Below are 57,685 nucleotides of genomic sequence, written 5' to 3' on the forward strand. Positions count from 1 at the left end.
GAGGGACCACCATTTATTTTGCGCTCCAGACTAAAAACATACACATATGGCGACAGGCCTTCCTTTTTAGGCTTCATGTCGCCAAAGGTAAAAAAGTCCTTTAAAAAACACAAACATCCAGTTAAAACTAGGAGTCGGTGACACACAGACGTCTTACTCTTCAACCATCCAGCCAGTGGGTGTTTCCGCTTTTTTATCTGCTGGAACAAGCGCTGGAAAATGCAAATTTTAAAGCTGCACCCTGGCGTCGGTATTTTAAATTTTCTTTTTGTCGATTTTTCCGACCGATGGCGAGATTATTATTAATCAAATTGAAGACAAGTCTGCCCAAGAGGGACCACCATTTATTTTGCGCTCCAGACTAAAAACATACACATATGGCGACAGGCCTTCCTTTTTAGGCTTCATGTCGCCAAAGGTAAAAAAGTCCTTTAAAAAACACAAACATCCAGTTAAAACTAGGAGTCGGTGACACACAGACGTCTTACTCTTCAACCATCCAGCCAGTGGGTGTTTCCGCTTTTTTATCTGCTGGAACAAGCGCTGGAAAATGCAAATTTTAAAGCTGCACCCTGGCGTCGGTATTTTAAATTTTCTTTTTGTCGATTTTTCCGACCGATGGCGAGATTATTATTAATCAAATTGAAGACAAGTCTGCCCAAGAGGGACCACCATTTATTTTGCGCTCCAGACTAAAAACATACACATATGGCGACAGGCCTTCCTTTTTAGGCTTCATGTCGCCAAAGGTAAAAAAGTCCTTTAAAAAACACAAACATCCAGTTAAAACTAGGAGTCGGTGACACACAGACGTCTTACTCTTCAACCATCCAGCCAGTGGGTGTTTCCGCTTTTTTATCTGCTGGAACAAGCGCTGGAAAATGCAAATTTTAAAGCTGCACCCTGGCGTCGGTATTTTAAATTTTCTTTTTGTCGATTTTTCCGACCGATGGCGAGATTATTATTAATCAAATTGAAGACAAGTCTGCCCAAGAGGGACCACCATTTATTTTGCGCTCCAGACTAAAAACATACACATATGGCGACAGGCCTTCCTTTTTAGGCTTCATGTCGCCAAAGGTAAAAAAGTCCTTTAAAAAACACAAACATCCAGTTAAAACTAGGAGTCGGTGACACACAGACGTCTTACTCTTCAACCATCCAGCCAGTGGGTGTTTCCGCTTTTTTATCTGCTGGAACAAGCGCTGGAAAATGCAAATTTTAAAGCTGCACCCTGGCGTCGGTATTTTAAATTTTCTTTTTGTCGATTTTTCCGACCGATGGCGAGATTATTATTAATCAAATTGAAGACAAGTCTGCCCAAGAGGGACCACCATTTATTTTGCGCTCCAGACTAAAAACATACACATATGGCGACAGGCCTTCCTTTTTAGGCTTCATGTCGCCAAAGGTAAAAAAGTCCTTTAAAAAACACAAACATCCAGTTAAAACTAGGAGTCGGTGACACACAGACGTCTTACTCTTCAACCATCCAGCCAGTGGGTGTTTCCGCTTTTTTATCTGCTGGAACAAGCGCTGGAAAATGCAAATTTTAAAGCTGCACCCTGGCGTCGGTATTTTAAATTTTCTTTTTGTCGATTTTTCCGACCGATGGCGAGATTATTATTAATCAAATTGAAGACAAGTCTGCCCAAGAGGGACCACCATTTATTTTGCGCTCCAGACTAAAAACATACACATATGGCGACAGGCCTTCCTTTTTAGGCTTCATGTCGCCAAAGGTAAAAAAGTCCTTTAAAAAACACAAACATCCAGTTAAAACTAGGAGTCGGTGACACACAGACGTCTTACTCTTCAACCATCCAGCCAGTGGGTGTTTCCGCTTTTTTATCTGCTGGAACAAGCGCTGGAAAATGCAAATTTTAAAGCTGCACCCTGGCGTCGGTATTTTAAATTTTCTTTTTGTCGATTTTTCCGACCGATGGCGAGATTATTATTAATCAAATTGAAGACAAGTCTGCCCAAGAGGGACCACCATTTATTTTGCGCTCCAGACTAAAAACATACACATATGGCGACAGGCCTTCCTTTTTAGGCTTCATGTCGCCAAAGGTAAAAAAGTCCTTTAAAAAACACAAACATCCAGTTAAAACTAGGAGTCGGTGACACACAGACGTCTTACTCTTCAACCATCCAGCCAGTGGGTGTTTCCGCTTTTTTATCTGCTGGAACAAGCGCTGGAAAATGCAAATTTTAAAGCTGCACCCTGGCGTCGGTATTTTAAATTTTCTTTTTGTCGATTTTTCCGACCGATGGCGAGATTATTATTAATCAAATTGAAGACAAGTCTGCCCAAGAGGGACCACCATTTATTTTGCGCTCCAGACTAAAAACATACACATATGGCGACAGGCCTTCCTTTTTAGGCTTCATGTCGCCAAAGGTAAAAAAGTCCTTTAAAAAACACAAACATCCAGTTAAAACTAGGAGTCGGTGACACACAGACGTCTTACTCTTCAACCATCCAGCCAGTGGGTGTTTCCGCTTTTTTATCTGCTGGAACAAGCGCTGGAAAATGCAAATTTTAAAGCTGCACCCTGGCGTCGGTATTTTAAATTTTCTTTTTGTCGATTTTTCCGACCGATGGCGAGATTATTATTAATCAAATTGAAGACAAGTCTGCCCAAGAGGGACCACCATTTATTTTGCGCTCCAGACTAAAAACATACACATATGGCGACAGGCCTTCCTTTTTAGGCTTCATGTCGCCAAAGGTAAAAAAGTCCTTTAAAAAACACAAACATCCAGTTAAAACTAGGAGTCGGTGACACACAGACGTCTTACTCTTCAACCATCCAGCCAGTGGGTGTTTCCGCTTTTTTATCTGCTGGAACAAGCGCTGGAAAATGCAAATTTTAAAGCTGCACCCTGGCGTCGGTATTTTAAATTTTCTTTTTGTCGATTTTTCCGACCGATGGCGAGATTATTATTAATCAAATTGAAGACAAGTCTGCCCAAGAGGGACCACCATTTATTTTGCGCTCCAGACTAAAAACATACACATATGGCGACAGGCCTTCCTTTTTAGGCTTCATGTCGCCAAAGGTAAAAAAGTCCTTTAAAAAACACAAACATCCAGTTAAAACTAGGAGTCGGTGACACACAGACGTCTTACTCTTCAACCATCCAGCCAGTGGGTGTTTCCGCTTTTTTATCTGCTGGAACAAGCGCTGGAAAATGCAAATTTTAAAGCTGCACCCTGGCGTCGGTATTTTAAATTTTCTTTTTGTCGATTTTTCCGACCGATGGCGAGATTATTATTAATCAAATTGAAGACAAGTCTGCCCAAGAGGGACCACCATTTATTTTGCGCTCCAGACTAAAAACATACACATATGGCGACAGGCCTTCCTTTTTAGGCTTCATGTCGCCAAAGGTAAAAAAGTCCTTTAAAAAACACAAACATCCAGTTAAAACTAGGAGTCGGTGACACACAGACGTCTTACTCTTCAACCATCCAGCCAGTGGGTGTTTCCGCTTTTTTATCTGCTGGAACAAGCGCTGGAAAATGCAAATTTTAAAGCTGCACCCTGGCGTCGGTATTTTAAATTTTCTTTTTGTCGATTTTTCCGACCGATGGCGAGATTATTATTAATCAAATTGAAGACAAGTCTGCCCAAGAGGGACCACCATTTATTTTGCGCTCCAGACTAAAAACATACACATATGGCGACAGGCCTTCCTTTTTAGGCTTCATGTCGCCAAAGGTAAAAAAGTCCTTTAAAAAACACAAACATCCAGTTAAAACTAGGAGTCGGTGACACACAGACGTCTTACTCTTCAACCATCCAGCCAGTGGGTGTTTCCGCTTTTTTATCTGCTGGAACAAGCGCTGGAAAATGCAAATTTTAAAGCTGCACCCTGGCGTCGGTATTTTAAATTTTCTTTTTGTCGATTTTTCCGACCGATGGCGAGATTATTATTAATCAAATTGAAGACAAGTCTGCCCAAGAGGGACCACCATTTATTTTGCGCTCCAGACTAAAAACATACACATATGGCGACAGGCCTTCCTTTTTAGGCTTCATGTCGCCAAAGGTAAAAAAGTCCTTTAAAAAACACAAACATCCAGTTAAAACTAGGAGTCGGTGACACACAGACGTCTTACTCTTCAACCATCCAGCCAGTGGGTGTTTCCGCTTTTTTATCTGCTGGAACAAGCGCTGGAAAATGCAAATTTTAAAGCTGCACCCTGGCGTCGGTATTTTAAATTTTCTTTTTGTCGATTTTTCCGACCGATGGCGAGATTATTATTAATCAAATTGAAGACAAGTCTGCCCAAGAGGGACCACCATTTATTTTGCGCTCCAGACTAAAAACATACACATATGGCGACAGGCCTTCCTTTTTAGGCTTCATGTCGCCAAAGGTAAAAAAGTCCTTTAAAAAACACAAACATCCAGTTAAAACTAGGAGTCGGTGACACACAGACGTCTTACTCTTCAACGCATAAATGGTGGTCCCTCTTGGGCAGACTTGTCTTCAATTTGATTAATAATAATCTCGCCATCGGTCGGAAAAATCGACAAAAAGAAAATTTAAAATACCGACGCCAGGGTGCAGCTTTAAAATTTGCATTTTCCAGCGCTTGTTCCAGCAGATAAAAAAGCGGAAACACCCACTGGCTGGATGGTTGAAGAGTAAGACGTCTGTGTGTCACCGACTCCTAGTTTTAACTGGATGTTTGTGTTTTTTAAAGGACTTTTTTACCTTTGGCGACATGAAGCCTAAAAAGGAAGGCCTGTCGCCATATGTGTATGTTTTTAGTCTGGAGCGCAAAATAAATGGTGGTCCCTCTTGGGCAGACTTGTCTTCAATTTGATTAATAATAATCTCGCCATCGGTCGGAAAAATCGACAAAAAGAAATTTAATATTAGTTACTCCATTTCTAGAAATAGATAAATAATTATTTCATTAAATACGAGTAAGTTTCAATAAAACGTTTCGTAAATCATTTTAAAATATCATAAAAAATATAAAAATATACGCGAATACGAATATAACATAATTACTAAACAATAATATTAATGCCTGATACATTCTAACATACACGCCATCAATGCCATAAGATATCGGGCTATAGTATAAGATAAAGGCTATAATATTATTTAATTATGAAATAATTTAATACTAGAGTTAGATGCTATTTCTCATTAACTTTAATAATTATAGTTTAATTTTCAGCATTAATAAAAGTTGCCAAAATGATTAATTTACTGTATTTTTGTTATTTCTTACTCCTCTTTTTAGGTATTCGGTATTCGGCCGAATAGTGAAAATAGGCCGAATAGGCCGAATACCGGGTAGTAACCGAATATTCGTTACATCACTAATGGTTACCAAGACTTGCGCCCAGATGGCCGAGCGGTCAAGGTTCGCAGCCTGCCGCCCAGGGGGACCCGGGATCGAATCCGAACGGGTCGAAAAATCCCCAGGAATTTTTCAGGGGGTGGTGCATCCAGATACGTCGGTTCCCGTCCCTCACCACCCGGCCGCCCCATTGTGGGCCTGGCCGAACCCATAATGGGCTTGCTATAAGAGGCCCTCTTAGTGCCCACAGGGCGGAAAGAGTTACAAAAAAAAAAAAAAATGGTTACCAAGATATGAAAACTATACAGCTAGATCTGATTTGTATATTTTATTAAAATAAAAATTTTTAACTGTAATATTATTAATTATATTATTAACAAAACTAATTCTGACATTGCAGTATGCTTTTGTAGAGAAACCACAATTCAATTTCTCTTCAGCCTAATATGATAAATACAATGAACTGGTGAATGCTAAAAATACATGTAAATGGAAATTACTTACTAACAGAAAACTTTCAACTAATTTTATATTTTTAGCCATTCCAACAACAGTATAAGCCAATTCAAATTGCTACTCGACATTATGTTAAACATATTATTATATACTTGTATACAATATTATATTATATAATCAATTTTAAAATTATAACGTAATGTAATACGTCCACACATCGCAAACTTTATGGATCTTTCGGTAATGATGATACTGTAAAACTAGCGACACTATTCCCTGACACTGTAGTGTTTTCATATACCCGTGAATGAACAAAGTCATCAGTTAAGGGTTGCGTAAACAACATTTATCGAGTATTACATTAATTACCATAGATTTTTTTAAATTTTAGAAACTTGCAAGTTAATATTATATCTAATTTTTCTTATCAAAACAACGGTAAATCAATTTTCGTCCATTTTGAGACTTGTATTATAATCGAACCAACTTTCTTTTGCAATTTTAATAATTTTGAGGTATTCATACAATTTACATTTATTTTTTCTGGAACAATTTTAATTATCTCTAATGAGTCATTGTTTATGATACAATTAAATTGAATACAACGATTTCCTAATATTAATGACTAAAATTTATTTATGATTGCATAAATATGCTAATTGAACCTAAACTTTAACTTTTTTCTGTTTCATAATTTCTCATAACCAAATAATCAAAGTTATATATTCATTTATCTCGTTCTAATATAGAATATTAGTCACATAAGGATTTTGATATCTTAGTAAATTTTCATTTAAAGTCCTACAACTAAGTATATACAGTAATATTGATTGTCTTATTATGAAATTTAATAGAAAGTTTTATGTGAGATATCAGACAGAACACTTACTTGTTAGCATTGTATTGATATGCAAATATTAATCTGATATTTGTGATTGTTTATATAAACTTACAATTAAAACAACAGCTACATCTAAGCAAATACAAGCTAACCCATTCTTTGTATTTCGATAAATGCCGTACTAGATATTAGTACTAGAGCCTCAACAAAAGAACTGTACAGTTTTACTTCCTTGAAATTCTAACAAAGTATTAGGATATAAGACAAAGAGAATGTTGTAACATGAAACTTTCCAGAAAAGAAGTCTTCTTTGATACCTCATTATAAAACCTATTACGTGCTTTCCACGTGAGAGATGGAAATTTTCAGAGTAAAATTCCGAGAGGATGAAACTGTAAAGCGATATACTACACACATGTGCGTTGAATCATTATCCATAAATGAGAATGAATCAAATAAGTGTAAAATGAGAAGATATGTGTACATGTGAGATATTCAAAACTGTAAGAAGATATCACCCTTTAGTGTTATAAACTTTATGAGAGAATTATCTGCTTTTTTTACCGATGACATCAATAGTACCGTATGCGAAATTTTCAGTGTCTTATTCGTTTAGTACAGATGATAGTTTAACATATTCCGACAAAGATCTCGTAATACGCATCTTAATACATAATACATACTCAGACATTACTACAATGTATTGTACGTTTTAATCCAATTGTTTAAAATATGATTAAGCGTATACTGGCAGAGTTTTATATCCATTCGTACTTAATTTAAAAATTGATTTCGATTCGAAAATCGACTTACCTTTTGTATTTTATAGTTGCATTGAGAAAAACACATACGAAGGATATCGACAGCGAATGCAATTTTTCTATAGAATTTATAATCCTTATCAGAAAATGATTCGTAGGTTATCTTATGTAATACATCACTACAAAGGTGAAAATTTGTACCAATCATAGTTGAAAGTAAGTAAAAAGTACAGATCAAAAACATTGCACATTTCATTATTTTTTAATGGTTATATGCAGTACAATTATCCATCGACCTATTCATTTCCATTGTTGATAGAAGATTAAATTTTAAAGAAAAATATTGGTAGCTTACCAAATATTCCATTTAAATTCCAACTAGAACTTTATTAAATTAATTAAAATATCTATAACCGTGAGGCAGATAATAGTAAGAGCTATCACACCAATGATAATGGGCACAAACGCTCAGGAATCAAAGTACAGTAAAAACATTTAATAAAACAAAAAAGGGATGTACAATAAGATGACTACATAAGTATGGAAACGATAAAACCCAAAATGCATTTCGGACTATTTTCCAATAGATAATAGTCCCTCATCACTTGGTATTAACTAAAGGTTTTACCATACTTAAAATTTATACAAAGTGCAAAACAATAAACTTAAAATTAAACTTAAAACTAGGCCTAAAGTTATACAATATAAAAGATGAAAACGTCATACATCCACGAGCCGAATTATCGGGCTAGAGTTGGCTATAATAAATAAATAATAAATAAGACAATTTGGCACTAGAGCTTGGCGTTAGGCGCCATCTCTTACTAAACTTAATAATTATAATTAAATTAAATAAATAATTTTAATAATTTGGAACTGGAGGAAAAGAAATCGGCCCGAAGCGGGACTCGAACCCGCAACTTCTGCTATCCGTGCAGACACGTTACCAGTTACGCTACCCGGACCTTCAGTCCGATCGCCTCCTCCAGTATAACACGGATAGCAGAAGTTGCGGGTTCGAGTCCCGCTTCGGGCCGATTTCTTTTCCTCCAGTTCCAAATTATTAAAATTATTTATTTAATTTAATTATAATTATTAAGTTTAGTAAGAGATGGCGCCTAACGCCAAGCTCTAGTGCCAAATTGTCTTATTAATTATTTATTTATTATAGCCAACTCTAGCCCGATAATTCGGCTCTTGTGGATGTATAGCTTTCTAACGGGTTAGTTGTTATTTATTTATATGATGAAAACGTCGCCATGAATAAACATTATCAATGTAGACAGAAGTAATAATTTTTCGTAACGTTCAATGTTAGCGTGACGTACAGGATGCTGATACGGAGTGCTGATAAATGGTGCATCTTTATTATATGTATATGAAATAATTTATGTACAGGAGAACAAACATAATCAATATGTATTCAAACTATGTATAAACATAAACCTATTAAGTGGAAAAAATAAACATACTGAAGACCTATTTTTAATCATAGAGTTAAAATGCCAGGAATATTTCACTTTTTATAATTTGTTTATAATTTGTATATCGATTAATGGAAGTATGGTAGACAATGGAAGAAGGTAACGTGTTTCAGTTAAAGGTAACAGTGTTTAATTTAAAGGTAACGTAAGTTAAATTATTCATAAATTTAAGTTTAATAATTTAAGTTAAATTATTCATAAATTTACTTAAGACACGTGTTTTAGGATAAGTTCAGGTATTTTCAATCACGTATCTTAAGTAAATTTATGAATAATTTAAATATTTCTCTAATGTAGATGCGTTATTCCGCATTATGCACAATGTAGAATAACACGTATACATTAGAAGGTGGCGTACTGTACGTTTCAGGCTATCCAAATACGAATTTATGAAAAGCATATCCATAATAAACAGTAGCAGAAGAGCAAATAGAAAAGTAAAATTACATGGTAAATATTGGGTATATCTTACGTAATATTTCTACAACAGTTATAGCACAATAAATATCAGTATCCCAAAGAAATATATGGTCAAAATTCGGTAATATCCATTAAAAAAAATTATAAAATTACGAGGGGGAGGTGTTATGGTCTATCGTATAATATGCTTATTGTTTATTTTAGTTATTTCCGAGATATCTTTCGATACATTAGAAAACCAGATAAGAATCTTTAACATGCTGAATACCTATGCGATATTTAACATTCCCTACAAATATGAAATATTGCAAGTGTATTAAACATGCGCAAAGGTTCTTATCGATGTTGCTAAGGTTACGAATGTGCGGTAGATAACTGTAACAGTTTTAGAAAGGTAAGAATTTGCAATGTTCTTATTAAAACTATCGGGCATTTTATAATGCAATGTAGAAAAAGATGGAGACTTTAGGACATGCAATTGTGCATTTCTTAAAGAAGAGTCTGCAACATCGACAACAGCAGACTAAGTAGTTTCGTAAACGTTTTAATATTAAATTTTAAGCATTTAATCTGATATATAGGTGGTAATTAAATTATGATAATATTTAGATAGAAATAATTAAATTTAAAGGCAAATAATGCAATTATTGCACTTATATAAATTATATACTTGCATCACTTTATATATGTCCGTTTTTACAGAGTTAGCATTATTTTTACTAGTTATAGTGTGAAAAAAAGGAACCGTTATTAAGAAGAGATATCCTACTAATTCTCTTCTTAGTGGGTGTCTTTTTAACATCTAGAGTGGCCACATTTCTATAGAATATCTTTAGGAAGACATTTTACAATAGGGTAGTCAGATTTTTTTTCGGTAAATCCGGGAACACGTGTCAATCTTCACTTTTTAGGATACGCAGTAGCCTGATATACAGTATAAGTACTGTTAAATAGGTGCATATGCATAACTTAGACCTAAACATTTTAATTTTGGTTGAGTTCGTTTTCCACAATCAAATACCTCCAATAACGTTTATAGTTGTTTACTTTTAACGCATTTTAGCTATAGTTTTTGTAGGCAATTTTCAAATTGCTTACAAAAAAAATATGAAAATATTGATTTGCAATTTGAAAATATTGTTAGACATACATTTCCACAGTCTGCCTGTCCTTCCTTGCTCTGAAGAACGGAGTTAGAAAGATCAAATCCGAGAACAGGTATGTTAAGATGAGGGGTAGGAATTACCATCTAACTATATAGGAACTTCCGGTGGTCAACGGAAGTGACGTTATTTCAATTTAAATGTTGTGGAGAGAGTTGGATAGATGACCGGCATGACTCTATTGCTAACAGGAAAGGTATGATGTATGCTAAGAAGTAGAACAAATTATAAAATAAAGGTAATGATAATAATATATTGCGTTTAAAATACCTATACACGATGACCTGTACAACAGGGTACAAGTGGAAATCGCATCTGGAAGTAGATGGCACGATTTTTTTTCTTAATGCAATAAATTGAAAACTGAATCTAGGCCTTACAATTTCAGAGTATGGTGTCTGATTATACACACTTCATTTGAATTAACCATATATGTAATTATTATGCGTTTTGGTTTAGTACCTGTACTTTGGCAGTCCCTTCAACTATACGGAACCTTCAACTATCGAGAATCTGTTATACTTTGCTGATTGCCCATGTGTCGCGTTCCGTATACATTCCCGCGAAAGCAAATTACATCAATAAACTAATAAGCTATAAAGTAACAGCTGCTTAAAATTATTCATTTAAAAATATTTAAAATTTATTTTGTATACTAGTACTTTCTATATATTAACAGGACTTATTATACTGGGAATTATGGATGCAGATATTTAGTCTTACTGATCAAAAATAATGTTCTTTATTTAGTTTCATATTATTTTTGATCAGTAAGACTAAATATCTGCATCCATAATTTCCAGTATAATAAGTCCTGTTAATATATAGAAAGTACTAGTATACAAAATAAATTTTTAATAAGCTATAAATTAACAGCTGCTTAAAATTATTCATTTAAAAATATTAAAATTAACCTACATAATAATCAATCATATCTTTTTTCAGAAATTCATGTCATCATCAGAAATAATTTTCTTTCATTGATTTATCGTACGTAGAGAGATAATAAGTTGTAAGTATAATGAAACATTTAAAAATATGTCCTATATTGCTATCAATGAAGAAAGTCATACTTTCTTTATTCATTATCTCTTCTCCATGAAATGAACATAGAAAATTAACTTAGTTAATACTTTTAATATTTCTCGCTTTATTGGACAGAATACAGAAGATGTCAGCAGATCCCGAGAGAGAGATTTGTACCAGTTGTTTTCTTAATCCCTATTGGAAAACGGCACTAATCTTCGGTTTAGACCCATTAGAAACTTGCAGCTGTAATAAGGCAATTGGAGTGTTCGAGAAACCGAAATTTAAAAAGGCATTCATTCTATTACTCGAATTGAGTTTTTGGGAACGCACAATTCTAGTCATATGGCAGGCTGTCCCCGGTTTGAATGAATATGCATTCTGCATGGGGTGGCACGACGTCTACAAAGCTGATCCCATATTCTGCAAACTATTCATACCTTTTATATTTCTAATGTATTCCACCGCATTTACATTTCTCAACAGCAAAAAATTAAAGTTGACAAATAGACTCAAAAATGAATACTTTCGCAAGAAAATGATCGACGAAAACAATGCCGTGATCAGAAATACAATTTTGTTTGTCGCTCTAATTGTAATAGTATTGATTTCTGTACTTCAAATACAGATCAGTATATTTGAATATCCAGCAAGAGTAAAAAAACAGAAATTTCATGGAGAACCTCTTTTATGCACTGTTTTCATCTTTATTGACATAAGTTTTCTCATCGGGGGAATTGGTTTTGGTTTACTGTTCGCAGCGTTTTTGCTGTTTATCGTCCACAAAGAATTTGAACATGTCTCCGATGAACTCTGCACAATAAAGAGAAACGGCTCGGATGTACGAAGAAAGCTTAACGAATTAATGCTTCGCCATGAAGAAATTTGGATTTTCTTGGATCAACTGAACTCCAAATCGAATTTCCTGGCTGGAATTTGTTACTTTGGTATCCTATGGGTGACCAGCTTTTTGTATTATTTATTGTTATTTACAGAAACGAATGAACTTCTAAGTCATTTCCTATTAGGATTGGTCGTAGTATTCACATTTATATGCATAATTGCTGGCTGTCTGCTATGCTCTTTGTCATTCGTGGTAATTAAAATCTGTTCATTTTGATAAACTAATTATTTTTCCTTCAGTCTCTTATCTACTTTCTGTTTTAGATGAGTAACACGTTTCAAGATATCAGACAATTCGCAGGAGGTCGCATTGAATTGGAAAGAAAGCTGAAAGTACGTAACTGTACGAATCATTTCTTTTATAATCACGCATGTAATTTTGTTTTTCCTTATTACAGATATTAAATTTTATGAAAAGATTCGGAAAAGTCTCGTTGAGTCTTTCGATTGGCGGATATTTGATCATCGATAAATACATCCCATTCAAGGTTTGATTATTTGTGTAATTATATGAATATAGTCTCTTAAACAATCCTTTAAAGGATAAAGTGATGATTAATAAAGTTCTATATTTCAGATGGCAAGTACATTACATTCTGTTTTCTCCAGTTTAACGAATTTAAGAAGTATTTCAAAGCAGAAAGTGTATTGTGACGAGATATTCCATGCGAATTTCACAGAATAATTTTAATTCTTCAGAAATGAAATTCTAGAGATGTACGGTACGTTTATACAGCAACTAAATAAGATATGTCATATAAAATGCGACTTTTGTCTGAAAATAGGCTCAAAAGGTTGCCCTGTCTCGTATGTGTGGAATGGTTTATTTCGTTAATTGTGCACTAAGGCAATACAGCATATAGGCGGTATGTTAAGGACCGCGTATATGCTGTATTAAGGACCGCCTATATGCTCTTTGGACATGTCTGTGTGGTATATTGGGTCTAATTTAATTGTTAGACGAGAAAAAAATAAACAACAACGATAATATAAGTAACAACACACCCAACAGCCGTAAGTGAACAGGTTAAATTTAGTGGCGCTACTAAATTTAACCCGTTAACTTACGGCTGTTGGATGTGTTGTTAGTTAGACAAGAGATATAAACCGGAAAAATGAACACGGTCAGCCTGTTGGTAAGGTGTGAGCCTGCGATCGAATAGCTTTTTTCGGTGTTTTGAACTCTTTTTATACACTGTATTTACAATTTCTCATACCATAGTGAATCTCCAAATGGACTTCAATAAGCTACATGTAACCCCTGCATAGTGTAACTCTTGAATTAAAATGTTATTGTTAATTAAACTATTATTAGGATTGTGTTTGCTGCAACTAAGCAGCTTTTGCTTGTATTCGTGGTGGATATTTTAGCAGTAAATTTTATTTGTAAATTCCTCTTTTTTGCTGATATAAAAATAAAATTAAAATGAAAACTTTTTTTAACCAGAGTAGATTACGAAAGTTTTTGGGAACGAGAGCCAATGATGTCGTATTTAATTAAATACATCCTGTAGAAAAATCTTGATAAGACCCACTACTTCAATGGAACAAAAAAAAAAATCCAGGAACAAGTTGATTAACTTTCCCTGGTAGTATTTACAATTGTGTGTGTGGCGCCATCTCTTATGATATTTTATTATTAAATTTTTAAAAATATTTTTAATTATTATAAATTGGCAAAAAGCTTAATTTTAAGGATAGGAGATTAGTTTTATATTTTAAAAAAATGTAGATGCTAATAACAAGTAAAATCGTCATAAAGTCCAATTTTACTGGTGATATGACACGACCTCTCTTCATCTTCCCCTGTCACTTTTAACCAACTTAACCACAAAAATTTAATAGCATCAACTACCCAGCAATTTTGAAAATTTTCGAAAAACACATAGGAGTTATTAAGCTTCAAACAGGGAAAAGAAAATCGTTCCCCTCACACGCACACACTGGTATCCAAGAAAAAAACCTCGAAATTTGTGCATTTCTCAACATTTTAAAAATCTCTGATCCAAAAATGTAAGTTTTATGAGTTCATTTTTCACCTATCGCCATACTTTTCCATTGTTATATATAATTGAGCCAGGAAACTAATAAGCAATTTACAAAAACACAAGCTCTTTTTATTCTAACATCATTTATCTATATCTGTAAATGATAATGTTTGTTTGTTTGTTTGTTCGCTACAAACTGCTAGGCCGTTTGACCAATTGCTACGAAACTCGGCGATCCATTAACATACTACTAACTTAGATAAAGTTATAAATATCACCTTAAAATAAACTTTAATCAAAACTGTTAACATAAGTAATCGTTAAACTGCAAGAGTAACATGCTTTAACAGTACTATTATAATAGAAAACATAACATTTTTAGTAAAAATTAAATTCAGTTTGTATCAATGCGGGAATAATAATTTAAAACGAATAAAAGTTTTAAATCTTTCGCGGACCATATTTTAGCTCTTGTGGACCACTGGTTGGAACCGCTGATCTATATCTGTAAATGATAATGTTTGTTTGTTTGTTTGTTCGCTACAAACTGCTAGGCCGTTTGACCAATTGCTACGAAACTCGGCGATCCATTAACATACTACTAACTTAGATAAAGTTATAAATATCACCTTAAAATATTTATTCGATTTCTACATATCAATTTCTACCTACAGATAATATTTTCAATTCTTGTCTACATCACCAATAAAATTGTGCCATTTCGTAGCATCTGTGTATTGCAAATTGCAATAAATCTAACAATAGTAGGCTAAAATAACTAAACTTTTTATGTGGTTTTCGTTTTAATGTTTATTGTTCTTATTTTTTGCCTGTGCAACGTCAAGCTTATCTGCTAGTTAATTACTTGTACATTAATATAGAAACACATGATAGGCATAGGAAACGTTCAATCATTTTACAAAAAATTTGAAAAAAAAATTTCCTATTTCTGAAGTTGTCAGAAATAATTATACACAGTAATTATAGTTAAAGGACCCTAATTAAACTCTTTCTGGAGTGATATGTGTCAGTTTAAACTTAACCAAATTTTGTACTCTTACACTTCTGGACAAGCCAAAGGGATTTCCAAAAAGCAAGGATTTAATTCAAATATTCGCCATTAAGACAATTTTGGCTCTACAATCAACAAGATCCTCGATACAATTTCTTACTGTCATAACTCTGAAAGCGTACTTGTAGCATTTAGTTCAACAGTTTCACAAAACAGGCGCATTTATGCAGTCATAATCTCATGACTATTGATACTGATCTGCATGAATGAATTGTATTTTATTGTCGTAAGCAGTTTATATCCAGAAATTGACTATACAACGTGTGCAAGTATATGTTACATATTATTTCGCTTCACAAGAATTCGCAAGAAGTACGGGTTATTATACAACGTGGGCTAAAATTCCGTAAGAACTGAAAATTCAGAAAATATGAATGAAGTTACGATATGAAATGCAGTTTGCATGGTAAGTATTGTCACCCGAAAAATTGTTTTTTGGTTGACAGAGAGGAGTTAATTCAAAAAATCATCGATAGATGGGGGTGACATACAAAATAAATTATTAAAGATGAGGCCGTCGTATTCAGCCCGAAACGTGAACGGCGGACGGCGAAGCGCCGCCATATGGCAATTCTAGACGGTCGATAATGGCGTTCGCTTTGTGTACGATGGTGAGTAGAAGATCGGTTAAACTTCTCCATTTTTTTTTTTTTTCTTTTGTTTTTGGGGTTAAAATTATGACCTATTTTATTAAAATAACGATTATTTAAGCATTTATGAATAACATTGTAAAGAAACAAACGATTTTAATTCAAAAATTATTTAATTACTTAATATTTTTTAATGTAATGTGAAGTGACCACAGAAACTCTAAGGCTGTGTTCACTTTTTTTTCGCACAGTAAGCATTTAATTAAAATTATATTTGTAGTCTGGTGATGAGCTATTACTCTTGTTTGATCAGTATGAAAGTGAAGAAGCCATTTTATTATATCATATCACTAAAATTCTACCTGTGACAAAAGCAAGAATAAATTTAAATGAAATGACTGATTCTGATTGCTTGTTTTATTTTCGGTAAGTGATATATTTATAAATTAAATTAAATACTTAAAATTAAGAATTTTATAAGTAATATTTCTTTTTTTAACAGATTTTCAAGAGACGATTTGTTTCATCCGCATTCTGCTTTACGCCTTCCATCTGTAATCATTTGTGAAAATGGATCGCGCTCACTTTGAATTGATGCATTATGTATTTTATTACGAAGATTATTTTATCCTAATAGACTTGATAATATTTCTGTTTTGTTGGGGAGATCAAAAAATGAACTTTAACGATTTGTGCATGAAACACTAAATAGCATTTACAATAGCCATTCCAAATTGTTATTGAATATCGACGAAATAAAACTAACAAGAGAAAAATTAAAGATTATTTAGCCAAGTAATAACAGCAAAAGGTGCTCCTTTGACAAATTGTTGGGGATTCGTAGATGGAACGGCACATCCTATTTGTCGACCAAAAATACATCAATGGGTGGTATTCAGTGACCATAAACGTATACATTGTTTGAAATTTCAATCAGTGGTTACACATGATGGTATGATTGGTAATTTATTTGGACCAATAGAAGGAAGACGTCGTGACAGTGAAATGCTAAGAGAATCTAATTTGTTAAAGCATTTGGCTGCGATTCCTTGATTTGAGAACGGGACCCAATTTGTTTTATATGGAGATTCTGGTTATCCTTTGCGTCAACACCTCATTACACCATACCGAGTGCTAGCTTAACACATGAGCAAGAAATATTTAATTCCAGGATGAGTTCAGTAAGAGAGTGTGTGGAATGGGTATTTGGGAAAATAATTCAGATATTTGCTTTTCTAGATTTAAAAAAAAAATTGAAGTTGTACCTTCAGCCTGTTGGTAAAGTGTATATTGTTGGTGCACTACTTACAAACCGTCACACATGCTTATACGGTAGTGCAACATCAGATTATTTTAATTGTTTACCTCCCAAATTGGACAAACACTTAGAATGAAATCAATAAATATATAAAAGAATTTTTTAATTTTATAAAATATTTTATTTAATTTTATAAAATTTTTGTCAAAGTTTTCAAAAGTATTTCTAATAACGCTTCTCGTTCTTTCCTCTCTAAATCAAATTTTTCTAAAAATATCTTGATCATTCTGAAAAGAAAACTATGATAAGCTATTTTATGAACACAGCTATAAAAGTTTTATTGACACTTCACATCACTTGCTAAAAAATTGATTAATTAAATAATTTCTGGATTAAAATCGTCTGTTTCTTTATAATGTTATTTGTAAATGCTTAAATAATCGTTATTTTAATAAAATAGGTCATAATTTTAACCCCAAACACAAGAAATGAAGAAGTTTAAACCGATCGTATACTCGCCTTTCTAGACGAAGCGAACGCCATTATCGACCGTTTAGAATTGACAGATGGTGGTGCTCGAACCGTCCGCCGTTCACGTTTAGCGCTGATACGTGTGCAGCAACCACTCTACAAATACAGTCAAACCTGTTTTTATGCGGTTTTTTTTTCTTCGATTTTTTATGCGATTTTTTATTTGTGCGGTATAGTTGGCGACTAGTCTCATGCGTTTTGTCATGTCTCACGTTGACTTATTATAGCTAAATAAACTTATTATAGCATAAATGAACTTATTATAGTAATATTATTGCATGAATACGCAAAAAACTGAAATAATTTATTTTTTAAGTCAACAAAACACCAGCTGGACAAAAATATGTAAAAACAGACGATAGACAAGACGATGCAGTCAAGTGCTGACATCTGTTGTCAATAAATTCTACGTGTGTTTTAATTACGTTAATTAAACCTTCAAAGTGTTTTCGCATTCCTGGACCATTAAGATAAGATTCATTTCAAAGCGTAAATTGAAGGTAAATGTACTGTATTATTTTTTCTATTTAGATATAAAATTTTAGTATTTTTATTTTATGTTTAGACATAATCCCTGAAAATGAATAAGGGCAAAACAAAGCGAAGAGAAAGGTAATTTCCTTAGAAACTAAGACTACGATTTTAAAACGAGTTATTTTCTATGTGAGACCTTTTTTATGCGGTCCCTATTCACCGCATAAAAACAGGTTTGACTGTACTTCTAAAAATAGGGTAGGTTTTACAGTCTGTTACAAAAGTATAAGAAACCATAAATTTTGTTTTTTAAAAATTTATTTTCAAACTGTTATTGGAAATATTAATTATTTTAATTATTTTATCAGGATTTTTACATTTCATAAAGCAGCATAAATTTTTTTCACAAATTCATTTTTTATATATTCAACATATATCATGTTTAACATCCAGGAATGAGAGAGAAGTTTGGTAGCTCATAAGTAAAACATGTCAACAAGGCAAGCTGCTGTTGAAATACCAATAGATGTATCTCATTCAACTGTTTGGGGAACATTAAAAAACTATGACAATGTAAATTATTTAAAACTGAAGTTGAAACCACTTTTAACTGCCAAACACACATCAATCATTTAAATTGGGCTAAAGGGAAGATGGGATGGACTGAAGAATGGCAAGAAATAATGTTTAGTGATGAGAAGTTTAATTTATATGGCCCTGATGGGTTTTCATATTATTGGCATGATTTAAGAAAAGAAAGCAGAATTTGTTTTCTATTTTTTCCCACATAAAATGTCAAAACGTCGAGAAATGTGAAAAGTTGGGTGATGAATCAAATATTGTCCTCCCCGCATTTTACACTTTATAACAGAGGCAAAGCTTTCTGTTATATTTTATAAAAGTCAGCAAAGTAAAAATGCATTTGTAAACAATGAAAAGAAAATATTAAAACTTTAATAAACAGCGGTTATATGTATATTATATATAAAATAATATACAGTAATTTTATCTTGAGGAAACCGTGTTTTATGTTTTCTTTCTTGCGAAGACACAATGCAGTGACAGTAGATTTAAAACACTAGGCAAATTTTCATCCTTTACTCGGTTGGAACGCTTTTTACATCGCGCGTTTCGGGCCGATGCCCCTCTTCAGCCAACTTATAATTGTCTGTGTGTGTTACAAATACATGTGTACAAACAGCACAGCAGTTATTGGGGGTGGTTACCTCCTAAATGTTGGTGTTAAGAGCTTGTATACCATTAAAGACTGGACCGCATCTCGTTCGAAAGCATAGACAGAGTACGAGTATTCCAACAGCGTGAATCTTTTATCTTTTCTTGGTATCCGTTATCTTGATGTTGAACCATGTTCTTCTCTCAAATGATGATATTCGTTGTTTCTATATTAATAATTTAGTTTTATCTTGAGGAAACCGTGTTTTATGTTTTCTTTCTTGCGAAGACACAATGCAGTGACAGTAGATTTAAACACATGTTTCTACACATGTATTTGTAACACGTACAGTCAATTATAAGTTGGCTGAAGGGGGCATCGGCCCGAAACGCGCGATGTAAAATGCGTTCCAACCGAATAAAGGATGAAAATTTGCCCAGTGTTTTAAATCTACTGTCACTGCATTGTGTCTTCGCAAGAAAGAAAAAAAATACAGTAATTTATCAAGTATATATAAATAATTATATATATACATTCTCTATACCACAGTAATTAAAGAAATAATAATAATGAAAATTTTCTAAAAAGTTAACCTTCTCCTACGTCTTAATTTTTCTGAAGTTACGAACTATTTCTCTTCTTAAGTGGGTCGTGGCCATCAAGATTTTCTTGGTGGCCACGACCCAAGGCCACAAACGGGTGCCTTTTTAACGGGGCCTTTTTTAAAATCCTACCAATGATGAGTAATGTTGAAAAAAGACCCTGTTGGTGACCACAGGGCAGAAAATCACTTGAAATTTAGCAAAGGCGAGATCTTGTAACATAAATCGGCCAGATAACACTTCCTTTCCAACGCTCTTTCTTGAGATAATTAGTCACCCTGAGCAAGCTAGAGAAAGAAAATTCCGGTTAGCTGTTAACAATCCAATATTACCGATTTTGGAAGTGTTCTGAGTCAAAAAACAGACCAAAAGATATAAAAAGATTACCGAAAGGTCATTTAGATCATCCAGTTCAGTTCGTTATCATTTTCATTACAGTCTACTTCAAGAGTTCTTTCATCCAAGAGTGAGAATAAACGTCCTCTTGTTTTGCTCGTTCATTATTCCCGCCATTTGTAATTCGTCCTTTGACCAAATCACCATTTCTAATATGGCGCGTTTCTCGACCATTGATTCACATCGATGATGGCGAGAAACCATCGATTGTTTTGAAGTCATAACAAAACACTATAGCTCATACGCATTAAATACAGCCGGAGTGTGCCATTTAATGAGCGAAGGGGTGTAAAACAGCGTGTACGAATCCTACTGCAAAAGTGTAAGTGTATTGATGGTGTCAAAGCTCGTGCATGGATCAAACAATTATCTTAATAAATAAAAACATCATTGTAATTTTGTAATTTAAAGTGTATAAAATGATGTTCAAATCGGTGAATCAGTAAAATAATTATCTCAAATACATCAATTCCATCTATCCAAGCTCTGATATATCACAAAAAAAGACTGCAGCAAAAAATAAAATAAATAAATGCTAAATTATTATTCTCTGTTAGTACGTTTATAATAATGTCACATTCTAAATTTATATTCGAAGCAATATTTTTTTCCTCTAAATATAAACTATCGATCATTTCTATCTATATATAATATTGATTTCATTTCGTAACATTCAAGATGGAAGGCAACTGCCTCTATTGTCTTCTTCATCCTACATTTTCGTTAGCTATACCCTTCGGAGATATCCTTGTCGAACGATGTATCTGTCATCAGCTGACTCCATCGCAATCTAAATTCGTATCAATTCATGCAAATTTCGTGCAATTGGTGATAATAAGCCACTCTCTGATGCTTTTGTCTCACCACTTTGCAACGGAAGACAACATTATCGCCTGCAGCCCAATTGTTAGAGATGAAAAAGTCCATTCTCATTATATGACTGGAATATTTTTTTGTATTTCTTGGGGTTCCGTTCTCGTAATTCAAAATGGCCGAAAACAGAAATTGCGCTTTAATATGAAGATACCCGAATACGAAGGGGAAATAGAAAAAGTACGATTTTATCAACGTATTGCAAATTATACTATCGGAATCGCTTACGCTTTCTTAATGTGTTTGGTCACATTTATCAATTTTATCGTATTCAAAGAAATTGAAAAGAATTCAAGCTATTCGAGGGCCATCGTCTGCTCTGTATTTTTGCAAATTTCCTCCATTTACGAGTCTACACTATGGATGTGGTATGCGCCTGTAGTCATACTAATTGGAGTGATCATAAACGACAGATTCAAGGCTTTATCAGTGCAGTTGCAACAGGCAAAAGCGCAATGGCCGAAAAAGAATATCGACCGTTTGATATCGAAACACGTCGAATTTTGCGATGTAATCGAAGATATTAATGAAAAATGGAATAAATATTTATTCGCTTTATATGGGCTTATCCTCTGTCTTGTATCCTTCATGATTTACACATCAATATTTGGAACGGAAGTCCTTCATCGTCGTGTTATAATATGCATTCTTACCATTGCTCTAATCATTATAATATTTTTCTGCGTGTTCTCAATTTCACGCTGCGTCTCTTCGGTAATTACGAGCAACAAATAAACATTTTTCATTAAATTTCTTTATTGTAATTTCTCGAAATCTATTTTCAGATTTATGATTCCTTTCAAGAAATCAGAAGAGTTACTAATGATTATCTCCCATTGCAAGATAAGCTAAAGGTAAGACTATATAGATTTCATTAATACTAAGTAAATGAAACATGGACATTTTATTATATCGACTTTTTATTGTACAGATTTTAAATTTCATGAAGAAATTTCAAGAAAATAAACTCGGATTCAGCTGTGGAGAATGCTTTGTAATGTCTAAAGACATACCAGTTAAGGTAAGAAAATTCTGAAAACTAACATAAATTTTATTTTTTTCATATATTCAAAGGAATCAAATTATTTTAAAAAATATTAAAAATCGTTTTCATTGAGTATTTTTAAATGTTACTTCTCTTCTCAGGTGTATGAAAATTGGTATACAATATTCAACATGCTGCTGCAAATACGAGATGTGGTTTTAGGAACAACATCGTCTTCTTGTACATCAACACCTATTTCGAAACCTTCAGGCAACTCTAGTAATAGTACATAGAAATGAATATTCGAAATTCTTTGAAAATGAAGTAATGCTTTATTTATGGTTTCATTAGTTTTAGGTTGACATTGTCCAAATCAGTCTCGGATTAATTAATATGCAAATAAGACAAATGTCTAGGGCCTGTAATTCGGAGAGGCCCGGCTTCAGTGCAGAATCTTTCTCTGTTTTAAAACCAGTTAAAAATTATTTAAGAATTTTAATAGGACAGGAAAGGTTGTCTTTAACAATGCTTACTAAAGAAAGAGACACTCTCAAACGGCTAGATTGATCAATTTTCTGAAATGAAAATCCAAAAACGAAAAATTTAAATATTTTAAAGGCTGATTAATGGCTAAAATTATACACATTTTTCGTTGTACCAGAAACTCTTTTATTGTACAATTATTATTGTATTAGCGTTTGTATTCTCTATTATTAATAAAAATTTTAAGTGACATTATTTAAGATTTGTTTAGAAACAACTTATTTGAATGGGACCTCAATTTAAATTTTGTCTAGGGTCCGATAGTGGCTTAATCCGGTGCTGCTACAATATCGCGAGTTAAGACGAGATACGGGAATCCATCCTACCTGGTGTCTGGCTTCGGACGTTTTACGCAGAGAGATTTCGCCGATCTCCTCTATGTACTGTATTTTAATTAACCCATCCTGGATAAAATGTCGCATTTCACATTATCAAACATGAGGAAAATTTAATGATTAATTATCGTTCATTAGAGAAGTAAATAATAATGTATACAACTTACAGATAATATTATTTGAATATATTTTGAGTATCTGCCATACTTTTTAAGTACAAAATGAGGTACGATAAAAAAAACTAATATATCACGAAATTACTACTCAAAATGCCATTAAAATATTGTCAGTGTGAAAAAAATATATTGTTTACAATGTCGAAAATAAAAAGTGTTTAATATACGAGCCATTATTTATTGTGACATCGTCACAATGCCAGACTGCAATTCTTAATTATAATTTTAATTTATTTACACTTTGGTTTTTTATGATATCATGTAATAATAATTTTATCAAAAACAGTAACAAAATAAAAACGTAAATGATCTTTAACAATGCTGTATAGGATATATTTGTACTAAAAATTATAGAACACATCAAGACTTAAATAATAACCGATTTTATTTATTATTAATAAGCAATATGACCATTTTGTTTATTAATTATTCATAAAGTTTATTTGCATTATTTTAATAAGATTTTTTCTCTCCACATCCGTTAATTTATGCCAAACATTAGTTATTGCGTTTTTAAAATGATTCCATTGAAGTATATTGATTTCTATTTATACGTACTTTCTTTGCTAAGCCACCAAACAGGATTAACATCATGAGAACATATTTTAAGTCAATAACATCCACACCATTTGTAAAAAACCAGTCCCAAGTTAAATTTGCGTCATGATTGGGTTACATTATTTTGTCAAAATTGAAAAAACTACACTACAGTTTTTCTGCAAATGGCATTATGTACATATCTCATATCTACTACTTACTGATATTCTACAGCAGAGGTGTGGAAAATTTCCAAAAAAAAAAAGCCACAGTAGTAATTCTGCAAATGCCAAAGGCTTGTCATTAAAGCTTTTATTTAGCAGCAAAATTTATTTCATTCTTTTATTCTGTAGATGACTAGACAACTTTATGTACTTTAATTGAAAATTTGCTTCTTGTCCTTCTGTTGAAATTTAATATTATGAAGTCTTTATATTTCCTTATGATCTGAGGACCTAACATACGTTTTGCGAAATGTTTTCAATTGGACACCAAGAGAATTTTTTTAGTTGTTTTACTTTATTAAATAAACACTTTTAGAGTGTTTACATTAAAAGTAAAAATAGTCAGAACTGCCGTAAGTATTTACAATGATGGTTTCACACACGCACAAAATAAATTAGAGTTCAAAAATCTATTAATCTTGAACAGGTCCGTCGATAAAACAGCTTGCGAAACAATCCCTAAGATACAGACAATCGCAAACTCCTTCAACGTCTGGCGATGAAACGGCGAGACGAAACAACCTTCTTAGTCCAGTTCGTTTGGCCAACCCTTTCCCGCCAAAACTCTAACCTTTTATTCAGATTGAAGTTAAGTTTGATCAACCAGTCAGCGCTGCCTAGCTTTGTCATAGGTCCGGCTATGATCTGATGATCCGCGGCCAATCACCGATCGTGGATTCAACACAACTGATCGTCTTCCAACCGACTTCTGCTTTCGAAATTAACGGTCGTTTCTCCAGCGTCGACCGTTGCTCATTTGAAATAGAGAAAAAGGCGGGAATCGTACGTCCAGACGATCTTATTTCCGACACTGCTAATGTGGTTATAGTGTTTTCACAAAGAATCTATTTATTAGTGTGTACAGGCACGATGAAGTGACGTTTATTTTTTCAACACTAGGCTAGTTGAATCTTTATTTAGTTAGAACGTGTTTTTCTACATCGACGTTTCGGGCTTCAGCCCCTCATCAGCTAACTAAACATATATAAAAAATATATTTTCTACATGGCATAAATAAAAATCAAAAAACTAAAAACTCACATAAATTCTTTGTAGACCATACCTTGCTTTTGCATGGGTACTATACACACAGCAGAAATCGGACGACACTTAGGCTTTACATTTTCAATATCAATTTTTTCTCGCAACTTTAACTCCATAAAAACTAAACCGTTTTTTCATTTTATTACATAAATAAGATAACTTCTGTAGAAATTAAAAAATTAAAAACCAAAATTTACAAATTCCAAAGGTCGTTTTTACTACCTCATCGACCAATCCGACAATTTGCATATAGCACTGTGTGCCGTAAGTTGCACCTATTAACAAATTAATTAGCCAACATTTAGAAACCCTTAAGGGAATTACAAAGATTTTTAATTTACAATTTTTTTATATTACAATAAATCACTATTTGGCTTAACGTTTACACTGTATATTTTTCTCTTTATCTAATTTACATAACATTAATACGGAACATTATTTCATTAAATAATTCTGTCTTTACCATTCGATTATCGCAAATTATAATAATTTAGTACATTTCTTCATATTATTTTCATTATATTATTTTTAACCAATTATTATGAATTTTAACGCTTAAGTTTTTATTTATACAACCTTGGTTTTTGTTTCGTAGTATTTCAACGCTTTCTTTAAATTTTCTATCATAAATCCTTTTCTCTTTATGTAAAATCTGTATATTTGATTGATTTATATTACAATTATTGATTACACAATGATCATAAAAAGCTGAGTTCAAACGACTATATTTTAAATCGGATATGTGTTCTTTAACACGCGTTTTTAATGTTCTTTTGGTTTCGCCTATGTAAAAACTATTATTCTCACAAGTACAGGGTATTTTATAGACGACATTTTTAATTTCATTTTTATCTTCTATATTATTTGTTGAACGTTGTTTCTGATTTAATCTAGATATTAAATTTTTATAATTTGGTGCAAGCTGTATGTTATTTTTTCTAAGTTCTTTATTAATCTTTTCATATACACATTTTATATATGGAAAACTTAAGTATTTAATTTTTTTATTATTTGCATCTTTTTTGGAAGGAAAGGGGCCTTTATTATGTATGTTTTTTTGCCAATTGTTAATTAATCTTGTAGGATATCCATTCAAACTAAATTTCTTTTTTAGACTGTTTATATATTTCTGATTTGTTTCCTGTTCGCTGGTTCTACTAAGTATATTCATATATTCCATATAAAAGATATTCCTTTTTATATGTAAAGGGATATTTGAACGATAATTCAGTGTCTTATTAACTGAACATTGTTTCCTAAACGGTTCAAGTATTAATTTTCTATTTTTCCGTTTTATCATCACATCAAGGTATGCTATGCTGTTATCAGTTTTTTCTTTTTCTATAGTAAACTTAATTTCATTATGGATACCGTTAATTAATTCTTCTATCTTGTCTATTGTTGTTTCAGCTTCGTTATATACTATTAGTATGTCATCAACGTATCTTCTATAAAAATCTATACCCAAAATGTTTTTTATTTTAATATCGATTTCAATCATTATTAATTCCGCTAATTTCGGTCCTATAACTGACCCCATACTAATGCCGTCTTCTTGTGTGTAATATTTATTATTTAATTCTAGGTAATTACTCTTATAAGCAAACTCAATCAAATCTATAATATAAGGGTCTACATTCATTTTGTTTAACTGATTATTAATCAATTTCCATGTAATTGACGGATACATTTCAACAACGTCAATACTAGCTAACTTAGATGTGTTGTTTATCTGAACCTCTTTTAATTCTTGTAAAAATCCTTCCATATTTCGAATAGAACAGATTGAGTTTTCGTAGTCTTTAAGTTTTCCTTTTAGATATTTCTCTAAGTTATACAATACAGTAAATTTGAAGTCAACAATTGGTCGTACTATCTGTAAGTAAATTTGAAGTCAATCAATCAATCAATCAATCAATCAATCTATTTACTATTACTATCGCAGATAAAAAGTTTAGGATTAGTCGATCCTTGGGTGCAATTCTTCGCCACTTTTATCCTAGTTACACCCTCACTCAGCTATTTACAGGACACGGCAACTTTAAGCAATACTTGCATAGATTTAACCTTGGGGACAATCCACAATGCGATTGTGGTATTCAGGAGGACCAAACACCACTTCACTTAGTTTTTCGCTGCAATAGATACAATCACATTAGGGATAGTTTAATGAGAGCTGCAATTTTTGAAGGATACAACTGGCCTTGCAATCCGCACCAACTCATTCACACACATACAATGTTCCATCGTCTATTCACATTTATATCCCTTAGGGCTGTTTCACACTGTCACCGACCGGTCCGACCGGTCCGACCCGACCGATCCTATAATCGGACCGACTAGTAGTAAAAGAATTCACACTGAATACGATTATGTCGGTGGCCGACTCGTAAGGACCAATCGGAACGCGTCTTACAGGTCAGAACACTAGCCAATCGTGGTAAGTTTTTCAATTTTAAACAGAAAACATGGCCGTCATTGAAAGGTTGTCGTGTGTACGCGTGTTCGCGGGCTAACGACACCATTTTAGCATTTTTAATGCTGCTTTCTCTTGTAAATGAAATGTATTATGGTGAATTAAAGTAATTCGTTTTGTTAATATCGATGAGTGCCTGCGTATTTCTTAATAAAGTTGTTCTTAAACGAAGCAAATAGACGGAAATAAAAAATCGTTCGTAACTTTTAAACGGTTGATCGTAAGTAATTTTTTTTAATACCAATCGATTCAGCGTATCAAATTACATTTAGATATGTCTACGTCTATTCGTTAATATGAAGTTTAAGACTATTTTTTAGCTGGATACCTTTCGCTTTACTCTAACCAATTATTTTTTTCAATGTCGCCTTTATAATCGGCTCGCCGAATATCATAAAGCCATGGATATTTTCTGACTTCGTTTATTAAAGCTTCCGAGAAAACTTTACCTTCCGCCATTTTCTAACTTCGGATAAATCTAAACTCTGATTGGTTATAGCTTCGAAGCTCTCATTGGCTGCAGCTCACCGACTGCTCCGACGCGACTACAAATATTTAACTTTTTAAATCTTTCCGACTGGAACGACCAGTCGGTCGACCGACTGCTGTTGTCATGGCAATACGACTAGGAGTCGGACCGGTCGGCCCAGTTGGTCATAGTGTGAAACAGCCCTTAGTGGGGCTCTTGAGAGCACTAATTCCAGGGGCACGGATGGCAATTAGCTTTTCCTTGCTTTTTTTGAACTGTCAGCATTTAACTGCCTTTGTATTTTAATTTTTTTTTCCTGTTTCCTTTTTCAGTCTACAGTCGGTTAGTCCTAATTGTTCGTTAGATTAGGGACACTTAGTTTGGTTTCCAATTTAAAGATAATAGATTAGGTTAAATTAGATTAGGGTTTAGTAGCTTTAGTCCTCTGGTTAGGTTTGTCTAAGTTATGGTAGGTTAGTTTACTTAGTAAGTTAATGTTTAAAAATAAATAAATATGTATATATATAAAAATTGGGGTCTTGCCCGTTTGTCTCTCTCGGTCCGTTCGTCTTATCGAGTTTGTCATTGCGTTCATTTGCTTTTCGCGCTGTCTGTCAAGTGTTAAGTAGTATTAAGATTCGCGATCGCGTTCAGTTTATTAGTATTAAGTAAATATAAAAGTAGTATTAAGTCTTCCTATTAACAGCCACTTGGCACTAACTTCTACACTTAGCTATTCGTGGCGGCACTCAATAATTGTTGTTCGCTACCCTGAAGTTTTCTTTTAGACCCTTCGGGGGACTACAGCCTAGAAACTGCACACCAATATCAAACATAAAGAGTACTGTAGCCGTTGTACTCCGTTCAGAGGGATTCTATCTTTCTCTACTGTCTATCTCCTCTCCCTCCTTCTTCCCCTCTCCTTTTCCTAACCCTCTTTTCAGCCGGCTAAACACTTTATGTACGGCCGATATCTTTCTTGTATGTATGTAGTTAAATTCATTCGAACGATAATATTCCGTGTGTTTTGCATATTGATCAATTAATTAACCTCTTAACAGTGAGGGACGAGAATAGTCGTCCAAGGCGATTGAGTGGCAGTGGTGAGGGACGACTATAGTCGTTAAAAAATTCTTATAAAATACCTGGACCATTTCGTGAAGTCGTAGAATTTTCACGAGTAGTTGGGTTCTCCAACTTTGTTTTGGAATATCCTTTAGTTCTCGAGAAATTACAATAAAAGAGAGAAAATTAAAATAAATATGAAATTTTAGACGGCCATCTATCGACATAAATCGAATTTAAATTTCCCGCCGTCATCTGATTGGTTAAAAAAATTAATATACCTAATTGGCTCGCGTGAGAAAAAAGTAGGTGTGACTTCTGTAAATGACGCTATCGGGAGAGCACCGATGCAACCAGAAAAAGTAAACAGCCTACGTCATTAGTCTAACGGTCCTTGTCTGACCTACTTTTTGTAAAATCAACATTAGAGTAAGCTGTAGTAAGACATAGTAGTTTATAGTAAAACGGTCTTCTCTAATATTCATAGTACTTTGTAAAGCTTGGATTTCAATTTAATAAGTATTATTTAGTTCAGAAACATTATAAATACATTATTAAGAAGGAGAATATCATAAAAAACTTTATTTTTTAGTATAATACAATTTACAAAATCGAAAGTTCGTATATCGTAATATTATAAAAAACTACATCGAAACATACAAAGTCACCTAATTTACTTAAATTCAGTTCATTATACAACTGTCGATACTCTTGCCTTCCTCAGTTTCCTCAAACAAAATTCGAAAACTTCAATTAATCCTATAAATATTTAAGCGCCATTACTATTCGAATGATATATTATTATATCAAGCTGAATTTTACATAATTTGTAACTGTAATTACAAATATAACTGAAAAATATTTGACATAAACCCTAGGCCAGTGTTTCTCAAACTTTTTTGGACCGCGACCCCCCTTCTGCACTTAAAAATTTCAAAGGACCCCCGAAGAATGAGTGTGTCGAAAAACATACCGGATGGAGGGGGTTAGGCTCGTATTTAAATATTTATATTGTTTTTATTATTTATATGTGCAATTTATTTAAGTAAAAATTATTTTATATAGTTTTTATTTCTATTATTTCTAAACATGAATCCATAGTAAATTTATAAAATATTTGAAAAAAATTGATCTAGAATCAATTTTTCAGCGACCCCCGAAATATTTTTCACGACCCCCACTTTGAGAATCACTGCCTAGGCCATAATTATCAAAACAAAATTCTTCAAGTATAAATTTTTCTGATCGAGTAATATGTAATAATAGTTTTATCTATTACTCTTGCCATATTCAACTTTCTATGTTCACATCCATTTAGTTTCATCTAATTACACTTTAAATGTAAAAAAATCTACCAACAAATTAATTTGCTAATAAAAGGACTACTTGCTAATTAAAGTTTGTATTCTTCTTTGACGTAGTTCTGCGTTTTAGCACTAAATTGGTAGACATGTCTAAATAACACGCTTATAAACACTAAAAACCATAAATGTTTCGAAATTAGAACTAGATAATTATATGCAGAAATAAATTAGTAAACCTATAATACATGCCTTCATTTATATCCAAAGATCAGTTCTCGCTAATTGTCGAAAAATAAATTATTTTCAACTTTTCTTTTTGTAAAGTAGCATATTCTGAAAAACAAGTTCTAAATTCAGAGTAAAATCTCCACCTTTTATCTGTTAAAAACAACGCAAAATGTTTGGATCCACGTAATAAAAATTTATCGCAGTGAACTTCGAAAAAACGAGAAACACAGAAACACCAAGCCGCACTGTACAAAATTCTGCTGATAACTGATTCATCCAACAAATTCTCCCGCGAAACATCAGATGACTGTTATGTCACGTGGTTTTGAAGCTTTTCTAAAAGCAAAACACTAAAAATTTTATATAATTATTTTACTAATCCAGTCAAATTTAAATAATATAAAATGTCTAGATCTGTTTAATAAAGATTAGTAATGTACTATCACTAATATGCAAATTAGATATGACAAAGATCAATGTGGGAAAATTCCCGCCAAGATAAAAATAGCTTTCGTCACGTGATCACCAAGAAATACGAAGAAATAAGTCTAAAGTTTAATATTTGTGTACAAATTAATAAATTTTAACCAATATCATCGTTTAAAATTTAATGTTTCTGTAAAAATTAGTAAATTGTAACAAATTTCATCAAAAAACAACAGAATAATTTTCAGCTTATAAAAACTCTACAATAAATGATTATTTCTTCGAAAGACGTCGATATGCACAAATAAATAATAAATATGTAATAATGCTTTTATCCATTTTAAGTGGATATTGTAAAAATTAAGCTATTTAATTTGTTTGGCTTTTATAATTTAGTTTCCGAATATTTTACTGTGAAATTCCATTTAGTAGACAGAAACAAAGATAAGCTATTAATTATAAACAGGGCAATAGAATAATTTTTACGTAATTTTGGTGTAAATACAGAAAAAACGAATTATATCAAAGATGGGACGAATATGCTAACATCCCTCGAACAGAGCTTATAATTTGTTGTCATTTTCAGCCTGGTTCCCACTTCGACTGTTTTATCTTGGTAAAAAGTTAATTTTTTAAATATAAAAGTACATTGTTCTTAGTGAAGAAAGATAAAAGTATCGAAATATAATATTCAGAATTAAAAATATTGATGTATGTCCATATTAGAAATGTATATTTTTTTCCGATATTAGAAATAATATCACGAGAAAAACATTAGATATATGAAATACGGCCATAAACAATTTCTTTCTGTCAAATTACAGATTAAACAGGTTTATTTAGAAAAATTCAATAGCGAATAACTGACGTTAAATATACAGAGGGTACAGTATGCTTTTTATGTGATAGTATCTGCGTTTACAAATTAACAATTTTTAGTTTTTTTACACATTATTATGCTATAATCTAGGAAACTATGTTTAATACACAAGACACTACAGAAGGGTAAGAAAGGAACGACAATCATTGTAACTAATGTATTATTGAAAGTTTCATTCATATAGATAATTAATTTTATCAAGATACATTTTTCCAGAAGAAAATTGCCGATATCTCTCGTAAATATAAGTAAATTTTATTATAATCTAGATAAAAACACATTTTTTTCCCACGCATAGCTTCTTCCCCCTCCCTCTTACTCTTATACTTGGAATATTCCATTTCATAATTTGATGTAATAATAACGTTTAAAATGATTCTAAATAAAATATTGACACTTAAAGTAGGTTAATATATATTGTCATTAGTCTCAGATGTATTCATAAAAATGTAATAATCGATACAATAACACTTTCTCACATGCTCCATGTATTAAAGTTTGCATCTGTAATTGAAGGTAATATATAACGAAACAAAATGTTTATATTATCAATAGTTATAAAAGATATCTTATTTTTATGTAAAAATACAAAATAAGAGAGAAGAAACAGACAATCACTCGATACGTCTACCCAGGACATTCTATAATTCATTCCAAATTTCTAATATCGACATACATGAATATTTTTGTGTGTGTGAATATTATATTTCGATACTTTTATCTTTCTTCACTAAGAACATCTTAAAATATTAACTTTTTACCAACATAAAACAGTCGAAGTAGTAACAGGCTGAAAATGACAACGAATTATAAGCTCTGTTCTGGGGATGTAAGCTTGTTTGTCCCATCTTTGATATAATTCGTTTTTTTCTGTATTTACACTCAACTTACGTATAAATTATTGTATTGTGCTGTTTATACGTAGTAGCCTAACTTTGTTTCTGTTTACTAAATTGAATTTCACAGTAAAATACTCGGAAAGTCTAAATTATAAAAGCCACAAAGATTAAATGGCTTAATTTTTACAATATCAACTTAAAATGGATAAAAGCATTATTAAATAATTATTATTTATTCGTGTATATCGACTTCTTTCGAAGAAATACTCATTTATTGTACGGTTTATGTAAGCTGAAAAATTAAATTTTAAACATATTTCTTTATATTTCTTGGTGTTAGCTTTCGGTCACGTGATCAATTTGCCGGCATAATTCTTACAGTGATCTTTGTCATATCTAATTTGCGTATTAGTGATAGTACATTATTAATCTTTATTAAACAGATTTAGTTATTGTGTATTAATTAAATTCATCGGTTTTTGTGGAAGAATTCTTTAAAACTTTTAGCGTTTATTTAGAAACTTTTTGTCACCTGATGACATTGGACAAGAGCATTTTCGTTTTGTCTATTGTATATGATCAGTTCGCGCCAGATTTCGTGGAGTGTGGTTTGGTGTTTGTATTTTCTCATTATCTTTTGAAGTTCACTGCGATAAATTTTTATTACGTAGATTGATAGATTTTGCGTTGATTGTAATGGATATTCTAAGGCGTAAAGTTTACTGTGAATTAGTTCTAAATTCAGAAAGAAAAGTTGAAAATAATTTATTTTTTGACAATTAACGAGAACTGATCTTTGGATATAATACTTGGATGTAAGTGGAAGTATGTATTATTGGACTACTAATTTATTTGTGCATATAATTATGTAGTTCTAGTTTCGAAACATTTGTTTTTTAGTATTTATAAGCGTGTTATTTAGACATGTGTACCAATTTAGTGCTAAAACGTAGAACTACATTAAAGACCGATTAGAGGTTTTTAGAAAAACTTATCCTTTAACAATTTGATTTGATTATTATGGTTAGTGTTCATGTGTATTGTTGTACTGTAAATTACTTCGTTTTACTATGTTAGAGAAAGTAGGTCGCACATTGGATTGAGGACTGTTCACTTTTCAGAGTGAAGCGGACCCTCTCAGTGAAGTGTGTTTTAGGGAAGTTATGCATTTTTTTTCTGATGCATGCCAATAATGAATATTGATTTCAAAATTAAATATTAGTCAATGACGATCTGATATGTAATAAATCTGAAGATGCATATAAAAATATTTTTACATTTTTTTCATCGTTTTGTTGTTTCTTAAAGTTTAATTTATTTAAATTTATTATATGTAAAGTAAGTTTATTTACAAAATGCTAATATTTTAAACCGCTTTAATATTTTGGTGTAAATTTGAACAACGAATTTTAAAATTTTAAATAAAAGATATACTGAAATTTTCTTTTATTTACAATGATTACGTCACTTCTATAGAAAGTAGAACACGAGACGACCTTCACCCACATTTCAGTCTGGGGAAAGGCCGCCAGGAGTCGTAGTTGTAAATATAACAACCTTTACGTCATCTGCTGTTGTGGATGAAATTCGTTAGCTGTCAATTACATTTTCTTGAATTTGATTCGCAGGTTGGAAAAAATCTTTGTGACTTAAATTCCTGAAACTTTAAAAAATTATATAAAATTCAAAATAAATTCAAAACTTTTGAAAAAATGGTAACGGATAGAAAATCACAAAATAATTTAATAAAAATTTAAAGAAAAAAATTTTAGCAAAAAATTACCAAGAAAAAAATTCATATATAAAAAAATTATGTGACAATAAAGAAAGATTTTTTCTTTACTAGACGTAACTGTTTAAAAATTTTTTTCCTAAACGGAAACGAGAAAAACGCGTGGGAAAAGTCTTAAAAAATTTTCCATGCTTTTTCTCCACAACTAAGTGGTAGCGCCACGTCTGACTGTTCCACTGTTAAGAGGTTAATGTTGGGAGACATTAATTTTTTTCACGATAAAGCTGATGGTTAAGGCCTGATGTTGAATTATGATAATTCTTAGTCATTAATATTAATTTTAGTAATTAGGAAGCATGTTTCCATTAGGGATCTATTAAGATCATGTATAGATCATTAGAGTGTTTGTCATTTGCTTATGCAGTTCTTTTAAAAGAACTAAACCATAATTAGATTTAGATTTCGAAATATTTCTGCTTTGGAACTGGAAAGGATAAGTAAATTTGATTGTAAATTTGCTTCAAAAAATTCATTTAAATCGTAAAATTATTTAATGATAAATCTCATTATCATTTTCGTTTTTCGGGATTTACAACCTCTTCTTATATTAACTTTGTGGGTAAGGATCAGGAATTTGGTGATGTGGTAATTTGTGATACTGGTAATTGATGTAAGTGGAGAGGGGGAGTTTTCCGCCATTAGTACTTTTTGCAAGCTGTAGTATGATGCGTTACCCTTGTGAGATTTGAGTGAATTTCTATTGTGATAGAGTTATTATTGTCCACTGCGGATCCATAGTGAGTGAAGTCCCTGACCCTTTGAATGTGTACTTTTCCACTATGAGGTTGTCAGCTAAAGTTGGATATAGTAAGATTAAAAATTTGAAAATCATCGTTAATGTCATGATAAGAAACGAAATAAAAAGGAAAACGTTTGACATGTATACTAAAGCATTACACTATAAAATCATTTTTACTTTCCTGACTCTAATATATAAGTATGGCGATCAGGCAAAAAACGACCCCCAACATTTTTATATTTTTTGACTCATGACACTTTGAAATACGAAGAAATAAAAACAAATTCGAGAAAATTTTTTCTATGTATATGGATGTCAGTGTGTATGTGGAGGGCACGATATTGTTCATCCTCTTTCAAACGTAATAATTGCTGTGCTTTTTGTGTAAAGTTTATGAAATTTTGCAGGGTGGTTTGTGTATTAGAAGAATTAATAATATTAAAGTTTAGTAATTAAAGTTCAAGGGGGTGGAGAGATATTATTAAAGAACCTAGCTGAAAGAACCTACTAGAGATACAGGAGGTCGTGTGTATCTCCAGTAGAGTCAGACTTAATGACGATTTTACTTGTTACTAACATTTACAATTTTTTTTATTAAACTCATCCATATCCTCAAAATTGAGCTTTCTATTATTTTATAATAATTAAAAATATAAATTTTTTTAAAAATTAAATATCATAACAGATGGCGCCACCAAACGTTGCCGTGAAATCAAGCAATTTTTGCTAAATTTTTTCATTAAAGTATTTATTCTTATTCTCGAAATAAGATTGCTCTCATTGCAATGAGTTCGTTACACATATTTAGTTATACAGTGCATATAACACAGTAATACGTTATATATACAGTAGAGCGTCGTTAATCGGAACGTCGGTAATTGAAATGGCCGGAAATCGGAACGATTTTCAGTCGGACTGTGTCGTGCTAAATCGAACGTTTTTGATACTAGATTTACTTCTAAAGTATAATTTTCATGTTTTTTATATTCTTCGATATATTTATTTTGTTTGTACAAAATGCAGAAATAATTTTTAACGATACGATAGCCTCGATTATTATTATAAAAATTTTCGTTAGGCTTAAAATCAAAGAAAATTCAACACGAAGCGACACGCAACGGAGAAAACTTCAACACGAAGCGACACGCAACGGAGAAAAATTTGAACATCGGACAGGTTAATATATTTTTTCGTACAAAGTCGAAAATCGGAACAAATGACTAATTGGAACAACCCCAGTCCCCAATTGACTCCAATTTTCGACGCTCTACTGTATTTCTTAAAAAATATGAAGTATAGTGGTTAAGTAACAGATGGCGCTGTTACTTAACTTGAAAAAAAAAATTCCACAGCAGCATTCACTTAATGTGTTTTTACGAAAGAATTGCATTTTCTGTAAATTGAAGTGACACAGGCTAATTACTAAATATATCTAAATTCCCCACACTGTTAATTAGTATTGAAAGATATTATGATCTGCAGTTAAAGTTACAGCAAAAACGAAGATTAATTATTTCTTGAGTAAATAGTTTCAATGCAAAGTGCTGCACAATTTTGAAGGATATGTACAAAAAACCATTGTTGACTACATTCTTTTAATATAGAACAATATTTTATTGAAAGCTGAAAAATTCATAATTGGAGTGCTTTTAAAATATTCTCTAAAATTGTTTTCGTTACCAACGCTCTCATTTTGATAAAATAACATATTTACAAAATCGATTAATTAGTAAAAATTCTTTTATGCTGGAAAGAAAGTAAATAAATTTAATGAGTAATACAAATCAATCATACTAAAATATGTTTACATCGATAATGTATCTATCATGTAAAGAATAAAATTAGAATTTATTAATTCTTCCATTAAAATAATGCTAATGGAAAATTTCATTTATCAGAGATCTTAACTTGTATACAGGCGATTTTGTATAAATTTTTCATTAAGCGACGTTCCCTAGATTCATATACTACAGCAACATGAATTCAAACTTTGCAGAGAAAATTTGTATGAACTGTTTTCTTGCACCCTGCTGGACAGCAGCCCTGATATTTGGTGTAGATTTATTTCGTATTTGTTCCTGTAAACAGCACAACAGCAAACTTAAATTTCTCAAATTCAAAAAATTCTACATACGATTTGTTGAGTTTATATTCTGGCAAAGTACCGTTATTTTAATGTGGCACATGTTAACTCCTTTCGGTGACTATGCATTGTGTCTTGGATGGTATGACGTATTCAAAAGTGATGCGAAATTAATCAAAGTTTCATTTTTTGTACTATATTCTACTTATTCAATTACTCTGACGTTTATCAACCGTAACAAAGTCGATTTGATTAACAGACTAAAGAACAGATACTTTTATGAAAAAATGATCATCGAGAATAATGCTCTAATGAGAAATGTCTCTCTTGTTGTTTCGTTTATTGTTGTATCGGTAATGATAATTTATCAAATTTTCAATCTAAATGTTTATTATTTTTCGTTCGAAAAAACGCAATACTTTAAATTTGAAGCCCTGTTTTGTACTGTTCAGTTTGGATTCGTGACAAATTTAACTATCGGAGGCATAGGATATGTTCTATTGTTAGGTGCCTTATTATTACTTGTTTTTCATAAAGAAATTGAAGAACTTACTCGCGAAATGTCTACGATAAAAAAAGCGATATTAATTTACAAATTAAATTACGAAATTCGATGATTCATCATCAACAATTGTGGACTTTCATAAATCAGTTAAATACCAAATGCAAATTTGCTGTTGTCGTTGTTTATTTCGGAATAATTTGAACAACGAGCTTTTGCTATTATGCATATTTGTATGTTCATCTGCATCAGTTTTATAAAATTTTTTTATTTGTTTTGATGATTATTTTTACATTCATCTGCATTATCTGTGGCTGTTTACTATGCTGCATCTTTTTCACGGTATTTGTACATTACACTTAATTATATTTAATTTATTAATTTTTACTTATTGATATAATGTTATTTTTCCAGATGGAAAATGGATTTCAAGACATTCGGCAATTTTCCGGTTCTAATTTGGAATTGCGGCAGAAGCTAAAAGTACAAAAAACTTTCGATTCTGTTCTTATAATAAATGAAATTTACTTTAATAAATTTAATATTAAATACTTGTTTATTTGTTAGATATTGAATTTCATGAAAAGATTTGGAAAAGTTTCCTTGTGTCTTTCAATTGGAGATTTCTTCTGCGTCAACAAGCAGAATCCTGTCAAAGTATGTTTTATTGAATAAACGGTTTAAAGATTACATAAGAACTAATATATAGGCGTTTCTCTACTCATGTGCGTATTTTGCAATTTTAATATAACGCGATTAAATGTAACATGGAGTTTTCGTGACAAGCTTCTCTAACGCCAATTTTTGTTATTTAAAAAATGTTTTTCTATTTGTGAGAACCGACAGTTTAATAGAGAACATTTTTATACTTAAAACTAATATTTTAGTTAATATTTTAGAATATTTTAAAGCAGTTAAAAAGACTAAATTTTATCAATAGTTAACATAGTCTCCTTTTCTTCCTGTTAGTCAGAGACAGGGGAAGGTCTTGCTAAAACAAAAGTTTAGTAGAGAACTACCGAATCGTGGACAAATTCGTTCGATCCACTGATTTCCTATAAAAGGTGGAAGTCACCTTCCATCCTTTGCTTTCAGTTACAGCTACACATGCTACTAGCCACTAGGGCTTTTAGTCGTAGCTCTCTATTTCATTCCCGCCAAAAATGCAGCCTGTCAACGCTTCAGAAGACGAAGAAATGTATAAAGACATGAAGTGAGGTATTGCGTTGATTGCAACCTTGTAAGCGCTCTCTCTCTCGATAGAATATTAGATTGTCCAATTGAACTTTCTTTATTTTCATTTTACTTATCGATATTCATGTATTAGATCATATATATATATATATTAATATATATATATATATAGTAAATAAATAGTTTTATTATCATAGTACTCCAAGTGTCTATCTCCAACTAGTCAACTACATCGTCGGATCGAAACTTTCTGTAGCCACTCGAATTAGCCACTTGTATTAACCGCTTGGATTTGGGTAAAAGATAAAATAATCGTATAAATCGCGAGTTTGAACTCGACTTTTTAAATTATCCTGACTAGTGTCAGAACCGTGACTTGAACCGAAGATCTTAGGATTTCCCGGTCGAAGTTATTTCCAATTAAATTTGCCATCTTAGACAAAGTGAGCAGGGTCTTACAGACTCCGATCTCACAGTATGAAACGAAATCACGACCAATTTGGTAATGTTTTGCCTCTTGGTTTGTCTGCAGAAAGCGCTGAATACAATAAATTCGTTTATGCGCTTTGCAGTGTTACGCTATTTGGTTACTCACGAAGTTTATATATGACACATTGTTCAGACCACAGGCAGATCTTCAAAGTTTGTTGAATTAATAATAATTAACTTCTTGGGTAAACATTCTCATTCTCACAACAATTTTTTTTTGTAATTTACAGAAAGCAATCTTGTTATAAGCTAAAACTTTTACCCAGAAGTTAGTTCAAATATGTTGAAATACGGAATTCTTTTCAAAGAATTTAGTAACAAGACAATTAATTTAATAACAATTTGTATTTGTTTTATTTGTAGATGGCTACGACTCTACATTCTGTGTTTTCGGGATTTTTGAAGTTAAAGAATACATCAAATTTGCATAGATCCTGTAATGAAATCTTCACAAACATCACTTATTTGAATGAAAACAATTAAGGTGTATTGAGATTTTAATCACATGAAAAACAGCTTAATCACATATTTGCGAGGTACGTAAAAAATTGCTTCTTAACATTTGCAAACAACATTCTTCTCGAAATAACTTAGTAGTAAAATGGAATTTATTCTCAAAAAGCAGAAGAATAAACTATGTATAGATTTATTCTTCTACACTCTTCTTCTATTCAAACTTTACAAGTGTGAATTAAAAATATCTCTTATCTCTTATAATTTCTTATAATTTCACTTGAAATAACAATAATTTTCGAATAAGCAATGATTTGTAAAATATTATATTTCATGGGAAATTGATTTATTTGTAATAGATATTTATCTTTTTAAGTAATTTCACTTAGGGTAAAATATGAACATCTTGTCTGTATGAAAATCATTTTCGTAAAGCATTTTAACTAACTTTAGTGTGAGTTTCAATCAATAAAAGGGCATTTCTGCTATTGCTATTGTCATGTAAATGACAGTGAAGGATGCTGAAAATTTGCTCAGCGACATGGAGACTGTCAATCCTCGAACTCGTCAAAGGTTTTAATTTTTTTAATATGTTATAATACATTTATTTGATTAATACACAATAAAATAAGATGTTAGCGTTAAAACTTTCGTGTTTTGGTTAGTTCGTAGAAGTAAATTTGGGAAAGTGTAGATAAAAGAGTAAGTTGGCTGATAGCAGGTTTCTGTCCTTTATTCTATTCGATTTTTTAAAGCATTGTTTCACTGCATATGCCATATGCTATTCTTTTAATTATAGTATATATTATACAAACATTTATAATTTTATAATTACAGATAATTTTAATATAAAGTTATTTTAAACTAACAATTGTAAGAAAAGTACTAATTTGTCTTACTGATTCGGCTTTGTACTTTTCTTTAATCGATGCTTTGTAAAAGATAGTTGAAAGTCTAGACTTTAGAGTATCAGTTTCTATCAACTTATAAGGTATGAATTGTTCTTTCGACTTTACCTTTGTGACTGCATCCTGCAGCTGCTAAGATTAGAATACTCGAGATAATAGCGAGGTTGAGGCTGAATTTTTCAACGCGAAAACGTGTACGTCGGACGTTCGGCGCCGCTTTCCTGTAAGCCTAGAAGTTCGACAATGGCGTTTGAAATGTCTTGCATGGTTCCACTGACTTTCCTCTTGATATTACAATTTTTCAACAAATTAAGAAGGTGAAAACTATTTTCCATTTGTAATTTGTAATGGACGTTGAAAAACCGACTATACACGTAAAAATTTATAAAAGACAATAAGTGTCAATAAAGAAATTCGAAATGAACTTAATTTATTAAGAAGTTATTTATAACTTTTTATGCTTCATTCACAAGTAATGTTTGTACTTTACGAACACTATTATTGTATTGTTACTTGTAATGTAGTCATATAATGAAAACTGAATGTTATTTTCACTACAAAATAATTTTCAATATTTTTACACAAGAAATATAATTAAAATGCCACTGTATTGTTGTATTACTCTATTTTTAAGAACAGTAGTTATAATTTTTTGTATCAGTAAATTTAAATAAAGAGTATATTAGACAAAATTCTTTCACCAATGGAAATCTTCATTTACTTGATGTAAAAAACATGCTAAATATATAGTGGAATATGAAATAATTTTGACTTTCATTCATGTTGGAAATCATAAATATCGTCATCTTGAAAGACACAAGACCGAATGTAATCAGAATGTTTTATAGTATTAGCGAAAGCCAAAGACAGACTCCAGAACGCAGAACGAATTAAATTCGAATATTTGAACGCCATATCTAAGTTTTAAAATTCGATTTTTTTAAACACATAACAGGATGTTTGAATTAGGTACAGATACTACTGCACATTTTATCGGACTCATTCAAAACAGTTCAATTGATTAAAACAATAGAGGATAAAAATTGGTATCTTCTTGATATTTTTTAAATTTATCTTCATGATAGGGCCCAATAGAGGCTTAATTCGGCACTGGTCCAAATGCATATTCTGAAATTTGTAGTAATGAGCAATTCTAATAGCAGTTGTTTCTAAAATAGTAATAATTACGGTTGTCCGGTTGACTTTAATAGATAGTATTTTATATCTCCACAGAGTCGGCACTAAAGCTTATGCTACCCGAGGCAAGACAAGCATTTGACACCCTCTTATCCCCTACATAAAATGAAAAATTTTTGTTCTGAAATGCCTTTCCAATTAAAAGTGCCATTACTTGCTCAGTCAATTAATATTCAACTCGCGAAGTGTAATATAAATAAAAATTTAAAAATATTAAAAGCAATATGCCTGAAAATTTTGTATAAATTTATGAAAATTTCTTATGGTAGCACCGGCCTATATTTCCATAAAAATACATCCATTTTCTCATGGTCTCAAAATCTCTTACGACTTAGTGATGCTTTTGCATGTTTCAATGTGTTTATACTTTGTTATTTTCTTTCCCTCGTTTTTAATTAGTCGATAAAACCATTGAATATTAGTAGGTGGTCGTGAGTTTGCACCTGAACATGCTGGCCATGTGGAGTTTTCTGGGTTTTCTTCACGTATCTACGACCTATAAGAGACCAGTTTTTCACACACGTCCTCTTGAGAGGAACCCTTTGGCAGATTGTCCATGTGTTGCGTTTTCTTATCCCATCAGTCTACGCCCATTAAACACGAGAATGTTGTATTTTGCAAGTGTAGAATTACTGTAAATTTTAAGACAAATGTGCACAATCTTATTATAAACATTTTTCTGTATATATCATACTCATCTATAATTGCTGTAATTGATATACGTATATCAATTATAGCATTTACAGATGAGTTCGATGTCGCATACATTAGTTTTGTGTAAAAGTTGAAAACATAGCTCTTAGAGAACTTTTGTGTATTTATAAAAGTCAGAAATAAAACTGTATTAAAAATCTTTGACTCTTTAATTTGAATATACGAGCGATGTATAAATTATTATATTTCCAATTTATATTCTTATGAAATAAATAAATACAATATTTTAGTACAAAAATAAAATCAAAAAGTCCACATCCACACCTTAAAAGAAATGACAAAGTCTGCATTGTTCCGAAAGCTTCCCGTTATTAGAGCTAGGCAATTGAAGAGCTAGGTAACTAGCTCTTCAATTGCCTAGCTCTAATAACGGGAAGCTTTCGGAGCCCTTATTTCCACTAGCCCTTATTCGAACCCCTTATTTCCAGTAGCTCATCTAGTGAAAATAAGGGCCGTAAATCTGGTTCCTTTTTCTTAGAATTGGATAATTTTTCCGTAGTTCAACCGAAATTCATCAAACTCTGTAAAATTGTCAAGCAACTGTGTGAATTTATATTCCGAAAAACATCATCCAAAAACATCAAAATACTTTTTTTTATTAAACATCAGAGAGGAGAAAGTTGACACTCGTTTTTTGAATATAGCTTTTTTTCAGATTTAATTATATTTGCCAAAATGTAATTTATGCATACGCCAGGATTCTTCTAAGCATTCTGACATCAAAATCATCAAAATCTAACGTGGGAATTTGTTTTAAAAATTCGAACAAGAAAGTACAAATGTTATCACAATAGCCTGAGCTATGCCCAGGCAACAAGCACATCTTTGCGCAGTGGAAATTGTTTACTACAAATTTTAACGTTTTCGGTCGACTTTACTAAGGAACACTACGTCAAATCTGGAATGTTGGTTTCTTTACGGATAAATGTTCATCGTAAAACAATTGAGAAAGGGATAAGCTAACATCTTCTGATAAATCAAAAGATTAGTCACACAATGAATGAATAAGACAATACAATACAAAAACGTAAAGACAATACAAAGAAAATTACGTTATGACGAATGACAAATATTTCCTCATTTCCCACCAGAGATATTGTGGCCGTTTTAATATAAATATATATATATATATATTTATATTAAAACATTTATATTTGTATATAGTCATACTTCTATTCTATTTCTGTGATTTCTTTTATCTTTTTCTGGAACTTTCTAGGACAATCCAAATCTAATGGCTAATCCTACCCAAAGGTAATAACGCCTTTGGGTAGGATTAGCCATTCCACGAACAGGAAGAGAACAATAGGAGATGAGGTGACCGGGTGAAAAACGACTGGCGAGTTGATCAGTTTTCGGCTAGAGACCGAAGGCGTTAGACGCACTGCTAAGAAGATCGAGGGAACAACGACTGTTAAGAAAGAAGGAACGAAAGGAACTCCGTACTAGCAAAATGCCCGAGGACGCCTTTGAGAAACTGAAAGAACTGTATAGGTTGGTACAGGGATTGAATTAGAAAGAGAATTCGATATTCAAGAATCCTAAAGTTAGCAAAAAGATCATCGACACGGCAAGAACATTAACATCCGAAAGAACTCCTACCCAAAGAGCATATCGGCACAGACGAAAGAACAAATCCCGGGTGACTGTAGACTTTCATTCTTCCCCATTCTTCATTTTTCTGTCTTTATTTTCACTTCCTTAAGTTAAGTTAGTTTTAAGGTAGTTTTAAGATTTAATTAAGTAAGATTCACATACGCGGTTAGGCTAAGAAGATTGTTAGGCGATTATTCCGGGTGTAAAATTATATTCCCGACTTGTATGAAAATCCAACAAGAATCCCTACGCCACGCACCTCGAATTTTGTAAAGTTTTGCAAGAACAGTTGGAATTCCTTAAAACCGAACCCGTTCATCGTGAATAAAGAAAAGATTGTGTAGTATAAAAAGTTTTCCTGTGTCTTTTATTTGTACGTTTCCTTCGCGGACAACATCACATCATATAACGAACGACCACAATATTATCTACAATCCACATGCAGGAAAGTAACAGTACTTAAGTTTACATAATTAAAAATATATATATTTACTGTATATGGACATTACAGCACTAAGCTACTGGCTACATTATTTTTTAGAGGCATATCCCCTCATAACCCGTTTTATCTAAGGCTCTGCTGGTCACTATACCAAGTGAATGGATGATGCTGAGATAAAACGATAATTTTATGCATTACAAAATAATTTGTTTCTGTTACCTTTTATCGTTTGACCCCAATGTAAAACAAAACACTCACATTAAAATGTTACCACAATAATATATTTTTTTATTCCTGTATAAGATTCAAAATTTGGCAGAATAAGAACACCATAAGTAATCGAGTGAATAATACATAATCAGAATATGTTGATTCTGTGTCATTCACTCAATTACTTTGTGGTGCTCTTATTCTGCCAATTTTTGCATGGTGTAGGAAAACTTTAATTTTGTCTAATTTGCAGAAAAAAATTTTCATTCTTAAAACTTTTGCGCATACATTAGCAGAATAATAATGTAAAAATTATTTTTCTTATACAATACTAAATTCACTAAAGTAGTATATAATAAGTGCTACCACATAAATCTTTATAATTGATAAGTTTCAATTCGAAATAGCCATGGTCGTCTATTATATTCCAGTTTTCGGTTTTCCCAATTAGCATTTGCCCACGACCTTCGATTACCAGAGTTCTACTGTAATTGTTAATTGTGATTGTTTTTCATATTCTATAATTTTCACTGTAATAATTATTCGTTAAGAAAACAAGAATATTTGATTAGAGTAATCCAGTGGTTTTTAACTGCTGTTCCTCGGAACACTATGTTCCGCGAACTTCTTTCAAGTGCTCCGCGAAATTATAAAAACTCCGGACTATTTCTTGCACATTACGAATATTATTTACTGCTTGTACGCAGTGCCGTAACTAGGGCGGTGCCAGCGGTGCCCGGGCACAGGGCGTAGACCCTGGGGAACGGAGAAATGACCTGGACCAAGTTTTATATCATGTTTAGGGGCGTAGTTACAGAAGCCCGCACGGGGCGCATAAAAGACTAGTTACGACGCTGCTTGTACGATGTTATATTCTTTCTGAAACGCATAAACATATGCCCAATATGCTTTATTCAAAGACATTTCGGCTTGATTTCACTCAAACAAAATGTGAAGTAAAAATGTTAGAATACCGTTCTAAACAAAGAATACAATCTCACATTAGCAAAAAAGTGTTAAATTCCACAACTGTCATAATTAAATTACACATTTATGTTAAGAACCACTGGAGTAATCCTATACAAGCCTCGAATGAAGTTTAAAACTACCATACTTTGTCTGTTAAAAGCAATTTGTGCTCAATATTTCAAAATAAACCGTGGTAACAAAGTAAGAATGTCACTTATTATGTAAAGTAGACAATTGCCTAGAACTCAAATCTAACAGAATTTGTGAATTTACGTATAGATAAATAAAAGTTTAAGTGTAAAATGAACAATATGAACACAGCATTTCCAATAGGTTACAGAAATAAATATATAAAACAAATTTCTTAACTTCCTTGGGAAGGTTGAATTATTACAAGTTTTATCCAAGAACAAGAAACTTTTTTACTGTGGAAAAGTGTTAAAGTCATTTATAATAGGCAATTTTACAAATCCAGCAATGAGTTGAGTAACTTTTCGGAGCCATCTGTTTTGATATTTTATTTGTTAACACTTTTTATGTTATTAATTATTATAAACTGAAAAATGTCTTAATTTTCAGGGTAGAGATGAATTTTATGAAAAAATTGTAAATGCAAATAAAGAATAAAATCTTCGTTATGTGTAACCATATTCGAGATATGACACATGATCCTTCTAGCTCCTCATCTCCTTGGCCACTAGCCACCAAAATTTAATAGCGTAAATCTTCAATACACAAATCGGTCTGCAAAATTTCAGAAATTTTCGATAAGCGAGACAGGAGTTATTAAGCTTTAATACGGATGAACAAAATCGTGCAGCCACCCAAACCCTCCACCCACACACACTAATCCATACTAGTCCATACATACAAGAAAAATAACAAAATTTTTTTGCCTTTCTCGACGTTTTAAACTTCCCGAGTCTAAAAATGTAAAAACCTTCAAAAGGTCATTTTTTGGCCAACCTCCATACTCTTCTGTATTATGTGTAACAATCAGAAATGTAACAAGTGTATGTTGACTAGATTGTTACACGAAAGTATATTCTTTGTTCAGTAATAATGGATCCATCGCTGATTAAAGTAATTAGTTTACTCGTTTTTTTATAGTTATTTTGTGAGAGAATCTCTTCTTTTGCATCACTCATTATGATTATATGGTAGTTCAGAAGTGCTGAAAAGACATCCAAGATTCGTAAGGATGCGTCAAACTAAGCACGATCGTATAATCATTCTTCGGCAATATCACAAAAAGCAATAAATATCCAATTTCACGGTTAAGATAAATTAAATCACTTCTTCATTAATGTCACATAAATAGAAAGCAAGTAATTATGGCCAAACAGATCTAGTCTGAAACCATCTGGCAATATCTATCGTGGGTCTGGCGTTATCCATAATGATTATGTTTTGTGTGTGTGAGAGAGAGGGGGGATACGGTAAAAACAATACACCAGTCAAAAGAGAATGCCTCAAGGAAGGAGGGTCTGTAGAATTCTGGCCCCTGTTTAAGTTTTTGAAATAAGAAGAAAGTCTGAAAAATTCTACATGGCCAGACCGACAGAAGACATACAATTCTACAACTACCATTGTTTAATAGTTTTGTCTACTGGTTGTTTCCTAATTGGCATGGCAAAAAGACTCTCTGAATATCTACAAGATATTTCTGTAAGAGTTAAAACCTATGACTAAAGTAGGTAATATATAAACTCTGAACATCTGTTATATGATACGATACGCAACAAAATTTCTTTATAATCTAACTGTTGTAATTAATTTCAGACGAATTGGTAGCGATAAATACGTGATCACAATTGTGTTGTCTTGATACTTCTCTCAGTTTTAACAATCCTGAATACACACAATGTAGAGTACGAGCGAACTAAAAAGAGAAAAATATGAAAAAAATATTAGTAAGTATACTATAAAACTCTTTACGTCATTTTCAGATAATTAATAGAGTAAAACTACCTTGAAAGGAATTTTTTTATCCACACAAAAAAATCCACCAATAGAGAGACACAAAGAAACTTTCCCAAATCGTTTCATGAAATTTAGAAACTAAGTAAACAAATATGTTATTAACAATTGAAACCTATACTTCATCAAGCATATACTTAAATCTCTAATCATGCAAACTACATTATTATTCAAAGTCTGGCACAACTTTAAAACTTCATATCACAGTGAATTTTAGTCCTAAACATAAGCGGTTTCACAGAAATATTCGGAAATTACACGGAAATCTTTAAAATCTAAATAGTTAATGCAAATTTTCGTTTTTGTCGGTAGTGGTTCTACATAGAGAATCGATTCAAGATATCATAAAAGTAACTGGAAAAAAAGTGGATGAATAGATACAGTAACGAGTTGTATTTGAATTTGTTAAGCCCATTATATTACTTATGAGAACTATTAACGGGCAGATTGACAAAGAGCTAAAGGCATCCGATTGCTACTCTGGGTGACTCGGGTCAGGAACCACGACAATTTTTCATTGTGATCTGTCACGGATAGTCATTTTTAGTATTTCTGTGAAAATCCCGCGAGCTTAGAACAAAACTTACCAAGATAAAGTTGTGCCTAACTCTTAGATTATGCTGAAAATACCTGTAACTTCTGTCTCAGTGCTAAATTACAGACTGCAAATTGCCGAATATCTTGAAAACCATTCTGCATCTGAAATATTAAAAAATGCGTAAATAAATCCGGAGAACACTACAAGGATATCGATACAAGCAATGCATAATTACCGTGAAAGCGATACAACACAACACACATCCGGCGATAATACAGACGAATGTCAAACTTATCATCCAAATAAACACAAACTTTTACAGACTTGTGCATATCAAAATACAAGAATATGTAATAGTAAAGACTCGTTCCCCAAATTATGCCGAAATAAATTACAACGACAGCAAAGTTGTACTTTGTATTGAACTGATTGATATACATCCATAATTTTTGGTGATGCATCATAAAATTCTGTAATTTCATTTTCAAACGAATACTATTTCTTTTAATTGTTGCCAGTTCGTTCAGCAGTTCTTCAAACTCTTTATATAGGATGAAAAATAACAAAGCAATCATTAATAAACCATGACCTATTCCACCTATAATTAGACTTTTTACCGTAGCAAGTTCAATGGTACAAAGAAGCGCTTCACCAGCAAATTTTTTCCTGTTTTCTAAAACAGGATAATAATAAATCACTGCTGCTATTTGGGAGGATGTAGTTATTATCACAACAATAGAAGCGAGGACAAAAGAGACATTTCTCACTAAAGAATTATTCTCTATTATCATTCTTTTATAAAAACATTCATTTCATAATCGAGCAATGATGTCAAACTTTGTATTGTTGACGAATGTCAAGATGATTGAATATACGGTGAATATAATTGCAAAAGAAACTTTTGCTTGTGTAATATTGCTCTTGTACAGTCCGTACCATCCAATACACAGCGCATCTTCACCCAAACCTGGAATTGTTTGCCATATTAAAAGAATGGAAAATTGCCAAAATAAAATCTGAATGAATTGAGTATACGCCTTCCTTAACGTCTCATTTTCAAGTAAGAATGCTGGCTTTTTACAATAACAATTCTTAAATATGTCCAACCATATATAAGTGCTGTCGTCCAACAGGGTCTTAGAAAACAGTTCATGCAAATTCCGTTATACTTATTCAAATCCATGATTTTCTGTTCTCGATATGCACTAAGTATGAATTACATTCCACCAGAAATGCAACACAGTTCTGATCATATATGAAAAATTGTTCTAAAGTTAATTAATAAAGATCAAAGTAGTTATATAAAAGTCATATAGAGTATCGAGGATCGTTTATGCAACCAGTATAAATTTTACCACCAGTATAAATTTTAAATGTAATGTCTTAATAAAATACCTGTATATTGCTAATTACACTTACATTGTTCTTAAAAGCCTGAATTATCATAAAAACCGTTGAAAGAATTTTGTTTATTTTATAATTTCTAATTTAAATGGATGACTTTAATGATAGAAATTTTAATTTAAAAGGCAATAAAATTGCTGTTAGTAGTAGCATTTACTTCCTATTCTATAATATCGATTTACGATAACGTCATTCCTCGAATATTACAAACACCCTGCTTAGATTACCTCAGCATTCCACATTTAAACGTATGTTTGCATTATAATGCTTACACGTGTTTGCTCCACAATATGCTACCTCGCATATTTCCTTAATACAATTAGAATTCCTAAGGTAATAATGATATAGGCTACTAATTCTTAATCGTTTACTGATCTCGTGCGAGTTATTCTACAACATTTGCGTATCTATCACTCGTTTTCAGGAACACTCTAACACTCTCACACATACACAAACATCCATACATACAGAAACCCCCATCCCCAATTTCTTATCTTTTTTTTGCAGGAGTCCATAAATGGGTAAAATGATGTAAAAATCTTGGATGGTCATTTTCTGAGCGATTGCCATTTGTATCAAATGATCATGAAACTGCACATCCTTAGCTTCAATTTCAGTTTAATATCACATCCTGTAAATTGCTTTATATCGTGAAATTTATTCTCCATCTGAAAGAGGGGAAAAAACACTATGTGGGTGCCGGGAGGTGGAGCCGCACCTCCCTTGTTGTCGGCTAACAGGTCGGTGAGACCTGCCCACGTCAAGATGGCGGTTCGGATTCGATACGCGTCACGCGTTACGCGAGTGGAGGAAGTTGATGGGTCCGACGATAGAGCGGCGGCGGCGATACTCGAATAAATGACATTAACAACGAATAAAAACAATAACAATTTATTAATACTAAAGCTACAGTTACACTAGGGCGTGCTACCGTCGCCTAGAGTTAGCGTACGCGGAGGGAGAGCTTACACGAATTTGGGGAGTCATACCTCGTATTCCGAATCGGTCTTGGTACAGGTTTTAGGATCTCCTCGGGTATCCTTTCGTTCGGGCGGGTTCCGTCGAGACTCACACACACACACACACACCACACACACCGTCAAATCGACACTACGTAACGGACCCCTTTTCCCGCTCTCGTCGCCCTTTTATCGTCTCGGTCACGTTTCTCAGTTTCACCAACCAGCATTATTCGTATGTTGTTCCTCATGATTCATGTTGTTTCTCCGTGGGAACCACACAATAAAATATTTTAATATTAGCGTTTTGGTTCCGGCGGTTCGAATTTTCACAACTATATACATGGCGGAAAAATAATAGCTCTCTCATGTACTACATAAATTGTAATTACCTAAAGCTAGTAAGTCAAACACCGAGGCCGGATGGCCGAGCGGTCAAGGTGGCAGCCTACCGCTCTGGGGGACCCGGGATCGAATCCGAACGGGTCGAATAATCCCCAGGAATTTTTCGGGGGGTGGTCCGTTCGGATATGTCGGGCCCCGTCTCTCACCACCCGGTCGCCCCATTGTGGGCCTGGCCGAACCCATAATGGGCCTACTAAAAGAGGCCTTCTTAGTGCCCACAGGGCGGAAAGAGTTAAAAAAAAAAAAAAGTAAGTCAAACACCCACATATTATGAAAATAAATGAGAATATTAAAATCAGTAAACTTTTAAATATTTAGGAAAATAATGAAATTTTATAGACGAAAATGTATAATAGAAAAACATACCAATCATAAAATGCAAAAATAAATACAGTAGAGCATCGATTATCCGACTCAATTGGGGACTGGGGTTGGTCGGATAACTGAAAAAACGGATAACCGAAAAGTATGAAAAAATACATTATTAGTACAATTTCCAATGTTAACTCAGGATATTATTTCTTCAAAATATGAATTTAAGACTATTTACAAAAATTTTTACATTTTCGAGTCTATCTTTTAATCTTTTACACTACTCCAGAAGTAACAGTCAATATGGCTAAAGAACAAACTTCTTTTACAAAGGAAAAATAGGTAAAAATTCACAAAGTTAAAACGATCCAGTGTCAGCCTTTTATTTGAGGTTCTGACACCTTTCACTAAAATACAAAGAATTCTTCTCACCATATTATCCTTTTCCAATATAACTGCTTCAAGCCCTCTGGTGGTAGATAAGAGTTTTTCGTATTAATTTGCATATAGTACAATTTCCAATGTTAACTCAGGATATTATTCCTTCAAAATATGAATTTAAGACTATTTACAAAAATTTTTACATTTTCGAGTCTATCTTTTAATCCTTTACACTACTCCAGAAGTAACAGTCAATATGGCTAAAGAACAAACTTCTTTTACAAAGGAAAAATAGGTAAAAATTCACAAAGTTAAAACGATCCAGTGTCAGCCTTTTATTTGAGGTTCTGACACCTTTCACTAAAATACAAAGAATTCTTCTCACCATATTATCCTTTTCCAATATAACTGCTTCAAGCCCTCTGGTGGTAGATAAGAGTTTTTCGTATTAATTTGCATATAGTACAATTTCCAATGTTAACTCAGGATATTATTCCTTCAAAATATGAATTTAAGACTATTTACAAAAATTTTTACATTTTCGAGTCTATCTTTTAATCCTTTACACTACTCCAGAAGTAACAGTCAATATGGCTAAAGAACAAACTTCTTTTACAAAGGAAAAATAGGATAAACTAATATACATTATTAGTATATTAGTATATCGCTATTAACCTACTTCGCGTTGAATTTTCATAGATGTTAAGCCTAACAAAATTTTTTTTTAAATAATAATCGTTGCTATTGTATCGTTAAAAATGATTTCTTTATTTTTCACAAAATAAATACAAAATAAAAAATTAAGCATGGTTTAAATACTGGCCTCCCTTTCATGGTCGAGCCAATGTTGCCAGCTTACACACGCAAAAATTTAACAAAAATAATATTAAAATAGCCAAGACATAGCCAAATATTGTAAGGCCACATCACTAGCGGACATTTGAATTTGCCGACTAGAACGCGGTCGGTTAACCGATGTGACGGTTAATCGGGAGTCGGATAATCGATGCTCTACTGTAATCCCAAATAATAACGGTACTTGCTGTTGAATTGTTGCATGAAAATCCAAGATTCTTCATGATGCAACGTTAATTTGTTAGTTTTCTTCTTACATCTAAATCCTTTTTTTATATTAAAAACAATTCTCGAAACACTTTCTCAAATTCTTTGTCAGCGATGAGCATCTATTAATTAATTCTTTTATGTGATGTTCACATCCCAAACTTCTAAACGATATTACTAAAAGGCATTAATAAATAATTTTGATGGCTATTTTAAAAGTATTTGGTGTTATATGATACATTTTCATAAATTCATAGCTGCAACTAAAATATGTATCAAATATTTCATTATGAAAATTAATGTTTTAATATTATTTGTATTACTTGCTTTCTCATAAAGAATATCCACGTTATAAGCTACACGATAGTTATAATTATGTCCATTAAATCGGATTTAAACAGCAACAATTTTTCAATGTGGCAGAGGATGAGGAACGGAAGTTTTTGCCGTGTCCATACCATTTTAATAAAAATATTGAATAAAAGAGTTAAAATATGACCGACGGTATTTACATTTAATAAATATAAAAATATTAAGTATATATAAAGAAAAATTAATTCTCATGTGGACACTCGTGAATTTCTGAGGAAAAAAAAAAACTATTTGAAAGTACAGTGGTCACTGAAATCCGACATATGTCGGACCAGTGTGTGTCAGATTACTGGATGGTTAATGTTACCTTAGGTTCCGAGATGGCGGCGGGGGAAATTTTTCCCTATCTTGGCGACTGCGGCGGGGAAAAATTTTTTCCCTAGAGTCGTGACGTCGACGCAGTTGAGAATTTTTCCCCGTTCGGTTTCAACCCTGAGATCGACGTTGCCGAGTATCCTGTAACCTCGAAACGGCGACGGTCGTGTGTAAATTTTCGACGGTAGAGGGAGCCTTTTCGTGACGTCGTGCGAGAGTAATATCGGCGGGAAATTCGTAGTTGTGTTACGAACGAATATGCAAATGCTCGATCTGTGACGTGATTTCTGTTCATTTCAATGCAATTTTATGCAAATCGACTTGTTTCCAGTTGGAATCGTTTACTGCAGTGTTGCGACGAATTGCGTATTGGAAATATTTGCTGTTTATTTTTCTGGTTACGATATTTCATTTTTTTTTCCTCACCACCTCCCCGCGTTTAGTTTATTGCCAATTATTCGATAATGAGTAGTTTTGCCGATTTGAGTTTCAACGACGAATTTCGGTCGAGTTGCACCACACGTGATTTCTACAAGTTAATGGAAGACGACTTCTTGGAGCTAGGTTTGCCTCCCCGTATCGATAACGCATTGAGATTTCCGAAATTTGCTGTAAAATTAGGCATACAGCCGACCGAGTCCGTTTGCATTCCGTGCGATTCTAAATGCAAATTATATCATCGGAGTAATAGAGAAAGCTGTTTCTTGCGAAGTAGTAAGTGCGGAACGAAGACTTCTGCCTTTGAAGGAACATTTAAAAGTAATTTTGGCCACATTTCTTGGGGTTGCATTCTGTCGTTTATATGGCCAAGTAGTAATAAATCGAACAGAGGGAAACGCCAATCGACCAATAAAAGAGCAGCCGAATCGAAAAGAACAGGGAAGAAAAGAGCCGTACCAAGAGAAAAGGAAAGTATCCAAGCTGGCAAAACCGAAGAAAGAATAGAACGGAAAGGAAAAAAAAAAGTAGGAAGAAGTAGGCAACCACCATCGAAAAGTGAGTAAAAATATTCTTTTCTTTTTTTTTTTTTTTTGTTATTTCGGTTAACGTCCGCGGAGTCTGCAGAGAAATTCAAGATGGCGGCCATCTTGAATCGAGGGAAAAATTTTTTCCCCGTCGCAGTCTCCAACGTAGGGAAAAATTTCCCCCGCCGCCATCTCGGAACCTAGGGTAACATTAACCCTGGATTTTGTATGTATGTATGTATGTATTTACTGTACAATAAAAAACGAACTTGCTTCATAGGTTAGTTTATCGTATTAATCACGATTGACGACTGAAAGTATACAAGTATTTCTGTCTCTGTCGCATACATCCACAAGTGACAATACAAAAATTGTGTGCGCCCCGCCCTGTCGGACTGCGAGTGCCAGGCTATAGACTTTACTGTATTATATATTATTATTTATTATAATATAATTATTATATTATTTAAGAACAAATCCACGTGTTTTCTTGTATTTTAATTAAAATATGACACAAAGAAAGACGCCATTGAAATTCGTGTATGAATTCTTCTGGTAATGATTGATATGTATTCGGATAGTATGTACTAGAGCAGTGTTTTTCAACCTGTGGGTCGCGACCCCCAGGGTGGGTCGTAAAACCTTACACGGGGGTTGCGGGTAAAAGAAAAAGACAAGTGTTTGTAGGTCCTACACTACAATAAAAAGAAAAAACGTTACAATTTGCAGGGCTCTTGAGACTTCTTTGCACAGTACAATTGGTTTTTCGATCGATAATTAGGCCTCAACAGAAAAAAAATTAAATACGTAGTTTTTAAAATCACTGACATAGTTTTAATACGGCCCTAGGGGATCGCCAGAATTTTTTAACATGTAAAGGGGTCGCGTATTCAAAAAGGTTGAAAAACACTGTACTAGAGTACCTAGATATCAGAGTCATCGCCGCCATGTTCTGTACTCTAGTTACTCTAGAGTAGAGTAGTTACGCTAGGTACTCTAGTATGTAGTATCTACATACTATCTGGTTCGGATAGTACCTACATACTATCCGAACCAGAGTGCCGGATGGCCTAGTATCTATTGCTATAGGATCAACTCTAAACAGGTCGAATACTTCTTGAATTTTTAGGTTACCCGTAATGGAGTTGCTAAAATAGGTCCTCCTAGTATAAACAGGACAGAGAGGGTTTTAAAAAAATAACCCTCCCAATCCAAATGATCTATTAGGCGAAGTGTCGACATATAAAGATCGATATTTTAAAATATATTTTGCATGTAACTTTTGGAAATTATATTTAATAAATATATCGGAGAGGATCTAAAGTTGAAATATTTCTTCCAATCAATGTAATTTGTATTTGATGTTTGATATTCAGAAATTAAATTCCAATTGGCACGTTTAATATTTTCTACCAGTGAAAATCAGAATTTAGTTTTTCCAAATTGAATTCCAAGTATAGTTTCCGTTGACGTATATTTCAAAATGTCAAATAGATGTCTAGTGCAACGGTCGGCAACGGGTGGTCCGCGAGAAAATTTGGGTGGCCCGTGGAAAAATTTGGACATCGATCAACAGGTTACGCGAAGTATTACGAAAGAAATGCAAAATGCTTAGTTTCTTTTTTCACTTATTTGGGTCTTTTTATTTGAATCTAAAACCGAATATGACGGGACTGCTATCAATAATAATGATCAATAAACAATATTGTGAATGCGACTGTTGTCCGTGGAAAAGCGCTAAGAATCCATAAACTTGTTTCAAACAAGCAGCAATGAACTTTAGGCTTGCATTAATTTGTTATAATTAAAGAAACGAGTTTTATATTAATATAGTAAAATTGAACTTTTATGATCATTATTCTACAAATTTTGTATTGTTTAAAAAATTCATGACAGTGGTCCACGGAATTGAAAATTGTGAGTTTAGTGGTCCGTGAGGTCAGAAAGATTGCTGACCGCTGGTTTAGTGGATCGCTAGAGTAGAAAATCTGATCGAGCGGTCTCGGTGGCAGCCTACCGCTCTGGGGGACCCGGGATCGAATCCAGATTGGTCGATAAAATCCCAAGAACTTTTCGGGGGTGGTCCGTCAGGATATGTCGTGTCCCGTCCCTCACCTCCCCGGCCACCCCACTGTGGGCCTGGCCGAACTGATAATAAGAGGTCCTCTTAGTGCCCACAGGGCAGAGTAAAAAAAACAACCCTGAAATGGCAATTCATTCACGAACGGAAAACTGAGTATTTTCCACAATAAGATATTAAGAATACCTAATATCCTTTGAAAATCGGAAAAATTAGGTTAAGGGCGACGTATAGCTAAAACAAAATGACTGTCGCTCGCAAAAATGAATTTACGGTTAGTGATGAAAACAAAAGTTTAAATATTTCCTTCTTCTCATTTTCATTGCCCCTTACAGAAATTTCATATTATAATATATGCCAGTGAGGTATCGCTAGTTCTAGAGTACAGGTGATAACGTCTTACCGACTAGCTCAGCTACAAAAACGTATTATTTAGTTGTTTACATAAAATTTTCCCATAAAAAAAATTGTATTACATTGAATAAATCATCACTCGTAATTACACATTACAAATATATAATATCCTAACTGTTTATTTAATGTAGAATTTGTTAAAGCATTTCATTACTTCCTAAATTGTTAGATTAAATAAATCATAATTTTTAGGCACGGATGTTTGTTTGTTGAATTTTAACAAAGAAAATTTGGTGAAAGAACTATACAACATCGTTGAAATCTGACATTGCTCCTTACTAAATCACAATAACAATCACACTGCAATGTAGATCCAGATTACACAGTGCAATGGC

General features: G+C 32.6%; 1 long non-coding RNA gene and 1 pseudogene across 1 annotated transcript; one reads left to right on the forward strand and one right to left on the reverse strand.

Annotated features, from left to right (window-relative positions):
- Positions 1-22,128: 22,128 nt before the first annotated feature.
- Positions 22,129-22,629, forward strand: LOC136975641 (uncharacterized). Its single transcript, XR_010880806.1, has 3 exons — positions 22,129-22,198; positions 22,276-22,365; positions 22,491-22,629. It is a non-coding gene; the product is annotated as an uncharacterized lncRNA (long non-coding RNA).
- A 182-nt stretch (positions 22,630-22,811) lies between these two features.
- Positions 22,812-52,839, reverse strand: LOC136975677 (uncharacterized; annotated as a pseudogene).
- Positions 52,840-57,685: the final 4,846 nt, after the last annotated feature.

Source organism: Centruroides vittatus, unplaced genomic scaffold (genome assembly GCF_030686945.1).
Source record: "Centruroides vittatus isolate TY-2023 unplaced genomic scaffold, ASM3068694v2 contig_109, whole genome shotgun sequence".
Lineage (NCBI taxonomy): Eukaryota > Metazoa > Arthropoda > Arachnida > Scorpiones > Buthidae > Centruroides > Centruroides vittatus.